We start from the raw sequence: 60,948 nt of genomic DNA on the forward strand, positions 1-60,948 counted from the left end.
TCTTCTCAGATACTATACGGAACATGGCACCGAGCGTCCTAAAGTGACTTTGAACGGAGCCAAAATCATTTTCATGCAAGTGGGACAAGTACAGTTTAAAGATTCGATGAGTTATTTGGCCATGCCTTTGAGTCGAATGCCTAAAACGTTTGGAATGACAGAAATGGCTAAAGGGTACTTTCCACACTTTTTCAATACGGAAGCCAATCAACACGCCGTTCTACCCCATTTACCTGAAGCTCACTATTACGACCTTGACAACATGCGTACCGAACAACGAGAAGCTTTCTACGCTTGGTACCAGGCTCACGCCTCGGACCCTTTCGAATTTTTAGGAAGAAATGCTAAAGTATTGTCGTTCCGACGTGGACATTTTACGACGTTGCTGTGGAAAATTTCGAGAACTGTTCATGGAACACGGAGGGGTCGATCCTTTGAAAGAAGCTTGCACCATTGCCAAAGCGTGTTCCTTAGTGTATCGACAACGATTCATGCCTGAAAACACCGTGGCTGTCATTAACCCTCAAACGACCAGCTTTGTCAAACGTCAATATTCGGTCAAAGCCCTACGTTGGTTACATTACTTGTGCGACAAGGAAGACAAGTGGATTCAGCATGCTCGCAACAGAGGGGGTGAAAAGACCATCGGAACGTATTTGGTAGATGGCTGGGACTTAGAAAACCCCAAGATCGTGTACGAGTTTAACGGTTGCTTATTTCACGGATGTCCCGTCTGTTACCCTGACCGTGGCACTAAGAATCAGTTTTTGCAACGAACCATGGAAGACTTGTACCAGGACACTTGTCAGCGACGCCTAAAGTTAGAACAGCAAGGATACCAAGTGGTGAAAATGTGGGAACACGAGTACGATCACCATATGAAAACCGATCCCGAGTTTAAACGCCTCGTGGAAAGTTACCAGTTCATGGACCCACTGAACCCGAGGGATAGTTTGTACGGAGGAAGGACCAATGCCACCTGTTTGCTGTACCAAGCCGACGAAGAGAAAGGAGAAGAAATCAAATACTTGGACGTGTGTTCGCTGTATCCCTACGTGTGCAAATATTGTCGCTTTCCTGTAGGGCATCCGCAATTGTTCACGGAACACATCGACCTGAAAAACATTCGACAATACGAAGGCTTGATCAAGTGTAAAGTTTTGCCTCCCACGAACCTATACCATCCCGTCTTACCTCACCATTGTCAAGGCAAACTGATGTTTCCATTGTGCCGTACTTGTGCCGAAACGTGCAACCAAGATCAGCCTTGTCAGCACACCCAGGAAGAGCGTGCCTTGACGGGAACCTGGGTCAGCGTAGAATTGTTCAAAGCTCTGGACATGGGATACCAACTGTTAGAAGTGTACGAAATTTGCCACTTTCCCAAGACACAACAATACCACAAGGGTGATCCCAGTCAGAAAGGCATTTTCGCTGACTACGTGGATGCCTTTTTGAAACTGAAACAAGAAGCCAGCGGCTATCCTTCCTGGTGTCACACTCCCGAAGACCAAATACAATTCAAAGAGAAATACTATGAACAAGAAGGCATCTCTTTAGACCACATCGAGAAAAACGAAGGCAGGCGATCGTTTGCCAAAGTGATGTTAAATTGCTTGTGGGGTAAAATGGCACAAGGACCGTGTTTACTCAAGACGGAGTATTTGACAGAACCTTCCCGCTACTTCCAGATGATTCACGACAAAACCAAATACATGAAACACGTGGACGTCGTTCGTGAGGATTTGATCTTGGTCAATTACGAAGAAGATCTGGACTTTGTACAAGACGACCCTTTTGGAAATGTCATCATTGCGGCTTACGTGACAGCCCATGCTCGCTTAAAATTGTACGAAGCTTTAGAACTGTTAGGGGAATGCGTCCTGTACTTTGACACGGACAGTTGCATTTACATCCATCACCCGAGTCAACAGCACCCTAACATCGAAGGAGACCGTTTAGGAGCCTGGACAGACGAGCATCCCCGACGACAAGATTCTAAGTTTCGTCAGTGGCGGTCCCAAAAATTACGGTTACGAATACCGGGACAAACAAGGAGAAGTGCACAAGACGGGCAAAGTGAAAGGACTTACTCTGAATTATCGTACCAGTTGTGTGGTGAACTTTGGGGTATTGAAAGAAGCCTTGCAATCAGGAGAGGATGAATACTTTAAAGTGACCACCTATCAACCGATCAAGATTGTACGTTTACCCACTCACCACATCGTCAGTCGGCCCTTAAAAAAAGTCTATCAAATCGTGTACCAGAAGCGAGTTCGACTTCCCAATCATTTCACCTTACCGTATGGACACGTTGGTATTGGTCTGTATATAAAAAGGAACCCTAGGCAAGATCGATAGTTCATTGTGACTACCAAGACCGAGCGAACAAGATGAATACTTTCAGAGAAACACAAAACAAGTTGTTTAGAAAGGCACAATTCAAGTGTGGGGCTTCTGAAGTGGAATGCGATTGTGAGTCTTGCGATGGGTACGATGGTGTATGTTGTGACCTTAGCGATGCCGTAAAGCATCATGGGAACTTTAGTGTCACTACCCCGATGATGGAAAGTGATGCTGTGCGTGTCAAACTTGAGGGATGCGAAAGTGATGCCGCTCGTCCTCTTAGACATTTTACTGGGTTTCGTTTTAAAGGGGAATGTTCACCTTCACGTCTACCCCCCTACGGATGTCATCCAGCCCTGAGGAAACTCCTGCCCATGTCACTCAACCCTCATCGAAACGAACCTGTGAAAGACGAATATTCGTTCCCTGTGCGTTTGTCGGAATACTGCGACTTTGAAAATCGTCTTCAATCGTTCAAAGGAAAATGGCCTAAGTATCTGGGAGGCCCGACCGCCGAAGAATTAGCCAGAGCCGGATTTTTCTACTTGGTCGAAGGAGATAAAGTCAAGTGCTTCAGTTGCGGTGTGTCACTTCACCACTGGGAACCGCAAGATTCGGCCTACGTAGAACATGCTCGATGGTCACCGAATTGTCATTACTTACCCTTAGTGGGACCGAGACATTGAAGTAACTTACCATAATCGGTTCATGGATACTTTACACGAGAACATTCGTGCTTTGCCTGTGGAGTTGAGAGAACGCATTTACCGAGAGCTGGTCAAAATACAAGTGAAACGTAAAGAACAATTGCATCCGTTACGTCACCGGTGTTTGAACCACTGGTACTTGAATGCTATACAAGGACTGATTCAGTTGAAAGTGTTCCATTGGACAGACATTGATCAACGATCCCCTAGTTTTAAAAAGGATTGGTTTGCTCTGGATGATTCTATCTACTACATTGTAAACGTACTGCATCGAATTCCAGAGGAAGAGTTAACGAATTACCGACATCTTGTTCACAATGTCAACTTAGTGAAAGAGGAAACTTCTGAACGAATTGTAATGTGTAAATTAGTAACTAAACGATTTAGATTCGACACTGAAGTAAAACCATGTCTGTGCAAACAATACATTTCTTGTGTCAGACCAAAGAGGATTTAGTATGACCTATTCATGTATACTTTGCTAGAGAACATTCGTGCTTTGCCTGTGGAGTTGAGAGAACGCATTTACCGAGAACTGATCAAAATACAAGTGAAACGCAAACGCAAAGTTATTGAACCGTTTTTAAATTATGCTCTGTTCCAAAGTATAAGAAGACTGATTATGAGTGGATATTACATCAGGCACAAAGGTAAACGAGGCTACTGGCCACCACCCAAGGATTCCAAAAACAGTGTATATACTTATGGATACTTTACAAGAGAACATTTTGGGCTTGCCTGAGGAGTTGAGAGAAAGGATTTACCGAGAGCTGGTGAAAATACAAGTCAAACGTAAAGAACAATTGCATCCGTTACGTCACCAGATCTTTAACCACTGGTACCTGAATGGTATAAGAGAACTGATTCGTCAGAAATTGTTTGAATGGTCAGACATTGTTCAAAACTTTGAGGTCGCTAATGATCGACATGTTCATAATTATGGTTACTTCGAGATTCACCTAGTGCAACGCATTGAGGAAGACAAGTTAAAGGATTACCAACATTTGTTACGTGGAATCTGCTTAGCGGAAGACGAAACATCTAGACAAACTCTGACGTTTCGGTTACAGTATGTAAGATTTAGATTCCCTACTGGAGAACGAAGATCTCTGGCTAGAAAGTACGTGTATTGCATCCGAAAAAAAGAGAATATAAAAACAGGCTGCCATGCCACGGCTTATGTCACATGTCATTCAACAGATTCCGTGGAAGGAACTCAATGACCATATTCAAACCGTGGATCATTACCATCGATTATTACAAGAACTGGATCCATTCAATTTGGGTCGACAAGTGGTGTGTGTCTTAGTGACTTGTTTTCTGGGATTTCGTTTACCAGCCGATTCTTTGTGGACTCTTTACGATCAGTACTTACCACCTCAATGGCCTTAAATGGTCACGAAAAACTCCTTTTGCTCAAAGCCTTGCGTTTTCATCTGGATACTTCTCGACCTCAACAGGAAAAAAGATTCGTCAACTTTTAGCTACCCAAGACGTGTATGACGATGTGTGTGTAGCTTGTGACTTACATCCCCATTGGACAGATGTCCGTGCCTGGAAAGAATGGGATTTTGAGGCTTGGACCCAAGAAGTGGCCCAGTATGCACGAGAGTTGTTCAAGAAAAAAAGTTACTTTTCAACCCGTGTTAGTGACGATGCCAGAAGAACCCGTCACCCAGGACGGGACTGTCGTGGACAGGCCTGAAAGACCCTTTCGGGAGGACACTTGTGTGACCTTACCCCCTACTATAGAACTGGTTAGAACATTACCCAAAACATGTTGTACAGACACTTGTGTTTATTCCACGTTAATGGTTATCATGTGCCTTTTATCCTTATACTTAAGCCTTTGGCTTTTATGTATTTTTGTCTTTCGTATTCATGTTTGAAACATTCAATAAACGTGTTCTGAATAAAGTATATAAACTCTTGTCTTGTTTGTTTTCGTGTCACAAGTGACATTTCTCACACCATATCTACCTCTGCTGTCTCTGCTCCCTCTTCCTCTACTGTCAAAGTCACCGACGAACACTTAGATCGTGCCAGTTGGGAGGCTTTGTATCTTCGCCATCCCTTTAACATGCTCATTGCTGGACCTAGCGGTTCAGGCAAAACCGAATTCGTCAAACGTTTGATCGAACATAAACATCATTTGATCGATCGGCCACCTCAACGGATCGTGTGGTGTTACAAAGAGTGGCAATCGGCGTACAGCCTCTTGCGAGAAAGTCAAGGCGATTCCATCGTGTTTGTGGAAGGCATTCCTAAAGAAGACGACGGCATCGTCTCTGACTCCCGTCAAACCCATTTGGTCATTTTTGACGACATGTTAGGAGAAGACGAAGAAGAAATTAAACTGTGGTTCACGCGCAAAGGGCATCACCGTAATGCCAGTGTCGTTTACATCACCCAAAATTTGTTTCAACAAAGTAAAGCCCATCGCACCATCAGTCTCAATGCGCATTACGTGGTCTTGTTTAAAAGCCCTCGAGATAAATCGCAAGTGCAAGTCTTAGCCAAACAGTTAGGAACGTTTTGGCTGACTCAGGAGTACGACGATGCCACTCAAACTCCACACGCCTATTTACTCGTCGATTTGAAACCTACGACCCCCGAGGATTTGCGATTTCGTACCCACTTGTTTCACCACTGGTGCCAAGATGGAGGGCCTGTCCTGTACACGTCTCCGTCCTCGACTTAATTTCACTCCACATAAAAAATCTATAAAAACCTCAGACCCTTTTCGTCTGTCTCACACAGTGTGAACATGACATCCCTTCAGTCGCATCTTCCCGTCAAATTGATTAGTGCCTTGTATGGCATCAGTCGAGAAAAAAATCCACAAATACGAGCTCGTGTCTTAGAAGCTAGTCTCAAAGAAGTCTTAAGATGGTTCACGGTGACGGCACGTCAATTACTCCAAGGAATCATTCAGATTCCTCATCAAACCAAACGCTTTTTCGATCGAAACAAAGTCGCTTTGACCCAACTGGCCGATCCCCGCATCGACACTCAAACCAAAAAACAAATCATTTTGAAACCTGGAGGGAGCGATACTCTAGGAGGGGTCATCATTCGTTCTCTCTTAAGATGGGATCCTAATGCCCCCACACTTCTCCCCAAGAAAAAAGTCCAACGAAGCCCCAAGAAGAAGAAAAAGACCAGGTCCCCAAGAAGAAGAACTTCTCCAGTGGCGGGACCCTCCTCTTACCAGACACCACCCCGGAAAAAGAAAAGAAGCCCCCAGAAAAAGAAACAGAGAAAAAGTCCCCAGAAAAAGGAAAGTCCACAGAAGAAAACTAGTTGCAAGAGAGGCACTTCGGCCAGGACGCAACTTTACACTCGCAAACCACGACCGGCGGTGACCGCGTCTCCAGCAGCCTCACGTTCATCCACTTCTCCGTTGATGACACCAAGAACTGAAGAGTACTTGGAGACGTTGATCACACCAAGAACTTCTCCGTTGATGACCCCAAAAAGAACTTCCCCAGTGGCAGGACCCTCCAATTTAGTGGCGGTGGCTGCTGCTCACAAAGTACCTTCTCCCAAAATCAAAGTTCAAGAAAGATCGGGCATGTTACAAAGTTTACTGGATTTGTCCAAGCAAGAACTGGCTCGATTTAGTCCGTTACGTACCCCTGCACGACGTGTCATGCCTGTCCTGAAACTGATACGACGTAAAGACAATCAGTGGCGACGCGTTCCAGTATAAAAATGATCTGTGACCAAGTCGGGGGTATCAGTGTTTTGGTGCTCCTGAAGATGTCACCCTCCAGAAAACCCCAAGGAAAGAAAAGGAATGAACTGCCTCCTCGTTTAGTCAAACATGGAGACATGTTATCCTTCTCCACCCCTACGAAAAAAACTCATTCAAACAGCCTCCAAAGAGGTCATCGATACCGTGTGCGAATGTTGTTTGAACGTCTTGAAAGGCACGATCCCTTTATCCAAACACCAGAAACAATGCTTAGGCAAACATCGTCACGTTCTTCGCCAAATCGTTCAAAAGAAAATTCCCATTCGTCAAAAAAAGAAGATGTTGGTCCAACGTGGAGGCATTTTACCCCTCTTGTTAGGCCCCATACTGAAAGGAGTCTTGGGAACCATGTTGGGAGGACTGGTGGGAGCAAGATAAAAATGTCCTCGGAAGTCCCAAGATCTCAGAATCGACCCCTGACAACCCCATGGAAGGACGAAAACTAGCTTTAGTGCCTTACAAACGATGGATGGAATACCATCGGTGGCAAGAACAACGCACCCCGCATTTAACTCCCAATCCCAATTTGAGCGAGATGTCCCAGTTACAACACGAATTGCAGTCCTTGATGGATCGCCAAGATTTGTCCGAAACAGAAAAATCGCAAAAGTACGGTCAACTCTTGCAACGACTGCAACTCTTTCACCAGAAAGCTTTAGACGAAACAGCTCTACCCACTTTGAAAGATTTTAAGACGTTGATGAAAAGTCCAGCACCATCATCACTACCACCACCACCACCACCACCACCACCACTACTACCATCCCCAGGGGTCACCAGAGATGCTACCCCACGAAGACCTGAGGAAGAAGAGATGCGAGAAGTGTTTCAAACACCGTCAGCAGCTCCCATTTCGAGTAAGATTGCAGCATCCTTGTTGACACCGTCCCCCACATCCCAACGAGAAGAAATGAAAGCTTGGGTTAAAAAGATGATGTCCACTCCTCCTTCGACAGAAGTGAAATAGAAAAAAGGGAAACCAGAAGTGAAAAAAGAAAAGAAGACCAAAGCCATTCCATTGCCACCTCCACCACTACCTTCGACTTCCACTCCCGTAGCCCATCGGACACGTAAATCCGTTTCCAAACCACCCTTTCGTCCCACCCAAAGTAGCATCACCGAAGAGTGGGTGACTTATTAACACACAAACAAACACAAAAAATGGAAAAAGTCTTAGCCAGCATTTACTACGATCCCTCCCATCCTGCAGGTTACGCAGGAGTTCAAAAATTGTATCGTGCTGCCAAAACGCGACTGAAAAGTCTCCGTTTACCTCAAGTGCAACGATGGTTACAAGAACAAGCTACCTATACTTTACACAAACCCATTCGACGCAAGTTTGCCAGAAGTCGCACCCGAGTGGAAGTCATCGATCATCAATGGCAAGCCGATTTAGCCGATGTCTCTCATTTGGCCAGCTACAATCGTGGCTACAAATATTTGTTTTGTGTCATCGACGTCTTTTCCAAATTTGCCTGGGTCGTGCCCTTGACTTCCAAATCGAGCAGCGAGTTAGTGCGAGCCCTGCAACGGGTGTTGAAACAAAGCGGTCGTCACCCTCTTCGATGGCAAACGGACAAAGGCACCGAATTTCTGAACCAAGCTTTCCAAAAAGAATTAAAGAAACGTGACATTCATTTTTTTACCACCGAGAATCCCGAAACCAAAGCCAGCATCGTGGAACGTTTTCAACGCACTTTGAAAGAACGCATGTGGAAATATTTTACACATCACCACACTCTGAAGTACATCGATATCTTACCGCACCTGGTGCAAGCGTACAACCAATCTTACCATCGAAGCATCGGACGTGCCCCGCAAGACGTGACTCCCGAGAACGAAGTGTTGGTGTTTGAGCGCCTGTTTGGTACGTCCCCGACGAAGGCTGTGCCCAAGAAAAGTGGAGAGTTGACCGTAGGAGATTGGGTGCGCATTGGTAAAACCAAACGCACTTTCGACAAAGGTTACTTACCTAATTGGACGACCGAATTGTTTCGCGTCACTGGACGAGTGCACGGCCGTCATCCTGCCGTCTATAAATTGGAAGACATGAACGGAGAAGTGCTCAAAGGAACGTTTTATTTGCCCGAGTTACAACGTGTCACCAAAAAAGAAGACGACGTGTACGACATCGAAAGCATTCTCGAACGCAGAACCCGTAAAGTGGGCAAACGAAGTTTCAAAGAAGTCAAAGTACGTTGGAAAGGATATCCACCCAGTTTTGATTCTTGGATCGACGCTTCGCAAGTCATCGACTATAAAAAGAAGTGACCATCATGCCTTTTCACACAGACGCAGCTACGTCGACCACTCCTTCACCCAGTTCTTATGTGCAAGATTTACAAAAACAACCCTTGTGGGTGTGGTGTGGAGAACGTGTGCCTAAAACGCAAATCGTCTTTTTCTGCCAAATCCTCGTGGTGTATTGTGTCATCGGGGCAGCCATTGCCAATTTGAGTTTGCAACAAGGAGACAAACAATTGTGGACCATTTTATTGAGCAGTTGCATCGGTTACCTGCTTCCCAATCCCTCCCTGAAATTTTCTTCGAACAGGAACCACGGGAACCTTGTGTCCAGTGCCAGTGTCAGTCACCACTCCAACAACCCTATTTTAGGCGGAGACACGCCTCTGACGTCCAGTAACCCCTCGGACAGCCACAGAACTCTGGAATTATGAGTTACCAAAACCAATTTTACTTAACCTTACCCAGTGACAGTTCCATGGAGGTGTTTCCCAACACGTTCTGCTGTTACACGGCCAAATTACCTCAGGCCATCCCGTTAGATCACGAAGCCCATTGGGAAGTGGCTTTAGTAGAAATCATTCACCCGACCCAAGTCCTCAATGTCCTTCCCAATCAAAATAAATTTGATGTGGAAGTTTATGACGAGCAAATGCAACAGTACTTGGATACCCATAGCAAATATGACAAGAAAACCCCTGGCACAAGAAATCAAAAGTACACCACCTATCACTTGTTCATTCCCCCAGGCTATTATTTTAGTGGTCAACATTTGGTCAGCACCATAGCCTCCAGGTTTAATGTCGTGTTTCTGAAAGCTTTGGAAAGTGTCAAAAAAAGTGTCACCATGGAATACCACAAAGCAGCTCGTCGCTTCTCGATGAAATTTGACGGGAGTAAAATCCTGTCCATTTTATTTTGTCCTGAATTGTTTGACATGTTGGGTGGAGACATGGACATGAGAATGGCCATGATCAAGAAAAACGAATTACCAATCGTTTACGACAACGAGTCTTTTAGCAAGTTATTTCGTGCCCCGGTAGAACTGAACCAAGGACTGAATTTGATGTTTGTGTACTCCGATGTGGTGGAGTATAACGTGGTGGGACACACCTCCGTACCGTTACTGCGTGTCATTCCTTTCAAAGTGGATTCTGCCACGAACGCTGACGAGGAAGGTGGAAACACTTACCACGTTCACCGCGAATTTGTCCATCCTCACTATTTGCCTGTCAGTAAGTCTTATTTGGACAACATTGCTATAAAAGGAGATCTGGGACAAAATATTTCATTCACCAAAGGAAAAGTCACGGTGAAACTCCATTTTCGAAAACGGTTCTCTCACGACTCGTAAGTCATGTATCCAGTGTACCGAGGGGTTGCTCGACAGCGAGAACACGGTTTAGGAGATATGCTGAAATCGGCCTTTCGTTCGGTGGCCCCAGTCTTGAAACCGATGGTGACACGCGGATTGCACGCCTTGAAAGATGCGGCACTGACGCAAGGCAAAGAATTTCTCCAAAATGTCATCATCGACAAACAAAACCCTAAGGAAGCCTTCATGAGGGCAAGCAAAAATGTCTTGCTGCAAACGGGCAAGGACGTTTTAGGCCGACGAGACACACCTATAAATGCCCTGCACGCTACCGAGTCAGGCATTCAGCAAGGACAAGGCAGAAAGAGACGACGAAGAAAACACCCTTTCACCAGACTTCACACGTCTAAAGCGAGAAAGGCCAAGAAAAGAAGAACCGTTCGAGACTTAGACGTTTTCGATTATTGAGAAAGAACAAAAAAACAGAAAAAAGTGATGTACCGAGTGTCTTGCGCTTGTTCCAAGTCGGAACTGGATCTGTTTGCCATGACCCCCACCATGATGACCATGCAAGTATCCCAGTGGGTGGAATTTCACCCCGTCTCCTCTTTGACAGCCTCAGCTCCCATCGAGTTTGAAATCAAAGGACAGCCCGAAGATTACATCGATCTGAATAGCAGTTGCTTGTACCTGAAAGTCAAAGTTGTCGATGAGGATAATACGCCCCTAGATGGTGATGAGGTAATAGCTCCCGTCAACAATTTCATGCATTCCTTGTTCAGTGGAGTGGACTTGTACTTGAATAACAAACTAGTCAGTAGCAGCATGGATACTTACCCTTATCGAGCGTACCTGGAAAATCTCTTAACGTGCGGAATAGACGCCAAGAACACTCATCTCAATGCCTGTGTGGTATGGGAAGCTGACGATGCAGGCCAGTTTGAAGAATTCGAAATTGATACAAAGAAAGAACACAATGCGGGATTTGTAGAACGAAGAGACAGAATCATGGGAGCCAACAAAAGTTTAGAACTGATGGATCGTTTGCATTTGGACATGTGGTTGCAAGAAAAGTATTTGCTTAACGGAGTGAATCTCCGCCTGAGACTGAATCGTAGTAGTGCCGTTTTCCATTTGATAGGTACTAGTGTTTGCAAAACTGTCATCGAGGAAGCCAGGCTCTACGTACGACGCGTCTTCCACCTAAAGTGGGTAACGACATCAGTCAGACGATGAGCAGAACGACCGCCAAGTATCCCATACGACGCGTGGAAGTGAAAACCTTCACCATTCCTACGGGGCTGCGATCCATGATCGAAGATCATCTGTTCCAAGGACAGTTACCCAAACGTTTGATCCTTGGTATCGTCGAGAATGCAGCCTTCAACGGAGCTTTGGCTAAAAATCCTTTCCACTTTCAACACTTTGACGTGTCCAAGATCGAAGTCAGTCGCGATGGCAAGACCTTGTGTACCCGACCTTTCGAACCTAACTTTGACAAGAAGAATTGCCTGAGGTCGTACTTGTCCGTGTACGAAGCCACTGGTCAGTTAGGAACCAACACCAGTCACGGCATTACGTACAAGGATTACGCAGGAGGCTGCGCTTTGTGGGCTTTCGATTTCACTTCAGACCAAGGCAGCGACGAGGGACATTTCCACCCTATAAAATTTGGCCAGATTCGTGTGGAAATTCAGTTTACTACAAATCTAACAGAGACGGTGAACTCATCCTGTATGCGGAATTCGATAATACCATAGAAATCATAGAAATCAACAGTTTGAGAGAAGTCATTCTAGACTATTAGAAGCCATGGAAGACTGTTATCCCTCTTTACCTAGTGGAGAAACTTTGGAGATGGAATGTGAGGAGACCATGGAAAAAGAAGAAGTGATCATGATGAAGTCAAGATGGCCAGAACAAGAAGCCCATTTAGTCTCCTGTTTTGCCAAACACTTGGTGGAAAAAATGACGGAATTGATCAAGAAAAATTGCTATGGATGTCAAAACTATCATCCCAGTCAAATTCAACACGATAAATGCCTGATGCTGAGTCAAGAAGAAAAATTGGACGAGTATCTGGACGATGCTTGGAGTCTCATCTCGGACGAAGACGTGTTGCATCAGTGGTATAAAGACTTGCGTGAACATTCTTGTCCACCATTAACCACTTAAGAGATCGATCGTATCGAAGCTCTCCTGAATCAAAGTGAGGAGACGAAACGAAGAAACGGTTATTTGTCAGACATTTTCAAGCAAAAAGTCAGGATCGAATTGATGACTTATTATTACCTGTGAAGAAGAAAACACACAAAACAATGGATACCTGGGAACTTTATTATCTTTTGAACCACAGTTCGTACACGGCTTCTTGGAATCCTGTCGTCTGTGCTAAAGATGAACTCCCTCATCGCAAACCTCAAGACCATCTAGCTTATGTCGTCAACACGGACGACAGTCATCTGCCAGGAACCCACTGGGTAGCCGTTTACTTTCCTCAAGAAGGATGTGTGGAATATTTCGATTCGTACGGATTGCCCCCTTTGGAAGACGATATCATCGACTTTATCAGAAGAAATGCTCAGACCACCCGATTCAATAATGTGAAATTACAAGGCACAGATTCCTTGGTGTGTGGACAATATTGTGTGTATTTTCTGCATCATCGCAGCCTGGGCTATTCCTTAGAACATTTAGTGACTCATTTTGATCCTCGTTCTTCTTCTAGAAATGATGTGAAAGTAGATCGATGGTTTTGTGACCATTATGCTTATCTTTTGTCTCAAGCTAGGAAACGTAGTGTCCATCAATGGCCTAATGATTTCCAACAGTGGAAATCACAATTTCATTCACAACGTTGTCAGCCCTGTTTAAAGTAGAGTGTGAATTGAAAAAAATGTTTGTGATTTGAAAAAAATGTTTGATGTTATATTGTTGGATTATTGTTAAAAATGTTAGAGTTGTTGGTTAGTGTTAAGTGATTTTTGAATAAAAAATGTTGTGTTTTGAAACAAATGCCTTTGTCTTTTGTTTGACTATAAGAATGTTGATTCATGCTCTTTGACTTCTTACTATCCCTCTCGTGACACTCATTGAACGTTGCGGCTCGAAAATCGTGGAGGGATGTTTTCCTTCACGTCCGCGCTTTGACTTTAAGAACCGGGGAAGTTTCCAGTCTAACTATCCATTGTCGACTCATCCTCCTACGAAGATGTGCTCCAAACTAGCTAAGCTAAACGAAGCCTACGTGAATTTGCATAGGGTCAGACACAGTCTGATACCGAAGCCAGAAGAGATAGAGAATGTGAGAATGTTAAAAGTCACTGAAGACCTGATAGAAGAGCTCTTCAGAGAAGAAGTGAACAGGGAGAAAGAAGAATGGACAGAGAAGTACAGACTTCAGAGACAGCAGCAACAGCAACAACAACAACAACAACAGCAGCAGCAACAGCAGCAGCAACCTGAACCTGACAGAGGCTTTGTCGATTGTTGTATCGACACCAAAGAGTTCTTCTTCTCTTTCCGAAGAAGCAGACCTATCGCCAGAAAGTCTATCCTCAGAGGACATCGCATTCTTAGAAACTAAAAGATTGTCATAGCAATCAAAATAACAGCCCTTTTCAGGGCTACCCAATACTCAGGAAAAGAAATAACCATCAATTTGCCAATGTGTGTAGGTAGAGTAGTGTGAATATAAACACTAACTCTTATTTTTATGGTGTGAGGGTATGTGTTAGTGTATCGGATTGTGTGTTTGTAAGTGCTCACGTACGTTGGTATGGATAGTAGATTAAGATCATGTCTTTTTTTTGGTGTTTGAGGTGTGGGGAGAGTAGATTTGGGGTTTGATTACTTTGCGTATGTGGATAGTATATTGAAGTGATTAATGAAAATTGTTTAGAATAGTGATGGGCAGTATAAAAAAAGTGAGTGAGTGTTTCTTTTAGGTCCGCGCGTTGTTTTTTATTTGGTCATGATCTAGGTAAGATCAATTTTATGTTTTTAGGGGGATGTTTTCCTTCACGTCCGCGCTTTCACTATAAATTGAAACTCGCTGGGCAGTCTAGCTACCCTTGTTGATTGATCAACACCAGAATGAACACCAGACTAGCGAAACTGTTGGAACTTCATGTGCATCTGGAATATGCCAGGCGCCTGTTGAACGAACTGGCCGCGGAGGCCATTGTCGAAGAGGGAAGAATGAGAGAGGAGGAGGAAAGAAGAAACAAAGAAGAGGAGGAGAGAAGATACAAAGAAGAGGCGGAGAGAAGATACAAAGAAGAGGAGGAGGAGAGAAGAAACAAAGAAGAGGAGGAAAAGGAGAGAAGAAGAAGAAATTTCAGAATCCCAGAGACAGAAAACTGGGATTCTGAAGCTATTTATCCTGCCTCTGCTCTCTCCCCCCAAAAAGTAAAAAACAACTGGGGAACAAGATGTGTATGTGGCGCCAGGCCTGGAAGGTGCCATCATTAACCAGGTGTCCATGAAGTTCCAAAATAAACAGCCCTTTTCAGGGCTACCCAATACTCTAGAAAAGAAATAACCATCAATTTGCCAATGTGTGTAGGTAGAGTAGTGTGAATATAAACACTAACTCTTTTTTTATGGTGTGAGGGTATGTTTTAGTGTATAGGATTGTGTGTTTGTAAGTGCTCACGTAAGTTTGTGTGAATAGTAGATTATGGGTTTGTTTATTGTTTCTTAGCGTGTGTGGAGAGTATAGTTTGGGTTTTATTATACGAAATGAGAAAGTAGGGAGGATGTTTTCCTTCACGTCCGCGCGTTGTTTGGTCATGATCTAAGTAATATCAATTTTATGTCTTAGGGGATGTTTTCCTTCACGTCCGCGCTTTTTATATAAGAACCCACAAGGTTCGTCATTCGCACCATTCTACAAAGAATAAAAAAGAAGATGGCTTCGAACCACCTTGACAAAATGAAAAAATTGCAAGACGTTTTGGACAATTTAGGAATAATGGAGCAGATGTTAGTAAGACTCAATGAAGACCATTATTCTTATAGTCCCCATCGAGTAAAGATGGAAATGAATAACTTAAGAAAAGTAAAGGACATAATAAGTGGTGTCATGAAAGAAATAAAGGAGGAGAAGGAGGATGAAGAGGAAAGGATAAGGATAAGAGAATGTAATGAAAAAAATGAAAAAGAAGAAGAAAATGAGAAGAGGAAGAAAGAAGAGAAGGAGAAGAAAGAAGAGGAGGAGAAAAAAAAAGAAGAGAAAGAGTGTAGAAGAGAAAATAAGAAGTTGGTGGAGAAAAAGAAGAAATTAGAAGCAGAAGAAAGCAAAAGAAACCCAAAGGCCCTTTTCAGGGCCACACACATTTCTCGAAAAGAGAATGACTTTCGATTGCCAACCCTTTTTTTATTTTTATTTTTTATTTTTATTTTTTATTTTTTTAAAAAAAATCCCATGTTCAATTCCCCTTGTCCCTAGATAGACCCACACTTTATTCCCCCATGTTCAATTCCCCTTGACGCTAGAGTTGCCCACGATTTTTCTCCATGTTAAATTCCCCTTGACGCTAGAGTTGCCCACGATTATTCTCCATGTTAAATTTCCTTTGACGCTAGAGTTGCCCAGGGGGTTTTGTAATGCTAATTCCCATTGACGCTAGGGTGCCCCTATTCACTACTTTCATTCTTTGATGGTTAATGGTATCACGGTACCAATTGTTTTTCCATATACCTCAATGCTAATGTTTTGTGAAATAAATATACTTTCTGTCCTACTTGGGCATGCATGTCACACGCTGTCATATAGAACAATGCTAGATTGTCAATTTGACAATGACATAACCAGGTACTCCATTGCATTTAAGAGAGATAACTCTACTGGAACTAGACAGGGGTAAGAGTTATCTAGTCACAACAAGCACATTTTCAGTCATGTGTACCATATTTTAAAAAAATCATAAAAAATACAAAATATGATCTAGATAGAAATTAACACAAACTCACATGTTGCCAAGAGGCTCAACTTTTTTTTAAGCCAAACAGAAAGTACAAGTCTTACATAATGCACCAATCACAGCTAGTTTTGTTCTTTAATTCTGAATACAATGTTCCATACACCTTAAGCTCCGCCCACCTGGACTTGCGCAATTGGTACCGTTATACCTATAGCAAACCTTAATTTTTCCAATAATCTGTGAAATAGTTCGGGACTGTATAAGTAACAAATATACTTAGTCTCACTTGTGAAAAACAATTTGATGAGGTACTAACCTATGTCTTATATGAATGTGTATAGAAATGTCATTGAGCTGTTTGAACTATTGTTTTCATACTTTTGCTTCACCATCAAAATCATCTTTTGAAATAAAATTAATTCTTTCAACTATGAGTTGTATCTTATTCATATCAGCAATTATTGAACTTCACATAGGTGATATGGGATAAATCACATTATATCATATTATGTAATAACTAGGTCAAAGGTCAATGTACCAAATAGTATGCACCTGTCCTACTTCAAAATGTACAATTCACCTAAAAGAAAGGAATTTATATTTGTTTGGTAGGTGCAGAACTTAACATCAGAGACAGGTGGACATGACCCAATCTTATTATAAAGTATAAGCTTTGACCACTTTACACTATCTACAGATACAAGAGGTCACTAACCACCAGTCCTCACACAAAGGTCCACCTACCCATCCTCTTTGTAACACAAATAGTAAGCTTTCCTCCTTTGTAATGTGAATAAAATTGTTTCAATAAGCCAGTCAGTCACCAAATATAGTAAATCGCAGCTTCTAAGTGGTTATGTTTGGATTGGGAGGTGAAATTAGGGGAATAAAATACAGAAAAATGCCAAATATAAACACTAAGTATAGCACATCAAATGGAGTTAAAAACAGGAGGAAAGTGTTTATCTAAAAGGGAGAGGTAGCTTATGATAAAGGAATTAAAGGTGGCAAAATCAGCAATGCGAAAAATGACAAGTGAAAGTTTGATGACCTTACCTTGGACAAATATATGGGGCAGGGCCCAACAGGTCCAAGGACAGCCCAAAGGCAACTGTGCTATAACATCCCTTACAGGACCCAAATTTCAAGTGAAGTTGTGTTCATTTCCATCTAATATAAAAGGGTGAATAATTTAGATAATATAGATACATATAAAGTATATTTCTTCTAAATAAGAATTTAATAATAATTGGCATAAGATAGAGAGAAACTTATCTCAGAGCCAAGCAGAACATACCTTATCAGTTTTTAAACTTGTAAACTTTACTGTGAGAAATTATCAAATTGCTTCTACTTACATTTGCATCAAGATTGAGGGCTAATATAATACTTCACAAATCTTCTCTTTATTTTCATAATCAGTCACTAAAAATGTGAGATTTTATTTCCTTGAAATGTTATGACTGGTGTAAGGGAGATAACTGAATGATATACATAAAGTGTGGTAACCTTGAATACATTATCCATGTAATATAGATGAGTTCATCAACAACCTGTATTAACTTTATTGCAATTAAATTATCTCAAAATACATTACTGACAAAGTGAGAACCTAACATTTAGACTCCTATGTTTAGTGGAGACCTCAAGAGTCATGTAATTTTAATTTCTAAGATGACGCAGCTCTTTCATATCACATAGTTCATATTTTCTACAATGCCGGCATGTAGAGTGCAGCCTTCCATAACCATGCAGATATCATCTCATGCCAATTTGGATTCTTGCGATGGGATGCAAAGTTTCAAGAACAGTGTGGATTTGAATGGAATGAATACGCACTGTGTGACTAAAATGGTTATCATTCTGTAATGTTGGACCAAACATGGAAATTCCACAGGAGCAGCTTGACAGAAAGAAATAGGATTAATTGAAAGTCAATAGTAGATTATAATTGGGCTTATACAAGTGCCAATGGGAAATGCTGACTTAAGGAAACTGTTCTTGTTTGTTGGTATTCACTGCTACTTCAACAAAAGGGAATGCAAGAGAACTGAACTAACTACATGAACAATTTCAAAGCAGGAGAGTGTAAAAAAAAAAGGGACAATTAGAGCAGGACAATTCAAATCAAAATGGGAAGGAATACCAAATCCTTAATAAATTACCTAAAAATTACTCATGCCAGAACATCCCACATGGTACAAGTGATCTATCTACAAGTGTACTTAGAATGTTCTCTATCCTGGTTTATGGCATGCCTTACAAGAACAAGATAGTTGTTTTTGTACACATGATTTTTCATCTTTTGCAGGTACAATAGCCAATATTTGGCCAAAATCAACTATATTATGTTTACATAACTTATTTTGTTGCATGCATTCCAATCTAGGAGGTAACAGCACATACATAAAGGCATCAGGTAACACAAGTCTATATCTATCATAGCTATAGTTATCAAAAGTCCCCATCCAAAGCCATCTTGTGCTATTTTCTAAAGATTTCATACATTTTATTCTTAAAGAACTTTCAATATTTGACCAAAAGTGTTCAGCATACATTTGTTTTCCTACATCAAACTAGTATAGTTCATAAATGCCGCCCACATGTATGCGTTTCTATGGAAACACTGTGAGGCTATTCTTTCCTTTAGGTATCACGGTACCAATTGTTTTTCCATATACCTCAATGCTAATGTTTTGTGAAATAAATATACTTTCTGTCCTACTTGGGCATGCATGTCACACGCTGTCATATAGAACAATGCTAGATTGTCAATTTGACAATGACATAACCAGGTACTCCATTGCATTTAAGAGAGATAACTCTACTGGAACTAGACAGGGGTAAGAGTTATCTAGTCACAACAAGCACATTTTCAGTCATGTGTACCATATTTTAAAAAAATCATAAAAAATACAAAATATGATCTAGATAGAAATTAACACAAACTCACATGTTGCCAAGAGGCTCAACTTTTTTTTAAGCCAAACAGAAAGTACAAGTCTTACATAATGCACCAATCACAGCTAGTTTTGTTCTTTAATTCTGAATACAATGTTCCATACACCTTAAGCTCCGCCCACCTGGACTTGCGCAATTGGTACCGTTATACCTAATGTGAAACAATTTTCACGTTAAGGCTGGTGTCGACGAAGTTCGCGTGTCTCCGGATGAGTAACCACTTTACCTATTGAAACAAAATGTGTTGGAAATGCTAATGTTTGAACAGAATAAACCTCCACATGACGTAGTTGATTGTGAAATCTATGTATCAAGTTATGACCATGAGTGGCTTGACGTAATGAAACAAATTTTCTGGCTTCAAGAGTTACCGATTTTGTCTTGTAATTACCAGGATCAAATATGCGCGAGGGGTGTGTGGGTATGATAACGTCCATTTAAGGGAGGTTAAAAATTGTTTTCATTACACTTTGCAACATGGAGGCTTGTAAACGAGACTCGATTTCCAAAGTTTGCAAACATATAATTTGTACAGCTGAAGGTCGTCTTTGTCGATTGAATCTCATACACGATTTCGTTTTGCTAAGATAGTTGTTAGGTAGGACTCAAATCCTTTGGCAGTGGCAGTGAGACAGTTAGATCAGGTTCAGGTTTCGACAAAAGTCTCATATCTGAGCCAAACAAGAGTCCTACATTGCAAAAAAATTTGGATAGTTTGGGGTTCGACATCGATACTGTGACCCTTTTTTCATATATTATTTTTTTTTTTTAAGAGGGACATATTTTGAGTTTGCAACATATTCAAGTTGAGAAATTTCATCAAAGCGCAGCCACGTGCTATAAACTTGGATTTGCCAACTTGCGAGTTACGTGATGAATTTCACTTGTACCAGGCCTAAACCTGCAAGCAAATATCACAACATGTTTACTATCGTCTGAATATACCTGCCCGTTTGTACCCTCACCTATTTATTAAAAGAAAAGAATAAATTAGATAAAATGCACAGAACTTAGCCAGCTCATTCAGTGAGTTATAATTTCAGACCTGATTATGACCAAAGGGCTCAAACACCGTTAACGTCTGCACGTTTCATACCAAACGGACGTTTTCAGTATAAAAGACTAAGTTAGTCGACAGTCATTTTCATTTCCTGGACAAGTCCAATTTTTGCGAAGGGATGGATGAACTACTAAACATCTATGTACATAGGAATATGAATCTCTCAATTCGAACTGATGTCATCTAGACACGTACTCAATATAACAATTCATCCGCCATATTTGTTTGGTGGACACGCAGTGAAAGATCGGAAATTAGAAGAGTTCAGTCATTATGTTCTGCTAATCGTGAAATTTAATTAAAATGTCGTCTGCTTGCGATATTTACAATGTCAAAACAAGCAAAGGTAAAGAATGACAACTACAGATTTGCCTTTCACGTGGATTTAACAAACGGTGTAATTCTATGTACATGTATGCAAAGGGACATAACTCTCAACTGTTAAAGTCATTTTTGGAATTATCCGGCGGTTACCGAATATGATGAACTACATCTCTGTTATCTGAGGAAAATACACTCGCCCATAGTGTTCGCAATGTGGCGCCGTGTTAGTATGGAACTCCTATAAGCATAACGTACAGGCGATGACAGTGTTAATGGCAACCCTGGTCACAGTCAATTAAAAATTATAGATCAATGAATGAAATGACTAAGTTCTGTGCAATTTTAAAACTCTCATTAAAGATTTTCGTTTTTGAATTCATTAGGGGAGTAAAGCTAACGGGATTTATGCGAAGCCTATAGTACAGTCTGTGTCTGTCGATAGTTAGATATAAACCTGTGCGAGTAGCAGGATAAGAAATCAGGGAAACTAATGGACGCAGTGCATCATGGGATAAGATGAAATACTTGCACTTAGATAGAGGATGCTAGTTATATGCACTCGCACGAGCACAGGAAGTTGTCAGCGAAATTATGGGATGTGTCCAGCTGATTGTGCAATGCTAATATTCTGTCCTGACATACATCATACTGGAACGACCCAAGTTTATATTTACGTCTGCTGACCGTACTGTGGTATTCAGTCGTATTTTGAGTTACTTTGTTTGACTAATTGTGTACAATTTTACAAATATTTTAAAGTTGTTTTCATTGTTCCTGTTTGAGAGAGCCGTATAATCTTATAATGTAATTATTGTATGTATGTATGTATGTATGTATGTATGTATGTATGTATGTATGTATGTGTGTATGTATGTATGTATCATAGACATACAACACGGTGTTATATATATCAATGGTAATGGTACGTATGTTAGGGTTTAGCGGCATGTCAGCACATCCTGGCTATACGGTACTGAGCAAAAGCTAGATAGCCAGAGCTGCAATGTCTAACACCTTGCCATAATTCACAACAAGACGTCCCTTCCTCCCAAAGATAATACCAAGCATGAAACAATAGACAACCGCTTAATATATTGCAAAAAATAAATAAAGGCCAAAAGGTTGTAAAATTCTAAGAATATTTTCAAAACTGTCCTGGGTTCCCCGAGTAGCCGAGTAGTCTAAAGCACTCACCGTTACGGATCATTGCCATCTCATCTCTGTATGGGTTCGAGTATCGCGTTCGGGCAATGTGGGTATATGAGAAAGCTTGTCAGTAGCTTCTCGTGGGTCGGTGGTTCTTATCGGTGTTTTCCCGGGTTCTTCCTCCACTGCTTATCCTGGCCACCATGTATAGCCTGTCTTGTGCTGAAAATGGCCTTAAACTCTACAACAACAACAACAACAACAAAACTGTCCTCTAGAATCCCCAATATTTCAAGAAGTCCAAAGCCTTCTCACTCGGTGCACCATCGGAGAATGGATCACCCAGCAGGTATGTGAAACCTGCTTGTAATCTCCTTTGACACGCAGGGAACGCTTTGGGTCTATGTTTTGCATTCACGAAACCCAAAAGGGCGTGTAGCTTGAAAGTAATCGACCTTTGCAATTTAATTGGCCGTTATAAAAAAAAAAAATATCGCTTAGGAAGCAAATATTTCATTCATGTTGGGTGGTGAATTCCAAAGAGGTAGTGATGGTATAACGGTACCAATTGCGCAAGTCCAAGTGGGCGGAGCTTAAGGTGTATGGAACATTGTATTCAGAATTAAAGAACAACACTAGCTGTGATTGGTGCATTATGTAAGAGTTGTACTTTCTGTTTGGCTAAAAAAAATGTTGAGCCTCTTGGCAACATGTGAGTTTGTGTTAATTTCTATCTAGATCATATTTTGTATTTTTTATGATTTTTTTTTAAAATATGGTACATATGGCTGAAAATGTGCTTGTTGTGACCAGATAAATCTTACCCCTGTCTAGATCCAGTAGAGTTATCTCTCTTAAATGCAATGGAGTACCTGGTTATGTCATTGTCAAATTGACAATTTAGCATTGTTCTATATGACAGTGTGTGACATGCATGCCCAAGTAGGACAGAAAGTATATTTATTTCACAAAACATTAGCATTGAGGTATATGGAAAAACAATTGGTACCGTGATACCTGATAAGCTATTGTCCTGCCATTGGTGTCGGCGTCCGAGTTCTCACAGATAAAAGCACACAACCTCAATGAATGTCAGCCAGTCTTTCTTCCTATGCAACAGACAACGGTTTTTAGTGGATTTCCTAACGCCTACCCACAGCAGAAGGTCCTCATAGAACTAACTTTTTACATACGTTGATATTAGTTGTGCATTCTTGGTAAATGTTGGTGTTTTGTTCAGGTTTTACTTGTACTGTATAAATACTCCTATACATAGGGTCATGAAACTTGAAAGATGATGCATCTTAATAAGTATTGCTGCCTTATCGCAATTGTAGGTCACTGGGACCTATATTTCACGCTTGATTGCCTTTACGTTTACATTTATTTCGCAACCTTTATTCATGCTAGAACCATCAAATTAGACGATTGTTTGCGTCTTTGTAATACCATATCCTTATCAAATGATAAGAACGTTCACCAGATATCTTTGGTGATTGTCTATCTTTCGACCAATTGCCATGTCGTAGCATCTGAAACGTTCTCGGCATTCTCCATCGCATGATATGAAAAACTCCATATGTAAATATGACAATTTTGATTGGTATTACTTAGTAATAGGTCTAATGACATTCCAGTGACTAACCACTAACAGCAACGTAAGCAACAATTGCAGGCTACTGAAACCAAATAATATAAATATTTTTTCCAAAACGTTTGCATGCAGAACATTCAGCCTTAAATATGCAGGCATTCCATTGGTTGTTTTAACGTCGAGTGTTAATTTTAACACGTCTCATTTTTTTAACAATCGGCCGCCCCAAACGCACCAAACTGGTAAGGACCAGTACGATTAACCCGCCCACTTCCGCCCCAAACCTACACACACAGTCTCTTTCAGAATCAACTTAAATGGGAAAGAGACGACGAGATTTTGAGAAGGGTTTATCCAAGATGTCCGTACAGAAAGACCCCCATTAGTCAACATTTATGGAAATACAATATATTTAGATATGATGTTCAGATGGTCATAGCACCCCATGCGGTGCATCATAATGGCGCGTACTGGTCGAAGCAGATATACGTTGAATTTTTCTCGTTCATTTTAACGATCTTCAATTCATATAAAATTTCTTCGTTCAGCAATTATAGTAAATTAAAAAGAACGACAGAACGGTGGCAATAAATAGTGAAAACCATATATGTCGGAACCAGAGAAAAATATCACTGCCTTTTGTTGCATAGTTAAAGTTTGAAATCTAATCTGAATATTTATTATATGCGTAGTTTAGCTAGTTTTGGAGTAGTATTTGCAATTATAACTATTAATGGCGTCAGTGTGTGATTTGCTAAAATTATAGTTCATTTATTTCATTTGCATTTCTGGACCATGCTTGTCAGTAATGCAATCGCACGAACTATTATTACTCGTCCTGCCGGAATGTGAATTCATATCAATAGTAAACATATTTTTTACTTATATATTTATTTATTTGTTATTTATTTATTTACGTATTTGTTTGTTTACTTATTTATTTATTTGTTTATTATTTGGTTGTTTTCTTGTTTGCTTGTTTATTTTTTATTTGTATGATTGTTTGTTTGTTTTTATTTATTTATTTATTAATTTATTTATTTACTTATTTATTTATCTATTTAATTGTTTTAATAAATAACTAAGTGATGTCGATTATCAACCAATTAGTAGTGATGCCTTTAATTTGTTCTAGATGTATTTATTTACGTATTTGTTTGTTTACTTATTTATTTATTTGTTTTTTATTTGGTTGTTTTCTTATTAGCTTGTTTATTTTTTTATTTGTATGATTGTTTGTTTGTTTGTTTTTATTTTTTTATTTATTAACTTATTTATTTATTTATTTATTTATTTATTTATTTATTTATTTGTTTTGATAAATAACTAAATGATGTCAATTATCAACCAAACAGTAGTGGTGCCTTTAATTTGTTCTAGATATTTATTTCGACTTTGATACTATTGCCTAATGTAACTCAAAGGTCCATCCAGGATCTCTTGTTTGTCAGCACACATATATAAAAAACGTCTTATATGTTTCACGCCAATGATACAGCTATTAATAGCAATTGTCTGCATTTACAAGTAGTTGTTTATTAATTTTTTTTTTACCACCACGGAATAAAGCTAAATCGCCATTAAGCTTACAAGTCGTGATGATTTCGCCGTTATTCTGGTCATTGTACTGGTTGGTTTAAGAATTTATTCAACCTTCCATGTGTGCATGCGTTTATGGAGACAGAAAGGCCCAAGACTAAATACGAATCAAAAGACTAGCATTTATTACGTCTGATTTCATTGTCTTTCATAATGATCCCCAAAACATTCAAAAACATCCATATTTTTGAAGAAAAAAATATGTACAAAAATAGGTTGGTAATTTGTTTGAAGATAGTAAGCTTGTTAGAAGCTGGTTTGTTGCTTTTTATAGTATAGACTGTCGTATATACGCTTTTGTTTCCCTGTAACTTTTCTGAAAATGGGCGTAGAAACCATTCTTAGTATAGTGGGAAAGCAAGCTGGTTTCTTTACTTGACAAGTTTAGTTCTGATAGGCCTCGATAATTTTTATCCACCTTTTCCAATATTCCGTGCCTTCATTTGTTTATTTGTTCAAACTGCATATAATATTATATTTAACCGACTAACAACAATAAAAACGATCCAGTGACTTAGTGGATAGAGCGTCCGCCTCGGATGTGGGAGGTTGCGGTTTCGCACTCCGGCCAAATACGTATAAAAATGATACTAACAGCTGCCTCGCTAGGCGCTCGACATGAAATGGTTGGTGGTAAGACTGGTCGGCCTGGTGTCGGCCTGCCACACTGCAGACATCATAGCAATATGACTGAATAAGTACTAAAACTACATTTAAAAATCCAAATCACACACAAATAACAAAACAACAATAGTGCATCTCTGAGGTGTTCACTAAAGTTTTAGAAAGGGATAAACTTAAATTAGTGGTGACCATTATTAGGAAACTAATACTCACTGATTCAAAGCTTTTAAAATATAAATCCTATGAACCATCTTTGGTGGATCTCGTAAATTAACGTTGGCACAGAGCCGTAAAAACTCGAAATCCTATGAACCATCTTTGGTGGATCTCGTAAATTAACGTTGGCACATAACGGTAAAAACTCGATGTCACATAGATTAGGATATTGTTCTTTTCATTCAACTTGTCCACGATATTTGCTGATATTTCTTTTGTGCCAAAGAACTGCATTACGTATTTATTGTTTCTAGATCATTTTATCAATTGAATCACCTGTTTTTTATATTACTTTTGCACCACTGTTATTTGTTAGAGCCTGCTTCACTCATTTGTGTAGAGCATTGAGAATAATTATACAGCAGCTTACGGGGGTGGGGGAGGGGGGGGGCAGACTTGGGGCGCCATAAGCCCTGGCGCCAAAGGACTTGATGCGCCAAAACCCTTTTGGGCCATCATCGTTGCCCGGGCGCCATTTACCCTAGGTACGCCACTATAATTAACTACGTATGTACATTAGTACCCTTTCTATGTGCCTACATGCTAATCACGCTCATATTTCCTTGTAGTTGTATCATATTTATCAAAATAAGCCATGCATAAACAATACTGGTGGATTCTTAGAAGAAACAACAAAACAATAATACATTTGGATATAGTTACCATAACTTAGTGACTCTTCTTTTTTTAAGGACTCATTTCTACATCAGACGCACTATTCACACAGGACTCCGCTCGCTTTTAAGCTGCTTTGTTCTATCCTCTTGTTGTGCAGTGTGAGTACAGATTCAACGACAACCGAATTTCTGGTCATATGGTGCACTTTAAAAACAATACCTTTCTCTTCAGCTTCACAGAATATTGATAAACGGAGCCAAAATACTCACATTAACCTTCATTCACGCCCATATTTGAACCGGCCTGTCAATCTTACACAGCCATCAAATGACAAGTTTAAAGAGATAAAAAAAAAAACAAACAACATAAAGTGACAAAACGATTAGATATTTATTTTCAGATATGTTTTAGTCTTACTGTGTGGTCTTACTTTTCACACTTAAATACAACCTTCATCTTTAAAAACAAAATATGACTACATGTACAGATTCCGTATATTATAAGTTTTAAAATTATATACGTGTCAGCTTTCCTTTTATCCTAGCATATGAATAACAACTGACACTGGACTAGGATCCCACATCAGAGATTACCACAGCTTGGATATGTTCGTAATTTCGAAACGGAGCAACGTCAAATTTGAAAGTTATTCTTATTTTAAAACAGGGAGCTAACAAAGAACAAAATAACAACAACACAATAACAACAACAAAATAACAACAATACAAGAACGTTTTCATTATACTTCTGATTTAAATGAAGACACCTAAATAGTTTCAAAATAATGATACGTCAAAAACATGAGTTACGTAGAGAGCTATATTTATGTGGAAATGAAAAAAGTGGACATATGCACGCTTAATAGATACATCATGGGACAAGAGCCAGTGAATGAAACATTCACTGTTTCTTTATGTAATTACTAATCACCACTCGGTTATTTGCTAAAGTTTTGTGTCCTTATCTATTTCTAATGATACTTTTTCACCGGACTTCACACAAACGTCTGCATTGGTGACATCGATTTGTACATCTTCGTCTTTCTCGCGGGCCCATTCCTGAATCTCTCCTGCTGCAAACGCGACATAGAATAGAGCTCCAAACATGTAAATACCAGCAGCGATGTAAAAGACCGTCTGCCACTGTTCCCGTGTCTTCTGTAAAACGAAATGAGCTAACAAATTGATAAGGCGTCAACATCAAATACAGAAGTGTAAAATTACAAAATACTGAAATATTATTTCAAAGATAAGTAATCTTCTGTCGAATAACAAACTCTCTCTGAAGGAAGTTTAATCTATTTTCTATGTGTAATTTTATCTCCTAAATGCATGATATTTAGCGAAACAAATATCAGATCCGCACCACCACAAGTCACCCTCGCTATGAACTTCTGATTTTTTTATTTCTGTGGTGGCGTGGCGAAAGATTGGAAGTGTATCCATCATTAGGCATTGGATAAGAATGTTGTATGTCAAAAAAGAGGATACGGTCCTTTTCATAATCATGCACATGCAACCAATGTTGGGGTGTGGGTGGGTTACTAATGAAACAATTATAAATTTCTCCTGAAGAAAAAAACAACTTTGAAATGAGACAATGAAGATTTAAGACAAGATTAATGTGTGTTAGTGTGTGTGGGTGTGTGTGATTTGAATGTTTAACATAACTTTAAGAATTGTTCAGTCATATCGCTAAAATGTCAGCAGTGTGTCAGTTTATAGTGATGTCTAGCACTGGAGCAACATGCCACAGGCACGTAGCATGATGTCTGACCCAGTCACATTATCCTGACACCAGGCTGACCAGTCTTAACATTAAACACTTAATGCTGAGTACCTAGCGAGGTAACTGCTAATACCATTTTTATAAGTCTTTGGTATTCGGACGGGATTCGAACCCGAGACCTCCCGCATGCAAGGCAGACGCCCTAACCACTAGGTTAGACAAGATTAGTAATAGGGCAATTAAAACTACTCTGTGAGATTTATTTCGTTTCAGGTCTGTAAGATATTTGTCCAATAAATTTAACTTCTCTGACTGTTCATCTATGGTTCAACCAATCAGCTAGTAAGCACTGATAAATTAGCCAGAGCTGCACCTTTCCTCGTGACGCTCATTTTCGATGACTTTGTTTTCCCAGTCTTCGACAGTTTGTTCAAAATGAAAATGAAATGATGAAAATGTGTTTTATCCTCATACAAAAGAAACAATTTTTGAAATTTTCATTATAGCATATCCTTGCATTAATGACTGCGTAAAACTGCATCCTAATGTACCGCCTTTAGAAACATCATTGTCATGAACTCGTTAAATATACAACAAATTAGACCCAGATATCATAACGCATCTTATACAGCAGATTAGACCCAAATATCATAACGCGTCTTATACAGCAGATTAGACCCAGATATCATAGCGCATCTTATAAAGCAGATTAGACCCAGATATCATAACACATCTTATACAGCAGATAAGACCCAGATATCACAACGCGTCTTATACAGCAGATTACACCCAGATATCATAACGCGTCTTATACAGCAGATTACACCCAGATATCATAACGCATCTTATATATCAGATAAGACCCAGATATCACAACGCGTCTTATACAGCAGATTACACCCAGATATCATAACGCGTCTTATACAGCAGATTAGACCCATATATCATAACGCTTCTTATACAGCAGATTAGACTGGGATATCACAGTGGACCCGAGTTTAGGCTTAAATTGCTTGTGAGCCAACTATAAAGGACTGAATGATTGCCTGAAAGTAACAAGTCGATCTTGAAGGGTCACTTTTGATTAGAAGAAAGTGAATCGATCTTGAAGAGTCAATCTTGAATGGCTGAAAGTCACTGCAACAATCTCATCTCCTAAAACAGAATGTTTTATTAACAAGGCGAAAACTTCTCCTTCGCAATATTCTGACTGAGCAGTAGACGCTTTAAACTAATGCAGCCAAAGTTCTGCCGGATAAATCTAAGAGCGGTCAGTACGTTCCCATACCGACTGACTTGTCCAATTTACATCAATGCTTCACCCCAGACTAATCTGGAAGCAAATATGTGTGGTCATAATAAGATCTTATTTTTGAAAACTTCATGAAGACGTCTTTATATCCATGTTATCCACACGGGACTCGCTATAAATATAGAAAAGAGAATACTTAATCTGTGTATGTGTACGATAATCATTAGTTGAATATTGGTATGTGTGTAATAATTTTTAGTTGAATCTGTGTATGCGTGTAAGAATTTTTAGTTGGGTTTAGGTATGTGTGTAATAATTTTCAGTTGAATCTGAGTATTTGTCTAAGAACTTTTAGTTGGGTCTAGGTATGTGTGTACTAATGTTTAGTGAATCTGGGTGTGTGTAATAATTTTAGTTCAGTCTAGGTATGTGTGTAATAATTTTAGTTTAATCTGGGTACGTGTGTAATAATTTTTAGCTGAGTCTGGGTATTTGTGTGATAATTTTCAGTTGGGTCTAGGTAAGGGTGTAATAATGTTTAGTTGAATCTTGGTATGTGTGAGCAGTTTTATTTGGGCCTAGATATGTGTGTAATAATTTTAGTTGAATCTAGGTATATGTGTGAGAATTATTAACTGGCGCTGGGTTTGTGTCTGAGAGTTATTTATTATCATGGGACCTCTCTCTTTCTCTCTTTATACCTTCCCTCCTTTTCAATGTTCATATCAGTGTACAAAAGAAACATATTCATTAGTTTATGGATTTGATTTATAATAACCATTTTTCATTATCATTTGATTCAATTTAAATTTAGCATTATGTATTATAATTTGATTAAATTTAAATTTAGCATTATTTATGACTTGACAATGACATGCTTACGTCAGTGGTAATGTAACCTATAGCAATCGGAGCCAGAATTCCGCCCAGAGTACCCAAGGTGTTGGAGATTCCGAAAATAACCCCAGCGTATTTCGGTGCGATGTCCACGGGGTTGACAACAAATCCACTACCATACTGGCACCCAGAAAATGCGACCCCCAACGTGAGGAAAACAACTGCCTGGACTGGCTGGGTGCTGTCCATAAAACCTGTGATAATGACAAACAGCGCGGGCACCATCTCCCCTGCAACATAGAAAATTATTTGAGACTGTATATGTAAAAGAAAGTCCCAGATAAAGTTGAACGTCCCGCAGCAACCGTTATATTGAAATGTACCGTGATTCATATGTGATTTTTTCCCCACAAATGGTTTTAAACGCCCACATAAGTCGAATTAAGTAGTAAATACCATTACTGGTCGATAGCCCATGGTTAGCGGATCCGCCTCGGATGCGGGAGGTCGCCCTTTCGAATCCCGTCCGAGTCATGCCAAAGACTGAATAAAAATGGTACTAGCAGCTGCCTCGCTTGGCGCTCAGCATTAAGATGTTAATGTTAGGACTGGTCGGCCTGGTGTCAGGATAATGTGATTGGGTGGGACATCATACTACATGTCTGGGGCATGATGTCCCAGAGCTAGACATCACTATAAACTGCCACACTGCAGACATCGTAGCGATATGACTGAAAAATTGTTAAAGATACGTAAAACATCCAATTCACACACACACACACACACACACACACACAAGATGCTCAAAAACACGCCTATATATGATGCCGCTCTACAGTTTCGTATTTTGCATAGGGTTAGAATTTTAAAGTAAAATAATTTCCCCGGCTTTCCTCACATGTTATACTGGCTATTTAAAAAGGCCTTCTATATCTTAGGTATAGTTCTAAGAACCTTTAATTCCCTTTATATTGCTGTATGATAGATGGGTGTAATATGGGTTATAGAGTATACAGCTTGGCCTTACTCCAGATGTGCATCTTTCAAAAAAGTGCTTGCTCCACGTGGTCATTTTCACTTTCTGAAACTTCTGAGGTAAATTGTATAAAAATAGAGCCGATAACATTTTTACATTTTATATATTTAGTAAATCATTCATTGCACTTTCAGAAGATGTTATTGTCTAGCCTGGTAAGATTCATTTACCTGATATTAATAGCTGCTACGGATAGTGTACTTTAGACTAATTCAGGCTGATTATTTGAGCACAAGTTAGCAGTGTGCTTAGATCATGTACAATTTCCAAAATTCCAATATCCAAAGAAATGTCAGCCACATTATATTAAAGTGGCATAGAAATATGCCAGCATTCTCTCAACTGTGCATGTTTTAAAAGCAAACAACTTCAGCTTCCATACGTCAGAAGTACATAATAACTGGTGAGTGCCCCCGTATTGGTGCATTCTTTTTTCAGTCCATGGGAAATAAATCCGAAATGCCGTAAACAAATATTAATAGAGTAGTCTCCCATAAGTATAAAACAAAAATTTATAATTTCGCTAGTTTACAATATAATAGGATGAACGCATACCCAGTGAGTTGAAAAGTTTCCTGCTTGTCGTTGTGGATATGATCTTCCGTCTCCGAAGAAAATCGGCTATTTGTGCTGACACATTGACCATCACCCAGAACCCGATGTAAGGTAGAGCTGACAAGGCACCATTCTAAATCGATAAAAGCGCACAGATGTGGAATTCATTTCAATAGATTCATTCGTATTTGTTCAAATGATCCATAAGAATTGAAAAATTAATAAAAGCGTTTGAAATATTCATTTACTTATTTATGCATATATATATATATATATATATATATATATATATATATATATATATATATATATATATATATATATATATATATATATATATATATATAACCTGGACGGTCACAATCAGGATTTTAATAATTTTATCTACACAACATTGCGCTATACATTATATGCAAAGAGATCATGTGATTTGACTATGGTTGGTTAGATAATTGTTTTTTATTACGACACTTGCAGGACTTGATTTGAATCTATCATGCAAAATAATATTGGAGCTGATAGACTTTCACAGGGACACACCACATGTGGACTTGATTATGGAATGAACTATTGACATTACCTACAAAATATTAATATTACCTGTTTGATGTCAAATTTCAGGACTTCCTTCATGTACGTCGGTATGTTTGTCATGAATGTATACGTCCCCCAGTTGGCGCACGTGTGGGTTACAAATATTGCCCAAACAGGAAGTGACGTAATTATTTTCAGCCAAGGTATTTTGATAGTCTGAAAATATTAGGTTGACACTCAGTAGATGTTAATGTCACAATGTGGTTATCATAACGCGGAGAAAAAATGTCAAGCATACAATTTTATACATTACAAAGTAAATCTGAATTTTACCTCGTAATAAAAAAAATGGTAATGATCATAAGTCCGCGGGTAAATGGTAGCCACGACTTGCCTGCATGAACCAGTTCATATTCCACCACAACTAAGCAAACATCATAAAACAATGATGCTACTGAGACGGTGTTATATGCACTCGTGTGCAGCAGACATAATGGTATGACGTCCTAGTAATTATTTCTCATCTATCTACACAACCGTTCCGGAATCCTACGAAATAAATCAAGGTATATAGGATTAACTATAGAGAATTACAATTATCCACCGAACAAAACGGAAAATGCTTATCCCTGTATTACACAAGAGAATGCTTCATAATACATGGCATAATTTGATATTTATTACAAATAATAATATCATTCAGGTTAGATAATTTTAGTCCGCTGACCTGGGTTCGAATCTTCGTATAGTTCTGAAAAGTTCTGAATATTTTATTATGATTTTTCGTTTCCTTTAGCGTGTCAATACATTTAACGCCAATAAATGGAGAAATTAACGTTCAATAAAATTCTCAGCAGCTGCATATGAAGCACGTGGGACATGTGCATGTATATAGAAATCTGACGTAACATTATATAAATTACAGTTAGCTAAAATGATCTAGATGAAGAATAGTTCTCTCAAAGTGCCAAACAGAGATGATCCCACGTTTCATGTTAGGTTAAGCGATCATATGATATAAATTTAAAAGCAACAAACCGTTTTAGAGGTTGCTATTTTTCCCTTCAAGCTTTGCATGATATAGAGTTTTTCTTCCTCTGAAATCCGAGGGTGTTCCCATGGCGTGTCTGCCACCACCAACATCCAAGCTACAAACCATACCAGCCCAAGACCACCTGACAGCAAATGCGATCGAAGAAAGGAAAACAATATTAAATATGTCGACAAATCAAAGCCTGCCACAAACGTATGAATCTACTAATATTGGGACAAAGCGAAAGTGGGGACAAAACGAAACGTCTTCATGAATGTTGACTGCTAATGAATGATGACTAATGAAAGCTTCATGACTGATTCCATCTATCACTTATCTATTAATTAGGTTCCTCAAAGACGTCAGATTTTTCTCCAAAACAAAACCTGATAAACTGTCGTTGGCGAATGGTTTGTTTACCCTTATTGCAGCTTCTCTTTACCTCTTTTCTGAGTGTTTCGTTTTTTCCAGGCTCTTTGTGTGTGTGTGAGATATCATGGTCATCAGCGGCCTTAACAAATGCGGGGCCCGGTTTGGATTATTTTGGCGGGGGCCCCTAGATCTACGTGCGGTGCCTCCTGTGAGCACGGCATTTTGAAATAAACTTTTCAACAAGTTGTATATGACATCGAACTTAGAATGCTCTTCCATAGCTTTAAAATTGCTTTTTTTATTGGCATATTTTTTCAAAAATTACTAACGCCCGTGGCACCTGTGTGCGCGGGCCCCATTGAGACTAATTGATTTAATAGGCCAAAGATCGGCTCTAGTCATAGTCTTTGTCGCGTTCAAGTGTTTTGTGTTTTCATACTGTAAGTCTGATGTCATTATCTTTTATGTGTTTGGTTTCATACCTGTCGATTTTCCATGTCAGCTAAATCATGATATTATATAGGTTATTCTGCTTTTTTAGTTTTATTGCTTCATGTATTTAATCCCCCGTTTTAGTCGTGTATGGGGACCGTACACCCGGTAGTCGCTGAAGCATGACGGTGGTTTGATTATCCGCTTTCATTTAATGTAACGTGATGATTGCCTAAGGACAAAAGTCTCCATTTGTGAGGATCTGAGATTTTTCACAGTTCCTAATTTATTCTTCAATCTTGATAAAGTTGAAGGTGTGGTAAAGAGGATATGAAGAAATAAAGAATGGCAAAAGTGATAAAAATCGCGTCTGTTCTATCGTCTTGTTTACATTAAGTTTCACAACACAGATATTTTAGTCTGGGTAGAAATGACAAAATTAACTTTTAAAGTTTGATACGCCTGGGATCTTTTAAATTTTATTAAAGAAAAGATTATAGGAATTCCTTAACTTTGAGAAACTCTCGAAATTCGAACCAGACATATAATAACACCATGCATGAGTCAATTTAATACATTGTCGCTAAGTAGGAGTCCTTGCTACCTGGTGAATTCTCGGTGAAAATTCCGTTGTTGCCGATAACGTCATAAGAAAGATATCTAAATAAAAAAATTAAATTGAGGTCGAAAATATAAAAAATGTTGTGAATCTAGCTCCATGGCATACAATTTAGGCTGTTAAACATTTACATAAAAGGAGTTGTAATGTGATTATAGCTGCCTATAGTTCAGTCTACACAGATTTAGTATGGTTTTTGTTTTAGCTGCGGTTAACTGTATTTAATTTGTATTATATATATATATATATATATATATATATATATATATATATATATATATATATATATATATATATATATATATATATATATATATAATTTTCTTAATGATTATACATATTATCCATTTGTATTGTGTGCTTGGCCTTTGTCCAAAATCCAGTTCATTGTGTACCTGATTAGAAACGTTGATTTGTAAACAACAAAATACATAGCTAATTTTCTCTATATGAGTGTGGATTAAATATTCAGATAATAATCGATAGAGGTAAACATGTTAATTTGGTTCTGGGTCTTGGACATTGGAATTCCCTAATGGATTAACCGGGTGCACCTGATGTTTGCCATGATCTTTATAATAATTTTAGAAAGAGACCTTATCTTGTTGACAACTTGGATAATTCTAGAAATGAACTTTTGACCCTTCTCCTGGTTCTAATGTTGTGTCTTAGCTGTTTATATAATGTTGTTTACCTGAGAAATTACTCATTCTTGCATTTAACATCTGAGGAAGAATATGTCTTATTGCTGAGTTCAGTATTTCATTTGGATGGGATTATTTATCCAAATTATTATGCACTGGAAATACAAAGTGCTCATCAATAATATTCTTGGACTGGAACATTAATTTGGAATTAAAGAGATTTGAGACAAGAACATTTTTGGATTGTATTAGTGTGATATATCAAAAGACTGTTAGCACATCGCCACACGCCAGAACACTGGCACATTAGTATATTCGAGGTTACAGGCATATCAACTCGTTCAATATTGGAACCTATGTGGAATGCCACTGGAATTCAGTTGGAACTTTATACATCTGGATTTTGATAAAATTGCTAGGACTATCAGGGGTTTATTCTACAACACTGTAAGTTCGTATTACATTTTCATTTTGTATTCCAAGGAAGTAAATAATTTGTTGAATTTTACAAAACTGGTTGGCTATCACTTGTTTCCGTTACTTAGTTTAAGAACATAGAGTCGCAATAAAACGCACACACAACCATGGTTACACGTTTAGTAACATTTTTCGAATGCCATTATAATAAAATAATCATTGATCTGTTAAATGGTGTATCTACCTAGTATGTAGAAAATACTCGGCCAACCTCCATCAAAGCCATATTCACATAAAAGACCCGCAATTGGGAAGGTGATGACATTTCCCACTTGAGCACCTGGAAAAGAACGATATGGATTTCATTTTACATTTTTAATTAATAAAACAGATAAAAAAGTATAAAATCTTGAAAATTTATTAGAATTGAAGGCATTTTATCGTCTCCAAACATTTCATCTGACGATGTTATTGGGATAAAGGACTTCATTGTTGTTCCATAATAACATCAAGAAATGTGCTGTGTTCTTTTTTTTTTAATACCTTTTACACAATGTAAAGTGACGAAATATATTGTTTTGGAATAAGACACAGTGTTTCTGAGAAAAAATATCTTTGACAATGTCAATAAACACGAGGTCCAAGCTGGCATGATATATAATGTCGCCTGGCTTACATAACTTAACCACTCATTATGCTGTTTTTATTGCCGTATTGTAAGAATTGTTGCTGTTGCTGTCGTTATGGTTGAATGTTAAGGGTTTAACGCCATATTTGAACATAGTATCGGTTAAACATGGCGGCCAGTATAACTTGTGAAGGATGAACCCGGGTAAATCCCGGAAAGAACCACCGCCCATGGGAAACTACTGCCAATCTTTCTCACATAGTCACGTAGGCCGAGGCTGAATAGCATTGTAAGAACTCATCTTAAGTAAACCAATCCCCTAAACTTCATGTCACGTCGATTTTGCCTATTTCACAACATCCTGATAAAACATTTTTTGAAGATAAAGGCGTATTTAATATTCATTGGCTTTTCCTCATCATCGAAGCCATCCAAGATCTCTTGATGATATTAAAGTTAATAAATTTGACGCTAACTTTAATATTGAGAGTTAACAAAAATCAGCGTAACAGATGTAACTTATCTCATCAACCTTCGCAAATCTTACCCTCTATAGAATCGGTATATGACAGCCATACTATAAGCTTATTTATCAAGGTGCAGCAAAATCCAATTAGAATTAAGTCTCTAGATTGGTAATAAGCTTGAACAATCGGATTACCTGATTAATTTGTGTGGATCCTGTTTGTAGTTGAATTCACCCAACATCTTGATATTGTAAGACTGCTTAACAAAACGTCTGATCAAAGTCCGACCATAACTATAGCTATTAGAGTGCTGACATACTCAGCATATTCGATGATAGGTCATGTAATGAAAAATAACTTCACTCACAATGATACTATGGAAGAATCGCTCCGTTGGCCCAAGCGGTTAGATGGTACGCCTAGGATGTGGGAGGTCGCGGGTTCGAACCCCGATCGAGTCATACCAACAACTTATAACAATGGTACTAGCAGCTGCTTCGCTTGGCGCTCAGCATTAAGATGTTAATGTTTAGACTGGTTGGCCTGGTCTGAGGATAATGTCGCCCCAGTGCTAGACATCACTATCAACTGCTACACTGCGGACATCGTAGCGATATGACTGAAAAAATGTTATAGCTACGTTGAAAATCCAAATCACACACAGATCCCCCACACACAGACACACAGACAAACACACACACACACACACACACACACACACACACACACACACACACACACACACACAGATGAAGATCTTTATAACGCTGACCTATTTACCAGGTTGGATCAAAATCTCTGAAAATACAGTCCAAAAGTCATAAAAGAAAAAACCTCAGCCAATCATATATAACGTTACCTCATAAACATGCATTGGTAAAACTCGTAATACAATTCATGTATCATCTTTACGATATTAGACAATTTACCAAATTTGATGCAAAGCAAGTTAGAAATACAATTTCTCAAGTGGTAAGAAGCTCAGTCAATCATGTGCAAGATCGTCTCAATATTTTTACATCTTGCTCATTTCAAAATATATATTTAGATTCCATAACTCCCTCCTTCCTTAATAATATAATTAAGCTGGTCAACCACCTTTCTCAAAAATATAATCAGAGATAGGGTGGTTAAAGGATTACCAAGTTCAGTCTGTAAGATACAAAATTAGTTAGTATGCATGGAATTTGCTTAGAGCCATGCTTGTCCAAAGATCTTGATGATCTGTACTTCTGTACCAATCTTGATCGAAACCGTACCAAAATTAGGGACTTTAAAGTGATTATAACCTCAAACAATCCCACGGAATATAATGCCATTAATAAGCGCTGAAATTATCTAAATTTTGTGAGATTTTAATTATATCAATTTATATTCGAACGTTGATAAAAATGAGGTCACAATTATGGGTTCAAGTGTTGTAGATAGCCACTCCGATGCATGATCACTGCAGTAATATGCGTGCATATCGCTTGTCATCACGCTTCTACAAGATCGTGATGATATAAGCATATATTACAAACCTGATCCCAATCAGATACAAAATACAGCTTCCAGAGTGGTAACAAGGTCAACACATCTTGATCGAAATCGGATCAGAAATACGGCCTCCAGAGTGGTAACAAGGTCAAATCATCTTGATCGAAATCGGATCAGAAATACGGCCTCCAGAGTGATAACAAGGTCAAATCATCTTGTTCGAAATCCGATCAGAAATACAACCTCCAGAGCGGTAACAAGGTCAACACATCTTGATCGAAATCGGATCAGAAATACGGCCTCCAGAGTGGTAACAAGGTCAACACATCTTGATCGAAATCGGATCAGAAATACGGCCTCCAGAGTGATAACAAGGTCAACACATCTTGATCGAAATCGGATCAGAAATACGGCCTCCAGAGTGATAACAAGGTCAACACATCTTGATCGAAATCGGATCAGAAATACGGCCTCCAGAGTGATAACAAGGTCAACACATCTTGATCGAAATCGGATCAGAAATACGGCCTCCAGAGTGGTAACAAGGTCAAATCATCTTGATCGAAATCGGATCAGAAATACGGCCTCCAGAGTGATAAAAAGGTCAAATCATCTTGATCAAAATCGGATCAGAAATACGGCCTCCAGAGTGGTAACATGTTCAGCCAATCAGCTTGAAGATTATATCATTACAATACGTGGATCCCGCTCATTTACAAAACCTGACGAGGTCTTATCGATATAAGCACATATTCATCGGCTGATCAAAATCGGGTTAGAAGAATATGGCCTCCAGAATGGTAAAATTTTCAGCGAATCAGATGCAACATTACAACTTTAGCATAAGTGATATCAAACTTACGGCTTCAAAAGCGTCAGCAAACTCAGCACATTAGCATACAAGATGAAAGATAACCTCAATAATATGCGTGTGTGTGTGTGTGTGTGTGTGTGTGTGTGTGTGATTTGGATTATTAACGTAGCTTTAAAAATTTTTCAGTCATATCGCTACGATGACTGTAGTGTGGCAGTTTATAATGATGTCCCACCCAATCACATTGTTCTGACATCAGGCCGACCAGTCCTAACACTAACCTCTTATTGTTGAGCGCTTAGCGAGGGATCTATTAGTACGATTTTTATAAGTTATTGGTATGATTTGGCCGGGGTTCGGACCCGTGACCTTCCGCTCTAACGCCTAGGTCACCAGAGAGGTTCAATAATATGCAGGCGTCTCGCTAATTATAGACCATTTATAACATCTTGATGATGTAAGGATAAATTTCAAATCTGATTAAAAGAGTGGGTTAGCAAGCAATTGTTGAATGACCGATGATAGACGACAAAATACACATAATGCTCACCCGACACAGGAGTATACAATAATCTCACTTGGCCATACGGCCCGGTGGGCTAAATTCAGTCCAACTCTTTTTGTAAAAAGCGAATCTATCCTGATTTCTTAACAATCCGTATTCCTACGAAGAGGAAATTGTTGCCGAGTCCTTCTGCTGCGTTGAACGACCTGAGGTGTCCATTTAAGAGGATATCACTGGCCGTACTAATATTGGATCCCAGGCGTCAAAGTTCCTCGTCATTATGAATTATTCTTTATCTCCTAAAATGGGTTCACTTTCTCCTTGATTCAATACATTACTTATCAACGCTAAAAAATGACAAGTCCACATAACTGCTGCTTTTAAGAAAATGGTTGCTCTACATGCAGCTGTTCCGATTTTGATTGGCTACAGACTGTGGTTTGATATAAAAAAATGGGTCTCGATGCACGTGATCAGTATCGTGAATTTTAATGCCTTGAGTATTCAGTTACCTGCATAGCAGAATCCACCCAACTTGCTATATTCAAGTGGAGGTGCCCAGTGTGCCCAAATGACCTGCATTGCTGGCCATACGACGCCCTGAAAGAAACAAGAAAATACAAGCTGGAGTTGTTATACTTTGACGAAGTACGAAATTCAGCATGCTGTTCTTGCTACACCATTCACAGTTTCATTATGTGAAACCCCGTACTTGCATATTACTGCTTGTAGGATAAAATAAATAGGCTTTTGCGGGACCTGATGCTGTCTCGCTAACACTGGATTGCAAGACCTGAGTGGACGTGAGGGCAAAAATCCTTGGCTTGATGTTGAGAACGATGGAAAAGACCCATGACTAGACACGACATGTAATTTAAAAAACATCTATCAATCTATCTATCTATCTGTCTATATTTTTTTCGCGTATAGTGTAGATGGTAAAACTACAAATTAAGTTTAATTTTCCCATCAACTCATCCGCGATGTAGGAGAATGGATTCGTACCCTGATGCGAGAGGGCTTTGATGCATTCCGTATCGGTGCGAGTCAGTGGTAGTTAGAATTTGTCTTTTTAATCCTTTTTGTTCAAGATTTCCTTTTATGAGAGTCCTTTAGAAATTGCTCCAGCTTTTCCTTTTGGATTATCATCAAATATGTGTTGCCTTTAACTTGACTGAAACGATAGACTTTATTTCGGTATATTGTTCTTTCGTCAGTGGCACTGTTATCTTGGTATGTATTTAATAAAACATTTCCCAAGCTCATCGCATGCCCAGATCAAAGTGCCAATAGCTATTGTCTTCTCATGTCTCACTGTTTCAAACATAGTTAATAGGTTCTGAAGTAATTCGCGTGGATACAGTCGAGTTCCAAGGGTCTAGTACACAAAGTCTGTCCGTTGTGTGTGATTGACATAATGAACACGTTGCTGGATTTTTATCAATAGATCCGTTGTGGGCAGCATTCCTGCCAGTTACGATATTTTGTGCTAATTACCCCGGAAACGCAAGATTTTGTTTAAACCAATTTTTGTAATCTTGTCTCAGAGTCCTGCAATAATAGTGAAAGTTATTTCCACCAGCGGTATATTATATACTTGGCGGTGCTCCTTTTCAGGGTCTTACTGTTCTCGTTTCCTACTATGGGAATGGCTATCATAGTTGCACGAAAAGTCTCGCTTTTTAGATTCCGGTTTTTAATTCGTTTACGTTGGCCATCAGCTGGATAACTGGGCTACTTCTGTTCAGTCCCAGACGAAGATCGACTCCATCTAGTAAGTATTTGCTTTGCATCCACATGTCCAAGTGTAAATCATTCTTGATTTTCGAATGGCGACCATATTTAATTATTATCTTTTGTTGGTCGGTAAATTCTTGATTGTGATTCAAGTCGTCATCAGCTATCAATTATGTATCATTTAACTTTGCAAGTAGTTCTGGGTTCAAACGGACATCTAGATGTGATCTAGGTGAGTGTTCATTGCTTTCTTCCCGTAAGTCACTAGATCCTCTAGGTATGCCGGAAAAGGGTATTTATCCATCTTGCTGCTCACTAGTATGTTATTCCGGTTCAAGTCCCTTCGTTGGATAAAGAATGCAATGAACTCCGCTCTGGCATCTTGGTTTAGATCGGTATTGTTATTTATGACCGCGCTCACTTTTAAATATGGGTAACTATTTTTAAGACTGATGTAGTCATTGACTTGCTCCTTGATATGGAACGTAATGGGAACAGTCGTGGTAATATAAATCGTTGGAAAGTATTCCATGCAGTGACATTCTTGCATAAGGCATGAAACGTAGGTCGAGTTCCTTCTTTAAACATTTGGAAAAATCTTGCTGAATCAGTCTGCTTTTAAATATTAACGAAATAGCACAGATCTCTTACTGGTTTGCATCTCTTCTTCTGACTGTGTTTCGAAGGAGGCGACGATTTGTAAGAATCACTGTTTCCGTGTCTTCGACTTTGCAACTGTACATTTCAATACTTTCCAACATAATTCGGATAAAAAATCAATGAACTATATAGGATAAATTAAAATGCCATGTTTTCTCATCAATGCTTTAGTTTGGTCAGCACCGACAATACATTCCAACATCTGAAAACACTTTATTTTATACAGCTATTCATGTCCGCCTGTTGTTGGGGTTCTTTGCGATTTTTAACGTGGATACCTGACAATGAATTAAAGAAAAAGACGAAGAAGACAGAAAAGAAGATGATAAAGTAGGAAATGGGGAAGCTTTTTGACAGAAGTCATATCCGGTGTCATCTTCAACATATTTGGAAACATTATTACAAATCTGATTCAGCTGGTGCTTTTGCTAATGCTGTTAGTCATTATTGTTGTACATGTTGTTGTTGGTAGACGTTCTGTTGGTACATAAGCGTTATGACTGAACTAATTATCTCTCTTGTCGTTTTCCTCGCTGCTACTTAGCGTCATCTTCTTTGACTTTGTTTTTTCGAGGGATTATTTCCTCATAGTGGCGGATCTGTTCGCCTTCCTTTTAAATATTCATTTCAACCAAATGTCAATATAATTTATTTATTGCTCAGGGTATATGTTCTCAGATCCGCGAGGTACATTAATTCCTCATTGAGTTTTCTTTCATATCATGCCCTAATTGCAGAGGAACGCGAATGAGGTCTTGCATCACTTGACATGCCGTCAAAGTAAATGACCGAATCTTTCTTTACGACTAGCTTCAGACTAACGCAAATGCGCTTGTGCATCGTTTACCCGACAGACTATATACATTGCGAATAACAGTGCTTTTGGATGGACTTGAGTGATGTCCAGATGGAAGTCAGCTGAAGTGAGAGACTTGCTGTGTGAGCATTCTATAATTTTTGACTGATGAAAACAACGATGACGTTGTGTATGTTACTCGACGGTTATATTTAGCCCAGTCAATCAACGAGTCGGTACGACATCTCAAATAATCGAGTATATTGGGGCTCAAATCGATTTTCTAAATACATCTGTGGCCAGCTCGTGGCATCATCATGAAAGTAGTTCTTGAACGAAGGGTCTGGTGAGTTTTCTTATCGTCCACTAACTGAAACTATCGGCTCGGATCCGTCTGTTATTCCATATTGTGTATAATCAGCTTCTGAACTTGTTACCACACAATCATTTCACTCTAGACTTTCACAAAAGCCTGACTTTACTGCATGAGCTGAGAGTATTCCGATTCGGCTCCTGGTATAAGAGTTTAAATGCCCCTTTCTTTTCTGATGTGTGACACTACGTCGGAAAAAAATATGTTTGGAATCGATTCGTCACGTTAGCACTGCTTTATGGTGGGAAAGTTCTCGGTTTTATACATACAATCAAGAGACTGGAACAATTCCGCACTTGGACACGTTCCTGTTAAAGTACACTCTTCGTTCTTGTGAGAGAAGGGTTTTCTCTGATTGCAGATTTTCGCGCATGTGCGCGGACATAGAGACATAAACCTTTCGTTGGACTGGTGTGCCAGTACGGGGTGATACATATTCCTGGCTGGTAGAAATTTGCAGTTCATCAGTCTTTACTCAACGTCAGTGTGTTTTACGTGAACGAGCTCTGCAATAATTTAGGCGTGGCAAGTGGAACATTTGAGATTACTTACATACCCAATTGTACCAAGAATGCACTTCAATGTACTTGATTAATTCTCCTTTCGACTCATCTGCATCGCATCGGTACGTCATGCAATGAAATTGACGTGAGAATCTGATGGATCTACCTCCACACGTATTAGTTTTCGAAATTCTGGGACGCTTTCCACGAGTCGTTCTTCTCACATTTCCACCACGCTGTATCTATGAGCATGTCCGAACGTTATTTTCAGTTTCTATGGTTTCACGGTAAAAACGGTATACGTGTGATGGTAGACACCTTCATAAGAAGGATGCCACTGGATTCGATAGCAACCGTGTGAATTATCTACAACAATAGCGTTGAATGCAGACAGAAGATCGACAATACTTTAACATGTTCTCTTAGAAATTAAACGTGTCCGAACAGGTAGTCTGGTACACTGTGTAGAAGCCTATGCATCTACATGCACATACCATGCGGGTCGTAGTATAGTACTAGGGGCGAATGCAGTTGCACCACAAGTTAATTTTCTTCTATGTTGAAAGGTGAGGGTTAAAAAATTGTTGTCATATAAGACATTTCAAACGTTTCAGGCATCTTATTCAGTGCTTTAGCCATTTGCAGCCCAGCCGCTACTGTTGTTGATACTGTGGGGATTGCTTGGACCTTATCGATGCAGGCTAACTCTTATATGGCTTTTCTGATGACTATCAATACAAACCTCTAATGATCTTAAATTAGGTCGAGATTCATTCTAACCCAGTCACGGTTTAGAGAGCCAGTAATTCACATGTCTCACTCCGTTGATCAGCGACATGGATAGTTTTCGTTTCTCGTGTCCCCTTATCTTCCTGCTCTTTTTGTCGTACAAACGTCTCTTTCTCCCCCTCCCCCATTCTCTTTGTCATTATAAAATATCTCTTTAACGTGTCTTCTTGCCTTGCTTTAAAAGCAATGTATTCAATCAATGGCTTTATGTGAGAGATCTGAAATTCTGTCTGTGGGACAAAACCGCAGACAGCCAAATCAAATACATCAGTTTTTTTATGCGAAGAGTGAAGTGTCATTATTGTCATAAGGAACGACAGAGAGTCCACCCCCAAAACAGAGCAACTCTTAAGCTGAGCCATGGTAAGGTAATATACTGTAATGCGCTGCAATTCAACATGGACTAGTTCATTTCCGCGTTCTTATTTGATTGTCGAAGCAAACGTCTGATGGACCAACGAAGGCGCGCTACGATTGGCTGCGTAATTGAAAGAAATGATACGATAAGTTGCGTGATAGACATAGTTTTAATCCCTTTCCTCCATACACAAGATAAGAGTTTTCATCAAACTTGCTATTCATTCTCGAAGATGCAATTTGTGGGGTAGGATGTTCCACTACCGCTTCCATTATGTTCTTGAACACACTCTAGAATGTCTGTATCAGAGCGAAGTGGGTCATCAAAGAGAGGACATAGATGGCCATATTTACCAGACAGATATTCATTGAACAAAAAGAGTGTTTTGAAACGAGTATTGCCGTTCGAGTCCGTGGTAAGAATTCCGCGTCCAGCCAGGATCAAGTTTGGTTATTTTTACCAATGCATGTTAGCACAATCCACCAAACTAACAGCCCTTTCCAAAGCCAATCATACAAAGAGCAAAATTATGGCTATTCACAATCTTCAGCAGTATTTGTCATTCGCTATGAGTGATGGTTTGTAAAGATGAGTATTTGTAAGTACAAGGGTTGGTCAGTCAGAACATACTCCTACTGTAGATTTGCTTGTAATGATGTATGTTGGTCTGTATGGACTAGTGTTGGTCATTAAACAACGCTATGCCCCTCTATCCCGGTTACATTTCTTTACAATGGCTGATGTTGCATTTAAGGATGTGTCTTAGCCTTTAATGATGTGTTATAGTTTGTAAGTGTTCGGTTGGGTTGAAAGGATGGTCGTTGGTCTGCCAGAGTGTGTTTATGTCCGTATATACAGGTGTGTATGTGTCATTAAGCGTGTTTGTCTTTCCGTTTGAATTTAGTTCTCAACTTTCCTGTAATAAGCGTACCTTAGTCGAAATATATATATATATATATATATATATATATATATATATATATGAATGAGAAAAATTGATATGCATTGCGGACAAATATTATTTCAAAACAAATCCATAGAAGATTGAATGGTCTATAAAGGATCTACATCACACACAATATATTGATCCCTGTGGTACACTGGTGGTGTGTTCAGAGGCCAAATTCTTAAATTCCTGGCCCCGCAGTTGTAATCTTTACTACATATAGGTTTTACTGTATTCTAACTTCATCACTATACATATAAGCAATCTCTCCATACCTGTCCTATACCAGCAATGACCCGAACAGCGATGAGTAGTTTCAGATCAGTCCTAGCGGCGAAAGGGGTCAACAGAGTGGCCACACTGCAGACGAGCACGAACCAACCGAACACTCTCTTGCCGCCATAATGGGAGGCTAGCCATCCACCCGGTAATTGCGTCACCATATAGCCCCAGAAGAAGGAGCCCAGGACTAGCCCTTGCACCTCTTTCTCCCAGTTGAACTCTCCTTCCTTAGTCGAGGATAAACCATACATATAAGGTACATAAATGGCAACATACCGTATTAATAGTTTAAACAGAAATAAAACAAAAGGAAGCATGTTTTCCAAAATTATCCCATTTGATCCTTGTAATCGCATGTCATATTAATATATTTTTATGTGGCAATGGTAGTTTCATTTGCAGAAATAAAGTTATTTTTTACCTTAGGAGAAAGCGTATCATCTCCAGTTTTTAAAAATATTCACCAGAAACGAAAGTCGGAAGGTGTTCGGATGTTTGGAAGAAAACTGTATTTAATTTTAACTTTTTGATCTTCCTTGCCTTCTTCGTTGCTGTGCAAAATTTTACTTCTTTATCACTGTTCTTGGGGAACAACAATGTAATATATCTAATATAGAGAAAGTTTTCGGACTATGCCAGAAATAATCAAGTTCGATCGGCGGTCTTGAACCTGATTTATCTTTCCCTAACAATGGATAGTTAAATAATTTCTCGCTTTATTCAACATATGGAAAGATAGCAGGAACATTTTCAAATAAAAAACCAAACAGATTCTTTGGATAGATCGAGCGTATGGTCGTTACCTACATAGTAATATCTACATTAAAAAAGATATAAGCACCTGTAACTCTGTGTAATTCTTTCCAAGTGTGTGTGTGTGTGTGTGTGTGTGTGTGTGTGTGTGTGTTTCTGCTTGCTTGTATGTGTGTGTTTCGATATGTTGTACGATCAATTCATTTTTGTCTTATAAATGGTTATGTCTGAATTATTGGTTTACAAAGATTCTATTCAGTCAGAATTATCAGATCTTTAGCCAGCAGCAATGAAAAAATAAACATAACCTGGTATTGTAGCAGAAATAAATTCTTGTAAAATTCCCCAAATGATCCGTTGCTTTTTCAGTGTAGAATCCATGTCCGACCCTGATTCATTTTTACATGCAAACGTTTAGCAGATATTCACTTAGTCTGGTTCCCTACTTTGTATACTCCCTGCGTTGCACTCCGCTATTCGTACAGCGGAGTGCAACGCAGGAAGCATACTAAGCAGGGAACCATTCTAATACTCAGTAACAAATATCAGACAATTATATTATGAAGCTTATTTGTGTGGTTCTGTATTTTGTTAAAACAGTAACTTACAGAATTTGATGATGCTGATTGCAGCGTGTGGTCGCACTTCCCTGCAGTCAAAGACTGGTTGTTACATTCCATGCTTGCTGAACCATTGGTATTGTTTGAGAATACAGGAACTGACTGGGTCTGGTTGACCATACAAACCATGGCAACGCTCATGTTTACACGGAGAGCGTACAGGTTTACAAACCCAAAGAAAGAGATCACAGTAAGGGCAAGCCGAGTCGAACACCATAATGGAGTTGGTTCTAATAATAATAATAATAATAATAATGATAATAATAATCATCATCATCATCATTACACCAATATTAATATTTATAATACGTACCTAAATAGGAAATGTTTCGTAAACTAATTCATTTAATTTAACACCTTTCAGCTGTATATCGATGCAATTCAGCTGCAGTAGTCTCAATAATTTCTCCAGCTGTTGGTATACCCACTTTCTGCCGCAAAACCTTTAGAGATTTGCTGATTTTTCCCGAATCTTTGTGGTCACCATGCGGTGAATTAGCTATCGCTTGATAGGCAAGTCTTTTATTATCAACTAGAGAAAATAATAAAGGACACGTCCAGTCTGGCTCGCTGACTTAAGTTGTATACAATTGATGATTTCTAAGTCTCTTGTTATCGTAAAAAGGCGAGATCTTTACGAAGTGGATTTACTACCCAGAAGTGAATCAGAATATATGTGGAACGTTTATGGAAAGGATAATTCTATGCACACGTGTTTAAAACAGATGTTTCTTAAAGACGCGTGATCTATTGCTGGAATATTTACGTATTGCTGCGTTAAATCAAAATACCAAGCAATAAAATACCATTGGTAGGATTCGTTAGCCAGGAATTAATGGGATCATCTAGTGAATTATGAACAGTTTGCGGGGTTGTTTTTAAAGTACAAATCTTCGGTCAGACCTATGAGATAAATATTTAATGAAAATTTGTTGATTTTTGTCTAAGGCATTTCAAATTGTAAATTGTTCATGTTGGCTTCGTTTTATGCAATGTTTATAACCATTGCAACCACATAAAATCGGTGAAATCAACAGATTAAACATCAATATAAAAGATGAAGATGGAAACAGTAGATTTTGTTTTATTGTAGTGTATGTTTTCCATCTTGCAAAATGTAGTAAACAATGTACAGAATGATCGGAGAAATATCGCGTAGAGGAAGGTCACCACGAGTTCTTTGATTGCACTGTGAGACACAGTTAGATGGAAAACGTGGAGTACTATGTAAGACATGCACAACAACAGCCATCGTGATACCAATGTTGAATTATCAGTAGGGAAACATTTTGTCCAATAAAAAGGGTTGATACTCAAATGTCTACGATTTACAATTTGAAAACAATCAAGATATGTGTGCGCGCGCTGGTGTGTTGGCCAACCTATCAATAAATTCTCAGGGCTACACAATACGGGTTGATGAGAACCGAATTTATTTTAAATGCACGTGAACTGTTCACACAGGGATTCAGAACCTTTATATACAAGTCCTTTAGCAAAAAGGACAAGCGATTTGAATGACATGTACAATAGATTCAATTTATAATCAACACGAGAAAGATGTCTCGGAGAGAGATAAGGAGAATAAATAAAAATCTCTGTAAAACAACTGCTATTTGCAATCTTATTTTGGAAAATGTTATAGATATCTGAATAAATAAATACAACAACATGATTCCTAAATGATAGAGGTAGAGAGTTGACGTCTCAAAACTTTAGTGACACGATAACAATATAAGCTAACACTTATATATTTTATGAGATGCAAAACAAATTGTCTTAAAAGAAATAATCAAAACGATAGATGACGTCAGAAACAAAATTAATGTGAATGAATGTATGGTTTTACATAGAGAACGACATATATGGTTCATCTATTACAGATTTATGCCATATGATCAAAACGATGAAGGATAAAGTATTCATCGAAGTTTACAACAAAATAAAACACTGAGATTGAACAATCTACATGTATATCAGACACAAACGAGCGTCCTGAGAGAGGACTTTAAAATAAATATTTAAAAGGAGACGTTCATAAAGTAGGCAAAAGGATGAAACGAATGAGATATACAAATAAATGACTTAAATGACTTGAACAAATCCTTACAACAATACAGATGCATTCAATATACATACAACAGTTCAGATGCATTCAATACACATACAACAGTTCAGATGCATTCAATATACATAAAACAGCTCAGATGCATTCAATACACATACAACAGTTCAGATGTAGTCAACACACATACAACAGTTCAGATGCATTCAATATACATACAACAGTTCAGATGTATTCAATACACATTCAACAGTTCAGATGCATTCAATATACATACAACAGTACAGATGTATTCAATACACATTCAACAGCTCAGATGCATTCAATACACATACAATAGTTCCGATGCATTCAACATACATACAACAGTTCAGATACATTCAATACACATACAACAGTTCAGATGCATTCAATATACATACAACAGTTCAGATGTATTCAATACACATACAACAGTTCAGATGCATTCAATACACATACAATAGTTCAGATGCATTCAGTATACATACAACAGTACAGATGTATTCAATACACATTCAACATTTCAGATGCATTCAATATACATACAACAGTTCAGATGCATTCAATACACATACAATAATTCAGATGCATTCAATACACATACAACAGTTCCGATGCATTCAATACACATACACCAGTTCAGATGCATTCAATATACATACAACAGCTCAGATGCATTCAATACACACACAAGAGTTCAGATGTAGTCAACACACATACAACAGTTCAGATGCGTTCAATACACATACAACAGTTCAGATGCATTCAATACACATACAACAGTTCAGATGCATTCAATACACATACAATAGTTCAGATGCATTCAATACACATACATAAGTTCAGATGCATTCAATACACATACAACAGTTCAGATGCATTCAATACACATACAACAGTACAGATGTATTCAATACACATACAACAGTTCAGATGTAGTCAACACACATACAACAGTTGAGATGCATTCAATACACATACAACAGTTCAGATGCATTCAATACACATAAAACAATACAGATGCATTCAATACACATACAACAGTTCCGATGCATTCAATACACATACACCAGTTCAGATGCATTCAATATACATACCACAGCTCAGATGCATTCAATACACATACAACAGTTCAGATGTAGTCAACACACATACAACAGTTCAGATGCGTTCAATACACATACAACAGTTCAGATGCATTCAATACACATACAACAGTACAGATGTATTCAATACACATAAACAGTACAGATGTATTCAATACACATTCAGCAGTTCAGATGCATTCAATATACATACAACAGCTCAGATGCATTCAATACACATACAACAGTTCAGATGTAGTCAACACACATACAACAGTTCAGACGCATTCAATATACATACAACAGTTCAGATGTAGTCAACACACATACAACAGTTCCGATGCATTCAATACACATACACCAGTTCAGATGCATTCAATATACATACAACAGCTCAGATGCATTCAATACACACACAACAGTTCAGATGTAGTCAACACACATACAACAGTTCAGATGCGTTCAATACACATACAACAGTTCAGATGCATTCAATACACATACAACAGTTCAAATGCATTCAATACACATACAATAGTTCAGATGCATTCAATACACATACATAAGTTCAAATGCATTTAATACACATACAACAGTTCAGATGCATTCAATACACATACAACAGTACAGATGTATTCAATACACATACAACAGTTCAGATATAGTCAACACACATACAACAGTTCAGATGCATTCAATACACATACAACAGTTCAGATGCATTCAATACACATAAAACAATATAGATGCATTGAATACACATACAACAGTTCCGGTGCATTCAATACATATACACCAGTTCAGATGCATTCAATATACATACAACAGCTCAGATGCATTCAATACACATACAACAGTTCAGATGCATTCAATATACATACAACAGCTCAGATGCATTCAATACACATACAACAGTTCAGATGTAGTCAACACACATACAACAGTTCAGATGCGTTCAATACACATACACCAGTTCAGATGCATTCAATACACATACAACAGTACAGATGTATTCAATACACATAAACAGTACAGATGTATTCAATACACATTCAGCAGTTCAGATGCATTCAATATACATACAACAGCTCAGATGCATTCAATACACATACAAGAGTTCAGATGTAGTCAACACACATACAACAGTTCAGACGCATTCAATAGACATACAACAGTTCAGATGTATTTAAATCAAAATACCAAGCAGTAAAATACCATTGGTAGGATTCGTTAGCCAGGAATTAATGGGATCATCTAGTGAATTATGAACAGTTTGCGGGGTTGTTTTTAAAGTACAAATCTTCGGTCAGACCTATGAGATAAATATTTAATGAAAATTTGTTGATTTTTGTCTAAGGCATTTCAAATTGTAAATTGTTCATGTTGGCTTCGTTTTATGCAATGTTTATAACCATTGCAACCACATAAAATCGGTGAAATCAACAGATTAAACATCAATATAAAAGATGAAGATGGAAACAGTAGATTTTGTTTTATTGTAGTGTATGTTTTCCATCTTGCAAAATGTAGTAAACAATGTACAGAATGATCGGAGAAATATCGCGTAGAGGAAGGTCACCACGAGTTCTTTGATTGCACTGTGAGACACAGTTAGATGGAAAACGTGGAGTACTATGTAAGACATGCACAACAACAGCCATCGTGATACCAATGTTGAATTATCAGTAGGGAAACATTTTGTCCAAAAAAGGGTTGATACTCAAATGTCTACGATTTACAATTTGAAAACAATCAAGATAGGTGTGCGCGCGCTGGTGTGGTGGCCAACCTATCAATAAATTCTCAGGGCTACACAATACAGGTTGATGAGAACCGAATTTATTTTAAATGCACGTGAACTGTTCACACAGGGATTCAGAACCTTTATATACAAGTCCTTTAGTAAAAAGGACAAGCGATTTGAATGACATGTACAATAGATTCAATTTATAATCAACACGAGAAAGATGTCTCGGAGAGAGATAAGGAGAATAAATAAAAATCTCTGGAAAACAATTGCTATTTGCAATCTTATTTTGGAAAATGTTATAGATATCTGAATAAATAAATACAACAACATGATTCCTAAATGATAGAGGTAGAGAGTTGACGTCTCAAAACTTTAGTGACACGACAACAATATAAGCTAACACTTATATATTTTATGAGATGCAAAACAAATTGACTTAAAAGAAATAATCAAAACGATAGATGACGTCAGAAACAAAATTAATGTGAATGAATGTATGGTTTTACACAGAGAACGACATATGGTTCATCTATTACAGATTTATGCCATATGATCAAAACGATGAAGGATAAAGTATTCATCGAAGTTTACAACAAAAAAAAACCACTGAGATTGAACGGTCTACCTGTATATCAGACACAAACGAGCGTCCTGAGAGAGGACTTTAAAATAAATATTTAAAAGGGGGCGTTCATAAAGTAGACAAAAGGATGAAACGAATGAGATATACAAATAAATGACTTAAATGACTTGAACAAATCTTTACAACAATACAGATGCATTCAATATACATACAACAGTTCAGATACATTCAATACACATACAACAGTTCAGATGCATTCAATATACATACAACAGCTCAGATGCATTCAATACACATACAACAGTTCAGATGTAGTCAACACACATACAACAGTTCAGATGCATTCAATATACATACAACAGTACAGATGTATTCAATACACATTCAACAGTTCAGATGCATTCAATACACATACAACAGTTCAGATGCATTCAACATACATACAACAGTTCAGATGCATTCAGTACACATACAATAGTTCAGATGCATTCAATACACATACAATAGTTCAGATGCATTCAATATACATACAACAGTACAGATGTATTCAATACACATTCAACAGTTCAGATGCATTCAATATACATACAACAGTTCAGATGTAGTCAACACACATACAACAGTTCCGATGCATTCAATACACATACACCAGTTCAGATGCATTCAATATACATACAACAGCTCAGATGCATTCAATACACACACAACAGTTCAGATGTAGTCAACACACATACAACAGTTCAGATGCGTTCAATACACATACAACAGTTCAGATGCATTCAATACACATACAACAGTTCAAATGCATTCAATACACATACAACAGTTCAGATGCATTCAATACACAAACATAAGTTCAGATGCATTTAATACACATACAACAGTTCAGATGCATTCAATACACATACAACAGTACAGATGTATTCAATACACATACAACAGTTCAGATATAGTCAACACACATACAACAGTTCAGATGCATTCAATACACATACAACAGTTCAGATGCATTCAATACACATAAAACAATACAGATGCATTCAATACACATACAACAGTTCCGGTGCATTCAATACATATACACCAGTTAAGATGCATTCAATATACATACAACAGCTCAGATGCATTCAATACACATACAACAGTTCAGATGCATTCAATATACATACAACAGCTCAGATGCATTCAAAACACATACAACAGTTCAGATGTAGTCAACACACATACAACAGTTCAGATGCGTTCAATACACATACAACAGTTCAGATGCATTCAATACACATACAACAGTACAGATGTATTCAATACACATAAACAGTACAGATGTATTCAATACACATTCAGCAGTTCAGATGCATTCAATATACATACAACAGCTCAGATGCATTCAATACACATACAACAGTTCAGATGTAGTCAACACACATACAACAGTTCAGACGCATTCAATATACATACAACAGTTCAGATGTATTCAATACACATACAACAGTTCAGATGCATTCAATACACATACAATAGTTCAGATGCATTCAAGACACATACAATAGTTCAGATGCATTCAATATGCATACAACAGCTCAGATGCATTCAATACACATACAACAGTTCAGATGCATTCAATACACATACAATAGTTCAGATGCATTCAATACACAGACAACAGTTCAGATGCATTCAATATACATACAACAGCTCAGATGCATTCAATACACATACACCAGTTCAGATGCATTCAAAACACATACAACAGTTCAGATGTAGTCAACACACATACAACAGTTGTATGTGTGTTGACTACATCTGAACTGTTGTATGTGCATTGAATACATCTGTACTGTTGTATGTGTATTGAATGCATCTGAACTGTTGTATGTGTGTTGACTACATCTGAACTGTTGTATGTGTATTGAATGCATCTGAGCTGTTGTATGTATATTGAATGCATCTGAACTGTTGTCTGTGTATTGAATGCATCATTCAATATACATACAACAGTACAGATGTATTCAATACACATTCAACAGTTCAGATGCATTCAATATACATACAACAGTTCAGATGTAGTCAACACACATACAACAGTTCCGATGCATTCAATACACATACACCAGTTCAGATGCATTCAATATACATACAACAGCTCAGATGCATTCAATACACACACAACAGTTCAGATGTAGTCAACACACATACAACAGTTCAGATGCGTTCAATACACATACAACAGTTCAGATGCATTCAATACACATACAACAGTTCAAATGCATTCAATACACATAGAATAGTTCAGATGCATTCAATACACATACATAAATTCAGATGCATTTAATACACATACAACAGTTCAGATGCATTCAATACACATACAACAGTACAGATGTATTCAATACACATACAACAGTTCAGATATAGTCAACACACATACAACAGTTCAGATGCATTCAATACACATAAAACAATACAGATGCATTCAATACACATACAACAGTTCCGGTGCATTCAATACATATACACCAGTTCAGATGCATTCAATATACATACAACAGCTCAGATGCATTCAATACACATACAACAGTTCAGATGTAGTCAACACACATACAACAGTTCCGATGCATTCAATACACATACACCAGTTCAGATGCATTCAATATACATACAACAGCTCAGATGCATTCAAAACACATACAACAGTTCAGATGTAGTCAACACACATACAACAGTTCAGATGCGTTCAATACACATACAACAGTTCAGATGCATTCAATACACATACAACAGTACAGATGTATTCAATACACATAAACAGTACAGATGTATTCAATACACATTCAGCAGTTCAGATGCATTCTATATACATACAACAGCTCAGATGCATTCAATACACATACAACAGTTCAGATGTAGTCAACACGCATACAACAGTTCAGACGCATTCAATATACATACAACAGTTCAGATGTATTCAATACACATACAACAGTTCAGATGCATTCAATACACATACAATAGTTCAGATGCGTTCAAGACACATACAATAGTTCAGATGCATTCAATACACATACAACAGTTCAGATGTAGTCAACACACATACAACAGTTCAGATGCATTCAATACACATACAACAGTACAGATGTATTCAATGCACATACAACAGTTCAGATGTATTCAATACACACACAACAGTTCCGATGCATTCAATACACATACACCAGTTCAGATGCATTCAAAACACATACAACAGTTCAGATGTAGTCAACACACATACAACAGTTCAGATGCGTTCAATACACATACAACAGCTCAGATGCATTCAATACACATACAACAGTACAGATGTATTCAATACACATAAACAGTACAGATGTATTCAATACACATTCAGCAGTTCAGATGCATTCAATATACATACAACAGCTCAGATGCATTCAATACACATACAACAGTTCAGATGTAGTCAACACACATACAACAGTTCAGATGCATTCAATACACATACAACAGTACAGATGCATTCAACACACATACAACAGTTCAGATGCATTCAATATAGATACAACAGTTCAGATGCATTCAATACACATACAACAGTTCAGATACATTCAATATACATACAACAGCTCAGATGCATTCAATACACATACAACAGTTCAGATGTAGTCAACACACATACAACAGTTCAGATGCACTCAATACACATACAACAGTACAGATGCATTCAACACACATACAACAGTTCAGATGCATTCAATATACATACAACAGTACAGATGTATTCAATACACATACAACAGTTCAGATGCATTCAATACACATACAATAGTTCAGATGCGTTCAAGACACATACAATAGTTCAGATGCATTCAATACACATACAACAGTTCAGATGTAGTCAACACACATACAACAGTTCAGATGCATTCAATACACATACAACAGTACAGATGTATTCAATGCACATACAACAGTTCAGATGTATTCAATACACACACAACAGTTCCGATGCATTCAATACACATACACCAGTTCAGATGCATTCAAAACACATACAACAGTTCAGATGTAGTCAACACACATACAACAGTTCAGATGCGTTCAATACACATACAACAGTTCAGATGCATTCAATACACATACAACAGTACAGATGTATTCAATACACATAAACAGTACAGATGTATTCAATACACATTCAGCAGTTCAGATGCATTCAATATACATACAACAGCTCAGATGCATTCAATACACATACAACAGTTCAGATGTAGTCAACACACATACAACAGTTCAGATGCATTCAATACACATACAACAGTACAGATGCATTCAACACACATACAACAGTTCAGATGCATTCAATATAGATACAACAGTTCAGATGCATTCAATACACATACAACAGTTCAGATACATTCAATATTCATACAACAGCTCAGATGCATTCAATACACATACAACAGTTCAGATGTAGTCAACACACATACAACAGTTCAGATGCACTCAATACACATACAACAGTACAGATGCATTCAACACACATACAACAGTTCAGATGCATTCAATATACATACAACAGTACAGATGTATTCAATACACATACAACAGTTCAGATGCATTCAATACACATACAACAGTTCAGATGCATTCAATATACATACAACAGCTCAGATGCATTCAATACACATACAACAGTTCAGATGTAGTCAACACATATACAACAGTTCAGATGCATTCAATGCACATACAACAGTACAGATGTATTCAATACACATACAACAGTTCAGATGTATTCAATACACATACAACAGTTCCGATGCATTCAATACACATACACCAGTTCAGATGCATTCAATATACATACAACAGCTCAGATGCATTCAATACACATACAACAGTTCAGATGTAGTCAACACACATACAACAGTTCAGATGCATTCAATACACATACAACAGTACAGATGTATTCAATACACATACAACAGTTCAGATGCATTCAATACACATACAACAGTTCCGATGCATGCAATAAACATGCAACAGTTCAGATGCATTCAATACACATAGAACAGTTCCAATGCATGCAATAAACATACAACAGTTCAGATGCATGCAATAAACATGCAACAGTTCGAATGCATGCAATAAACATACAACAGTTCAGATGCATTCAATACACATAGAACAGTTCCGATGCATGCAATAAACATGCAACAGTTCAGAAGCATTCACTGCACATACAAATACCTATAAGTATTAGTAATTATGGAGTTAAAACGGAAAAAAATGAAAACACAGAGACATTCAAAACTAAATTGAAACTTCTGAGTTAATTACACACCTAGTGGGGACAAAGATTATCACAATGATATTGAGTTAATTACACACCTAGTGGGGACAAACAATCCATAATGTAATGCTTGTATCACCTGGACGTGCCCACATTGTAAGTTAAGTTATAAAAGTTTTGTTTAATATTGTCTAACGGCCCGTAAAATGCACAAGTGACCCAGAAAACATAACTGATGTGGAAGTAATACATTGATTTCTGAAGATCTTACAATTTCACATAAATAGGTGTTCCATACCTCGCTTTTTGTATACTACTCAATACATATGATTGACGTAAGTCAGGAAATTCTGATGTCTAATAATGGTGTACATTCACTAGAGTATAATTTAAATTTCTACTTCGTGCAAAGTTTATGGAAATGCGGCTCTAAATCTTAAGAAAGACAATACATCATCATATAATTGTGAATAAGAGTAAGAGTGATTTTAATGACACGAATTATGGTTTCTCAATTAATTTACCTGTACATACTTACGTTGCATTTTTCTTGTCAAGTAATTGGTCATTCACGTTCCAGAGAGAGAGAGAGAGAGAGAGAGAGAGAGAGAGAGAGAGAATTTATCCATTGACTAACTCGTTTACAGGGTCAATCATCCGCTATTGTCATAAGCATTTTTAATTTGTGAAGTCGTGACTTGAAATTTTACAACAAATTTACTGCCGACCCCAATTATGTGCAGCATGCATTTATTCTAAACAAAGTTCTACATAACCTATACGTGTTACGTATACTGTAATACAGGGTCTGACAAGGTTAACTAAGAATGTTGTTTTCCTAATCCCACCAATATTTAATGATTTTTTTTTTGTTTGCTTTATTATCTCAAAACAGCGTATATGAACTTCTTTATCAAATAATTCAGCTGTTTAAGGGCTTCATAGCTCAGAAATAAACAAATGATATAACGAAAAGTCAAGACGGTAAGACTCTCGACATAGCCGATCACAATGATCATTTTGGTGTCCGTGTGCGTGTCCGTCGGTCTGTACCTACGTTTGTTCAAAAAACAGATTAAAGTCAATATTGAATCATCACTGAACATTAATCTCAATCTTAAGTTTTTCTTTACTCTTTAAAAAATTTGAGAGCTCGACAAATAACCGATCTCTTGCTGAAATATTTCAAGACTGAAGGACAGTAACATGGAATACAATTTATCCTAACAACCATTTTATTTGGACGGAAACAGCTCGCAACGGATACAATTGCTTAGTACCTTTTGTCATCTTTATACTTATGTTTTGAATAAGTGGACACCTGTTTATCATGGGCAAAATAGGTTTTTGACTATAAATGTGTGTTTGCGTGTGTTTAATAGGATACTATAGAAAAATAAATATGTATTGATTAATATTCAGACTCCTTAATAAGTGAAAGTTTTTTCACGAATAAAATAGGTTTTTGAATATAATGTGTTTGTGTGTTTCATAGTATAATACCGAGCAATTATAAAACATTAAGATTCAAACTCCTTAATAAGTGGACACCTGTTTATCACAGACAAAATAGGTTTTTGTATATAAATGTGTGTTTGTATGTGTTTCATAGTATAATACCGAGCAATTATAAAATTATTAAGATTCAAACTCCTTAAAAAGTGGACACCTGTTTATCACGGACAAAATAAATTTTTGTTGTTGTTGTGGGGTTTAACGCCATTTTTCAGCACGATAGGCTATACATGGCGGCCAGTATTAATGGTGGAGGAAGAACCCGGAAAACCCCGGAAAGAACCACCGACCCACGAGAAGCTACTGGCAAGCTTTCTCACATGCCCACATTGGCTGAATCTTAGACTCGAACCGCCGCAGACAGAGGTGAAAGTTTTTGTATATAAATGTGTGTTTGTGTGTGTTTCATATTATAATACCGAGCAATTATAAAATTACTGATTAAGACTTAAACTCCTTTTGCAAGCCATATTATTTCTTGTGCAATTACCTCCTTTTACTGGATGCATTGTTGCACAGTATGTAAGTCTCCTATATTCTTAGCGCAAGCTAATCCCCATCTCGCGCATACTAGAAGTATGCAAGCTACTCATTCCTCGTTAAGTTTTCACGATAAGCAACTAAGTACTTAGGCATTTCTGAGATGACAAAGCAAGATATACTTACTGATTTCATTTGTAGACTTCTCCATGATGGCTATGATCCCTTTAAACTGCAGCGCTGATGTTCACCCGACTGGGACAGCTACTGACCGCACAGGTCACATGCTCAACCTGCATGTACATTAGCTGTAATCAAATACGACTTTGCTTGGAAAGCAACCAACCTTTTCCTTCCATTTCGGTATTTTTCCAGCCCTTATTGCAATTTGATCAAGCATTCGGTTTTAGATGTATGTATGTTATGTATATTTGTATGTGTGTGTGTGTGTGTGTGTGTGTGTGGCTTTAACAATTTTTCAGTCATGCCGCTACGATGTTTGCAGTGTGACAGTTTATAGTGATGTCTGGCACAATGGCTTCATGCCGCAGACAT

General features: G+C 38.1%; 1 protein-coding gene across 1 annotated transcript; it reads right to left on the reverse strand.

Annotated features, from left to right (window-relative positions):
- Positions 1–26,814: 26,814 nt before the first annotated feature.
- LOC149795122 (sialin-like) lies at positions 26,815–60,678 on the reverse strand. The gene is made up of 10 exons (XM_089964040.1): positions 60,580–60,678; positions 47,596–47,837; positions 46,228–46,461; positions 40,303–40,390; positions 36,142–36,237; positions 33,419–33,555; positions 32,447–32,596; positions 31,847–31,979; positions 30,301–30,545; positions 26,815–27,595 (listed from the first exon to the last, which is right to left on the reverse strand). The coding sequence occupies exons 1-10, from the start codon at positions 60,602–60,604 to the stop codon at positions 27,383–27,385; spliced, it is 1,563 nt and encodes a 520-aa protein (XP_089820166.1). The 5' UTR covers positions 60,605–60,678; the 3' UTR covers positions 26,815–27,382.
- Positions 60,679–60,948: the final 270 nt, after the last annotated feature.

Source organism: Sinohyriopsis cumingii, chromosome 7, assembly GCF_028554795.1.
Source record: "Sinohyriopsis cumingii isolate HCF-2022 chromosome 7, ASM2855479v2, whole genome shotgun sequence".
In the NCBI taxonomy this organism is placed as follows: Eukaryota; Metazoa; Mollusca; class Bivalvia; order Unionida; family Unionidae; genus Sinohyriopsis; species Sinohyriopsis cumingii.

Bases quoted from the DNA above. Each gene is read 5' to 3' on its own strand.
- LOC149795122 (XM_089964040.1), bottom strand. From the start codon at position 60,604: ATGGAGAAGTCTACAAATGAAATCA. The intron at 36,238-40,302 runs GTAACTGAATAC...GTTCTTTTCCAG, and splicing joins GGGTGGATTCTGCTATGCAG to GTGCTCAAGTGGGAAATGTC. The intron at 33,556-36,141 runs GTAGATACACCA...ATTTGCTGTCAG, and splicing joins GAGTATTTTCTACATACTAG to GTGGTCTTGGGCTGGTATGG.